At 41.2% G+C, this 72,089-nt stretch overlaps 3 protein-coding genes across 6 annotated transcripts in view; 2 read left to right on the forward strand and 1 right to left on the reverse strand.

The window, feature by feature from the left end:
• Positions 1 to 13,314: 13,314 nt before the first annotated feature.
• On the forward strand, positions 13,315 to 31,318 carry slc37a4b (solute carrier family 37 member 4b). Of its 4 annotated transcripts, none has more exons than XM_078265395.1 (10): positions 13,315 to 13,394; positions 14,737 to 15,271; positions 17,539 to 17,771; positions 22,271 to 22,517; positions 25,774 to 25,926; positions 26,599 to 26,684; positions 26,779 to 26,892; positions 27,476 to 27,541; positions 29,025 to 29,163; positions 29,803 to 31,318. In XM_078265395.1, the coding sequence occupies exons 2-10, from the start codon at positions 15,124 to 15,126 to the stop codon at positions 29,967 to 29,969; spliced, it is 1,353 nt and encodes a 450-aa protein (XP_078121521.1). In that variant the 5' UTR covers positions 13,315 to 13,394; positions 14,737 to 15,123; the 3' UTR covers positions 29,970 to 31,318. The 4 variants fall into 4 exon arrangements, with proteins under 4 accessions (XP_078121521.1, XP_078121523.1, XP_078121524.1 ...); XM_078265397.1 differs by lacking the exon at positions 13,315 to 13,394 and adding an exon at positions 13,428 to 13,616; XM_078265398.1 differs by lacking the exon at positions 13,315 to 13,394 and adding an exon at positions 13,623 to 14,116.
• A 2,901-nt stretch (positions 31,319 to 34,219) lies between these two features.
• hmgn1b (high mobility group nucleosome binding domain 1b) lies at positions 34,220 to 37,589 on the reverse strand. Its single transcript, XM_078265399.1, has 6 exons — positions 37,414 to 37,589; positions 35,864 to 35,881; positions 35,661 to 35,690; positions 35,524 to 35,565; positions 35,331 to 35,438; positions 34,220 to 35,238 (listed from the first exon to the last, which is right to left on the reverse strand). Exons 1-6 carry the CDS (start codon positions 37,429 to 37,431, stop codon positions 35,191 to 35,193), a joined length of 264 nt encoding a protein of 87 aa, XP_078121525.1. The 5' UTR covers positions 37,432 to 37,589; the 3' UTR covers positions 34,220 to 35,190.
• Positions 37,590 to 65,557: 27,968 nt separating this feature from the next.
• igsf5a (immunoglobulin superfamily, member 5a) overlaps positions 65,558 to 72,089 on the forward strand; it is an 8,128-nt gene continuing 1,596 nt past the window's right edge. Inside the window, exons 1-4 of the mRNA XM_078265437.1 lie at positions 65,558 to 65,894; positions 68,860 to 69,045; positions 69,299 to 69,589; positions 71,880 to 72,005. Coding sequence (XP_078121563.1) covers positions 65,558 to 65,894; positions 68,860 to 69,045; positions 69,299 to 69,589; positions 71,880 to 72,005 — 940 coding nt within the window. The remainder of the gene's footprint in view (positions 65,895 to 68,859; positions 69,046 to 69,298; positions 69,590 to 71,879; positions 72,006 to 72,089) is intronic.

A 72,089-nucleotide genomic window follows, 5' to 3' on the forward strand; every position in this document is an offset into this window, starting at 1 on the left:
TAATTGTGAGTATTACATAATTGAGCACATTGTATTTACTGTTACCTTGCTTTTTTTTTTTTTTTTTTTACTTTGCAGTAAAGACCTAACCTGACTCCGCCTGATGGATTTGATCGGGATATCCATCTGGGAACTTTCCGTTGAAGAACTTTTGGGATGGGGCGAAAATACTGGTTAGCTGATTGGACAAACCATGTGTCTATCACCACCTATGTTGGTGATAGACGGGCTAAATCAACCAATCAGATCAACAATATATCAAACTCTTGCCGAAACCAGTCGGGAGAAGAGCAAAAACCTCTTTTCCTCCGAGAAAAGCCTCCAGTGCCGTTTTTTGCTCTTCTTTCAATGAAGGAATACTTTCTAGTAAAACTTACGCGATAGCTACGCTCATCTCATCCGTGGAAGCCGCCATGTTGTTTAGACTGAACAGTCGCTTCTCGTTGCGTCACACCTAAACCCGCCTCAAAACTAAACGCTGATTGGTCGGTCGTTTGGCGAACAGTTCCAAACTTTCTCTATCTCAAGATGCCAGACTGATCTGCGAGTGGAAAACTGGAGCTCGCGAGATCAGGACGGTCTCACGAGGCTAGTAAAAACCACCAGGTGTAACTTCATTCTCTGTACCACGAATACGCCACCAATTGTTCTGCATCCTACCACAAAATGAAAAACACCACATCTGTTAGGGTTTGAGTGATTGATCAATACAGAGCAGTGAGCCCAGTGTTTGATTTCAGACTCTGAATATGCTCTAAACTGAAAAGCAGCAGACAGGGGCGCCGCCAGGAATTTTGGGCCCCATGACAAAAAAATCTAATTGGGCCCCCTCTGCGCAGCTGTTGTCACCACATCTCTGGGACCTAACTGTCCCATCAAAAGCTTTACATAACTCTAAAGGCTTGCAACTGTCTTGCTTCTTGTAGTTCAATACTAGTACTAGAATTTGACAAAATGGAAAATTCTCTTAACAAAATTATTATTATTATTATTATTATTATTATTATTAATCATTATTATAATTATTAATGAAAGACAGAGAAATCCCCACAGACTCCCTGCAATGATGCTAACTGGCATGTCATTGAACACAATGTTACTCACCACAGTTAGGGGGAGACTGGGGTGCTGCTGACTCATCTGTTGTTAATTCTGCTAAAAGGGGCAGGGACAATGATTTAATATGAATATCTTGCTAAACGTTTCCGTGCACTGATTAAATGGTGATTAAATGTAGGCTAACACTAGTCTGTAGCTAGCTAGCTTATTTCACTATGGACATTAAGCCAACAGGTTAATACCACTCACAGACTATAGGCTACCCACCTTTCTTGGTGAAAAACTGGGTTACAGTTTGACACCCTTTCCTTTGTCTTTCCTCTCTCTCTTTTCTCTCTTTCCTTTTTTGAAAACCAGATTTTGATTTAACGTTACTTGGCAACACTGTGGTCACTGTAGTTCTGCCGCATCTACTGACTGCAACTAAACACCGTCACTGAGTGCACTAAGGCAGGACCAAACCATTTCATGCAGATACAGGGGGGTGGTCAGTCTATATGGATGTTTACTTTTTGGTCAATGGGGATATTTAACTTTTACTGCCAAAAACAAGTAAAAACAAAGAGATCGTTAATTGTATTATCATATTTGAAATATATATACTGAATGATGATAATTTAATAATTTTATATTAGTTTTTACCTCTTTTTTGGGGCCCCTGTCAGTCATGGGCCCTTGGAATTGTCCTAACTTTTCCCCCCTATACGGCACCCCTGGCAGCAGAACTCTCAGCCGTGAAAGGCATAACCATGGACGTCAGTTTGGTTTGAAATGTGCTGGGGACAGAGACGCATCCGGAAGTACCTTTCCAGAAGTACCTTTCCAGAAGTGCTGGGTACAATGAGGCATTATTTATTTTTTTCTCTTTCCTGCAGGTCATGTTTTGAAAGACGCTGTCCTGTAGCTTATTAATGAATAAAAACGTGGTTTAATGTACGTAAACAATGATCAATGATTACCACATTTCCCTCTCATATTGCTCCTCATTACCACTGAAAACTGTCAAAAAATGTAACCCAAACTCCAATTATTACGGACGTTATCTGATATTAAGCGTTTCTGCTTCACATTTTCAGCAGGGCAGCAGAGCGGCTGTGGGTTGACATGAAAAGGCTTAACGTGGTTTAATGTACCTAAACATCGATCAATCATCACCACGTTTCTGGTTTGATTTTTTGACAGTTTTCAGTGGTTATGAGGAGCAATATGAGAGAGAAATTTGGTAATCATTGATCATTGTTTAGGTACAAACTTTTTCCTCGCCATAGGCACCAGTGAAGAAGACAACGCTAATGTGAGATAACTTGGATTTCGGTTTAGTTTTTTTTGACAGACTTAAGTGTTCATTACGAGATATGGCCATGAGACATTTGGTGATCATTGATCGTTGTTTAGTTACATTAATCTTTTTCATGTTAAGCAGAATGTCCCGACAGAGCAGAGCGGCTGTGTTTGTGTGTGTGTGTGTGTGTGTGTGTGTGTGTGTCTGTCCTGTGGGGATAGAGATTGTTGTGGATTTCTTGTCATTTGTCGCTCAAGAATTAAATGTGTTATGGACTTTTTTTTTAAACTAAATTGAGCTCGAGGTTTTCAAAAAAAAAGTGGTGGGTACAAAATGACCCAAGACGAAATGTGGTAGGTACCCGTACCCACCGTCCCCACCGAAATCGACGCCTATGGGCATAACGCCTCACCCTAAAGCCAACAAGAACAAAGAAGGTATGCAGCAGTAGCTCATTATATCAATAGACCTAAAACATCAGGTTGTTTCAACACAGGGACCTCCAATGTTTTAACAGTCTAACCTGAACATGAAACATGTCCCTCTGTCACAACCCAATACAGATAACACATTCCTTTAGCTCCATCTGTTGGCAGGAAGTGCATGTGCACATACATTGCTGTAATAGAATACAAGGAACAAGACATTTCACAGAGGTGGTAAGAGTACAACAATATTTAAAGTAAAAGTACTATTATTTGATGCACTTTTCCTCAAGTACAAGTAATATTACTGGTATAAAAATCTGCATAAGCGAAAGTAAAAAGAAGCTCATTTACAATGTACTTTGAGTAAAAGGTGGAGGGGGGGCTATACTCTTTTTTTTTTATATTTATACTTACTTGTTAAAGGCACAAAGTCAAACAACTCAAAAAAGCGACAACAACCTTCAAAGCAAATGGGAATTTAAAAAAGCGACAAAAAGAAGAACTATGCCAAAACTACATATTTTTTTTACTCAGTAATGGATGTGATTCAAAATGTAGCAAGGAACAATACTTCAAACAAAATATACTTAAGTAAAGTAAAATTACAGATTATAAAAATGACTTTAAAAAGTAAAAGTACACACAAAAGCTACTCAATTACAGTAACGTGAGTAATTGTAATTAGTTCCTTTCCACCTCTGGACATTCATTATCTAACCAAAGAGTTCAGACAAAGACGAGAACAGAATCCTCCTCTCTACATTGGTAATAGATTTGGAACCAATTGAGCGTACATAATGAAGAGGCCCTGCACATTATTGCAGCTGATTAGACCTCTGCTCTGGTTAAAGTTAATAGAATAGATCTATATTGTCATTGTTTTACAACAACAAAACAACGTTTAGGAGCTCTTTGGAATGACAATAGAAATAACACATATGTAAAATAGCAAAAAAAGTCAAATATAAAAAATCTGGAAAAAAATAAACACAATGGGGTGATGCTATATACAAAAATGAGGTTATTGCACTTTCAGTTCTTAGAGAGGGAGGAGATGGAGGGGAGGGGGGTTGTGCATTTTACTGCCTGTGGGAAGAAGCTGGTTTTCAGTGTGTTGGTTCTGGATTTGATTGTTCTGTATCTTTCCTGTAGGGCAGGAGAGGGGGGGGGGGATAAAAGGTGATGTCCAGGGTGAGTGGGGTCCTTTAAAGTACAGCTGGCTTGCTTTTGGAAGCCACTAAACTAAACTATGTGTTCTATGATAAAGGTATGAGGGTATAGGACAGTGGGTCTTCAGATTGCCAATAATGAAAGGTGTTTTATTTGAAATTGAAGGAATTTGTTGATGTCTTTTGTCAGCCATTTACCATGCTTACTGTACTTACTGTGATGACTCCATCATGGTTAAAAAAAAAAAACAACCTGATTTTACACAGTGACAGTCATCTTACACAAACACATAATAACAACACAGGAGCATAAATTACATCATCATCATCATCATCATCATCATCATCATCCACATCCTCATCATCGTCATCATCATCATCATCATCATCATCCTCCTCATGACAACTTTGTGGAGTGGTCTGGTAAGAATCACCTGCTGCTGAATGTGGATAAGACCAGAGAGATGGTGATTAATTTCAGGAGAAAGGGAACAGCTCCGCAGCCCCTTTGCATTCTGGGTGGAGATGTGGACATGGTTGAGGAGTACAGATACCTGGGTGTCAACAGCTCGATGGTGTTTTTTGCCCCCAACGGCTCCTTCCAGGCAGCGCTGCGACCGCTGCCTCCAAGGCACCTAACCCTAACCTTAACCCTAACCCTAACCCTAACCATAACCATAACCATAACCATAGCCAGTGCATAATTGACTTCAAGGCAGCGCTGCGACCATTGACTTCAAGGCACCTAACCATAACCTTAACCTTAACCCTAACCATAACCAGTGCCTAATCCTGGAGCCGTTGGGGGCAAAAAACACAGATAAACGTGTCAACATTGACAACAGGCTGAAATGGAAAATCAACAGCACTGTTGTTTCCAAGAAGGGGATGAGCAGACTCTATTTCCTGAGGAAGCTGAGATCCTTCAACGTGTGCAGCAGAATGTTGGAGATGTTCTACCGATGTTCTACCAGTCTGTTGTGGCCAGTGCTCTGTTCTCCTCCGCCATCTGCTGGGGAAGCAGCATCGGAGCCAGCGACACAAACAGACTGAACAAACTGATCAGGAAGGCTGGCTCCGTTATTGGGTGCAAACAGGAGAAATTTGAAGCTGTGGTGGAGAGGAGGTCACTGAACAAACTGTTATCTCTCATGGATAACTCCGACCATCCTCTCCACCCCACACTGGTCCAACAGAGGAGCACCTTCTCTAGGAGGCTCAGACAGCTTCAATGTCGCACGGATCGCTACAAGAAATCATTCCTACCACAGGCAATTAAACTTCATCACTGAGTGTACGATAAGCCTCTTAGACATCACAACTGCACTAAGTGCAACTTGCACGATAGGTTTATCTACATCTTTATCAATACTAGTTAAGTAATTGTACATTTTTATTCCCAACTTGTATATATTTTAAATATTTGTTCTTGTATTCTATCCTATTATTATTTCATGTATATTGTATCCTATTATTTCATGTATATTCTGTATGTGTGCTGTGTGTCTGATATTTTGCTGCTGCAACACTGTAATTTCCCATTTTTGGGATCAATAAAAATCTATCTATCTCATCATCATCATCATCCTCATCATCACTCCCTCTTTACTACATGGTGCACTATAAATAGAATATTTGCCCTTCACCGTTCTATTTGAATCTCCGAAGTCTTTGTATACAGTGTAGTATACTGATTTTTGTTATGTTATATGTAACAGCTGTGCTGTTCCTACTATGACAAGTCTGCTGTGACATTTTCCAATAGGAGCAATGAATCATCGATACAACTTGGAGAGGTCAATTTGAAGATTGGGAAAGACTGCGCAAAGACTTGAAAAAGTGGGACTTAAATCAGCTGTATGTTTTCGGAAATAATAAATAAATCAGCTGTTGAAAGCCACTCACTATTCCCATTCTATTTAATTTGTTTAATCCGTGCAAACACCAAAGTGTAAAAATGATTCCCCCCGATATCGCGATGCAGTAAAAAAACAACGATATATTGTGCAGCCCTAGTTCCATGTCTGATACAGGTTTATGTTTTTCCTCAGCACTGTTAGCCAGCCAATCTCATTAATCCTGCTTTGTGAGACAGGCCCAGATGATGTGTTTGAGGACGTCCCACTTTTGAATCCTTACAAACACCCAGGAGACAACATTTGCCCTTTTCTTGCAGTGATATAAGCTTTGACAAGGGCTTAATGAAGGTGACCTGCTACAGCATCGTTCCAGCTGGCAATGGAAGCTAAAGTGAATCCAACATAATACTCAAACTTTATATGTGTAACATATGCCTCATGCATGTTACATGTAACTCAATTTAAGTTTGAATTGTTTTTGTCAGTTATTTTACCTTCATTTGGTAGTTGTAATGTGTACATATTTGTCCTATTTTCATATTTGTATGATGTTACTTTATATTTAATATGGTTACTAGGTTACAGTATCTAAGGTAACGTTGCAGTTACAAAGCCCATCACTGGGGAAACAAGACCAGTCAGACCGGGCCTGTATCCCTCAGGTGAGTGCTTGACTGTGACAAAAACTGATGAAAACCTATCAATAATAATGTAGCCTATATATCTGAGAACAGTAACTACTGTCCAGAGTATTAAGTCCGCGCGCCTACGTAGAACCTGCCTTCTGCTTCTCTCCTTATAGTAGCGCGAAACCAAAACATGTCGAAGTGAACAACAAAAGCTTGTCTGGAAAAATTGTTTCTTTAAGGCTGGTTTATGTTAGAGTAAGGAATATTTTCAATGTTTCAAGTTGGGATGGGTATCTGGATTGTTATCTTATAGAATATGTAGGCCTACATACAGTAATTTGAGTCTGCATGTAGGACTAGCCACACCTAAGAGCAGTCATTTCAGTGGCAGTTCAACTTCCTCCAGCCAAACAGAGGAGGGCAGTAATGAGATTATAGCCTATGGCAGGGATCTTCAACAGGGGGTCCGGGACCCTTTGGGGGGTCCTCAGAGTCAATGCAGGGGGGCCTCAAAATTATTGTTAATTTAAGTTTTTCCAAAAATGAACATAATTAAACACAAATCCAACATATTATTAGCAAATATCAATCCCCACTGCTTACTGGCCTATAGGTAAGCTAGTCACTAAGGCCATCCACAGATACAGGTCATCATAAGGATTCACTGTGACACATGTATGTTTAACATTAAAACATGATTTATAAAAACCATGCCAACAATTATTAGGCTATTTTAAAAGTTTAGTATTCTATGCAAAAAAAGCTTTGTATAAAGGCTTTAGACCGCCCACATGTTATTGTAGGCCCAGTTTAATATACAACTTCATTTTATACATAATATGTAGTAGGGGGTCCCTGCTCCGTCTCTCTTTCAGTTAAGGCAGTGGTTCTCAACCGGTGGGGCCCGCCCGTACACTCTCCCGGGGGGGCGTGAGTAGGCTACAGGATGGGGGAAAAAAAAAAAAATTCTGAAAAAAAAAAAAATAATGAATTAATCACGAAAATTCCCCCCATGTTGAAATGCAAGTGGTTGCACTATTATAAAGGCCTTTTTATAGTTGTGCGTAGGGTCGATGGTGCAGGGTCCGGCGTAGACGCAGACCCCTCTGTGTCTACACCAGACCTTATGCCGTAGCCTGACGTGCACCTCTCGAAAAAATTTAACTACACGTCGCTCGACCGTGGCCGTAGCGTTGCATTTCCTCCCCGACTCATTTCCTGGTTCTCCTTTCCTGGTTCTTCTTTTCAGAAAGAACAGGGGAGACACTTTGTTTCTCTCACTATGACTCTAGAGTCGGTACTCGCTCCGGAGCTAATCGCCGTCACTCTCTCACTTCTCCCTCTACCACACACTCCCCACACACACACACACATGCAAGCTCGACACACACACTAGCGCACAAGTATAAACATCAGGCCACTTATAGTCAGGTTCATTATATTCAGATTTTAACTTTTGTGGGAATGTTTTGGGGATTTGCTAAACTATACATTTTTGGAAAGGTTATTGTATAAGGAGTCAGAAAATCAATGTTTGCATTTGCTCAGATGTCTATATGGCGGCCATATTGAAGTTTAAAAAATGGCAGCTGTAAAATTTAAAATTATCCGTGTAGTTGTTTTCTTGCAATATCTTTGTTATGAAAAGTTATCATTTCATATTCCAGCCGTTCTTCAAAAAATAAAGATTTTTTATATCACTCATTAAAACATTTAATATTTATTGTGGGAATGATTATAAAGACATGCACATTGCAAACCTACTAGAATGGGTGCTGAGTGTGATCCACACACAAAGTAGTTCCTGTTGAAAGATTTTATTTGCAGTGATGTTTCCTCAGACTTGCTTTATCAGAAGTGTCATCCCTTGATAGAATGGTTATATAGGGTATTTCACACTGTTCCTTAAGGTCTCCTAAAAGGGTATGTAACATTGGTTGGGCTCAAAATGGCCCAGGTGCTATTCTATGGATCTGTGAATACCCTGTGAATATGGTCCTATTGGAACGACAGCTTTTCTTCCAAATATGGTATGCTCATGAATATTTAGATGAGCTGCGCGCTGATTGGTTGAGCGAACCACATACACATACATTGGAGACGAGACAGCAGGTCTCATATTTCAGACACTGCAATGTTATACATTGTTCGTCTGCTATTTCATTACTAAATTCACTTCTAAGACTTTTTTATGCGAGAAATCAACTATGTAATGCTCAAATATAGGCCGTTTTACGAAACTTGATGGCTAATTTGGTAAGACGTGTCGGACTTCAGGATCTCTGACGAGACAGACAGAGACACACACACACACACACACACACACACACACACACACACACACAGACAGACACAGAGATGCGCACACACACACACACACACACACACACACACACACACACACACAGACACACTGTTACTGACAGACTTCCAAAAGTACAGACATGTCCAGACACGCCCGGGCGCGAGCAGCAGCATGGCTAAAACAGCTGAGACAAAATGCAAAGTTTTGACACTTTCATTACAATTAGTGTTGTTGGAACGTTACCCTTGGGACATAAAAAACCTCCACCAAGGAATCACAACTCACCCTGTAGCTAGTCAGCGCAGGGAAATTTAGCAGAGAGTGAAGCCCTGCAGGCATGTCCTCTGCGCTGCTGCGTTAGAACTCCCGCTCCATTGTCCGATATACTCATTCTAAACACTTTTCTCTGGGACAGTATTCCGTTTTACAGCCTGGCATTTACGACCGTGGTTCATTTTCAGTATCCTTGAAAAACTTCCAAACTTTCTTATTTCTAAAGTACACAGCGCAGCTCGTTTTTGAGATCCTGACAGAGCTCCAGCTCATAAAGCGGGTCTGTGAAGGGGGAATGGCCGACCGGGAAGGCATCAAACCCAGCCGGCAGCCTGTCAGGTTGTGGAGCTCCTGAAGTCCGACACAGTCATACAAAATTTGCAATTAGCCATCAATTTTACTAAAACGGCCCATATTTGAGCTCTACATAGTTGATTTCTCGCATAAAAAAGTCTCAGAAGTGAATTTAGTAATGAAATAGCAGACGAACAATGTATAAAATTTCTGAGATCTGCGCGACCTATTCAGAAGACTAACTGACCTCAGAATCAGTCAGTGGCCTATATAAATTTTGGGGCGTTACAAAAATAGAAGGTAGAGCCAAATAAGGTAAGCTAACTTTTAGCTTTGTTGTTGAAAATATGTTATACATTTCAACAACATATTTATACATATATGACTACAGCTAATTAAGCTAGCTAATATTACTGTATAGTATGTGTCATATATGACTTTTGCTCCTCAGACTTCTGACATAATGGGATAATTATTGTGGAACACACAACATATTATATCAGCTGTGTCATCCCTCAAGAACATTGTTTTACAGAGCATCTGGTACATTTATAGTAAGTAGCCTATTATCTTATTTTTTACCTCCGAATGTTATATTTCAACAACATATACATTTATGACTGCTGCTAACAGGTCGCTAACATTACTGTATGGTATGTGTCAGTGTCATAAATGACGATTGTTTGAAAGAGTATTTTTTCCCCTACAAACAAGAAGAGGAACAAGAAGATTACAGTGAAACTCAGAGACAATACTGTGGATCTGAAGGAGATCAAGGACCTGTTTGCAAGGCTGATGGTACTTGCCAGGTCAAACCGAGACATCAACCAGAAAGAGGCCATAGGAAACTATGAATTCACTCTGACACCAAGGGTACTGTTCGCTCCTGATGGAACAATACTGCCAAGTCCAAGTTAATCCATCTACTTGAGAAGCTGACAAAAGAAGACATGCCCCATGAAGACCATCAGCTCAAGTTGGAAGTTCTACTCACCAAGATGCAATGGATACAGGACTCACAGACCTCACATCTACTGATCAACCAAGTCGGAAGATAATAGCACTGGTGGACGGTATGGTGCTTGTGCAGAAGCTGAGCAAGAAAACAGTGACTGTATTGACAGTCAAGGATCTGAGTGGCTGCTTCAATGACAGACTGATGCAACTAACACAAGATTATGATGAAATCATCCTCGTGTTTGACGCATATAGGGCAGATTCTTTGAAGAGTGCAACTAGAGATAAACGAAGACAAGGACAAGCTTCTATTCAGTATCAAGTCAGAGATGACACCAACATCAAACACATCCCAATGAGCAGGTTTCTCTCCCATGACAAGACTAAGAGTGATCTGACTGAATATCTTGCTGCCAAAACTCTGGAGTACAACAAGGGATCCTCCAAGCTGATCATCACATCTGCTTCTGGGCTCGCTTGGAGCAACAAAGACCTTGTCTTTGAAGAAAACAACCACAAAGAAGCAGACAAACTGCTGATCCACCAGGCTGTGCTGGCTTCACAGCGAAACCCACATGATGCACAGTTGGTGTTTCTCTCACCAGATACAGATGTTTTAGTGCTAGTCACAGCAAACTATGATCTCATGTTGAAGAACACGTCCCTTTCTATGGCCTCTGGTGTTGTGCAGATTGAACCACTGTGGCGAGCTCTAGGTAAAGAAAGAGCAAAGGCTTTGCCAGCCTTTAATGCATTCACTGGGGCTGACAGCACAAGAAGGTTCTCCCGCATAGGCAAGGCAACCTGGCTGCAGGTCTACCTCAAAGCAGATGAAGATATTGTCAAAGCTCTGCAGATGCTTTTGGATGAAGCAGATGTGACAGAAGGAATGCTGTCAGCCCTGGAATCCTTTATATGTGCAGCTTACTCACCCTCAACTGCGATGGCATCTCTTCTGCAAACACAGGGCAAGAAGTGACAAGCGCCCTCCAACACTTGGAGCTCTGAAGCAGCACATCTTGAGAGTCCATGTCAAAACAAGAGTATGCGCACAGGCAGCCATTGCTCTGCAGAATCCACAGATGGATCCTCTGCAAAACGAATACTTCAAACCAGTGACCGCAGAGGTCCTCCCAGCCCCAAAGGCCATCCTTGAGTTGGTTCAATGCAAGTGTAAATCTGACTGCTCTTCTGGGAGGTGCTGCTGCAGAGTTAAGGACTTAGCCTGTACTGATATGTGTCAGTGCAGCAGCCAGTGCCAGAACGATGACGATTCCCAAACAGTGATGTATGAAAGCGATGATGATTATGATGATGTATAGAAACTGTCTAATCAAAAAGGATGCTTAATCATACTGTGGTCTAAATGTGCATGTCGATACTTCCAGAACATCCACGTTTTACCTTAGCTACTTTTAAACTCTTCAATAAAAGGAACTCCGAGTTATCTGACCAACTGCTTGTGATGTGTAGTTTTTTTTACCCATATTGTGGATGTATTTCAATGGGATGATAAAAAAAACATGTTTTTTGAGGAACATGGAATATTAAATGCAAACAACTTTTCACTACAATGATATTGCAAGAAAACAACCACACCGAGTCATTTTCGACGCACTTATGCATCTATGGGTTAATGTGGTAAAGTCTTGTAGCTTTGTAACTAGCGAGGCCCTCCCCCGTCCAAAAGCCCTCACAGGCGGTCAGTCTCTCAGTAGCCTCGCGCAGCAGTCTCAGCCTGCAGTCAGAGCAGAGACGAGACACACACCACTCCACGTCCAGGCTGCACACACGCACACATTGTTACATCAATCCACATCCAAATTATTTCAAAACCAAACAAAAATGGAGAGATTTCTAGTGAGGAACAACAAGGCAACCGACGCACCACCAGCTGCAAAAAAGCTTTGAAGGTACAATGAAGCATACCTGGCTCAGGTCTCACATTAACATCACCTACCTGCAAGCTTCTGTAAAAAATGCAGATGATATGCCTACTATTAGGCCTAGTAATAATAACAATAATAAAGCATGAATTCATATCAGAGGTCTGGTGCCAATTCCCAATTATAGCAATAGCCTAGTAATGATAATAGGCCTACTGATGATGATAATAATAATAATAATAATAATAATAATAATAATAATAATAATAACAGCAATGAAGCATGTAACCTCATATAATTATATAGCAATAGCCTAGTAATGATAATAGGCCTACTGATGATGATGATAATGATAATAATAATAATAATAGCAATAAAAGCATGTAACCTCATATAATTATATAGCAATAGCCTAGTAATGATAATAGGCCTACTACTACTTATAATAATAATAATAATAATAATAATAATAATAATAATAATAATAATAATAATAATTCCTGCAAGCTCACATTAGAAGTCTGGTGCTACTGCCAATTATAACAATAGCCTAGTAATGATAATAGGCCTACCTACCGCTACTGATGATGATGATAATAATAATAATAATAATAATAATAATAATAATAATAATAATAATAATAATAATAGTGTGGGCCTAAAAATAATAGCCTAGCCTAGGGCTATCTATCTATCTATCTAGCTATCTATGCAAGGTGGTGTAGTGGGGGTGGCGCCGGGAAGGGGGGGCCCAACTGCAATGAACCAGCTTTGGGGGGGGGGGGCAGCTTGCAAAAGGTTGAGAACCCCTGAGTTAAGGGGTCCTTGGCTTAAAAAACGTTGAAGACCCCTGGCCTACGTTATAGTTTATATCAGTAATAGATCTATTATAATATAATAATAATAATAATAGCCGACCTAATCTGCATGGTCAACTGTTTAATTCGAAACGATATTAGTCCATAAAGGGTTCCATGTTGGCTGTGTCGTGAGAAATTACACATTTAAAGTCGCATATTTTAAATGGAGATTGGCGGCGTGAGTGCATTGAGAATACCAGCAGACGTCCTGACACATCACATCATAATAAGATGCATCCATAAACCGTGGTGCAACATTAACTCTTTTGCCACGGTGGCTGATTGGCTCGTTTCAGTCACTGTGTCACGGTGACGCGCTCAAGAGCTCCAGATTCATGAACGCGCGCCGTTCTTTTCAATGGATGGGACCAGGAAGAGAGACGCGGATGAAAGGTAACCAGCTAGCTTTACAGGCATTTCCTCATGTCAGTGTAGCAGCGAGACAGTGAAGGGCGAACCGCTGTATCAGACTGCATCAAACATCGACGTGTCTTGCTTAGTTATGTCGGCATTTGGTGAAATGTAGGCCTGAAGGACACTCAAGATAGCTGCACGGCCCGCCCCATAAATCAGTTCGCCATGAGTAACGTTAGAATGCAAGAATGGTTCTGTTTGGTGGGTTTATCAGTTCATTAGCATAATGCTGTTGTATGCTAGCCTAGCCTATCTCTGTCACAGGCTTCCTCCGTCAGACTCCAACTTCCGTATGAGTTGAAGTGTTTACATACATGAGTGAGCTGAGCATATCATATAATGTTAAATGGACTGGAATGGAATTACGCTACCGGTAATTTGAGGTCTTTGGACATCCTCCTAACTTTTATTCTTCTAAAAATACCACCTACTAACGTTAGGTCTCCTAAGGTCCAGCTGCGTAGGCCACCTGATATGTTCAGGGTCGCTGGCTGGAGACCTGCACACAGCCCACGCCAGTTAAAGGAACCAATTTCTATATGACAAGTGACCTTAGACTGAAACAGGTCCAGAATGTCACTTTATCCTGAGCCTGGAACAGATGATGGTCTGTAAATAACAAGGTGGCTGGAGGGCAACTGACCAACACACAGCCTCATAACACCAACATGGAGGAAAAAAAATCTGTATCTGAAGAAAAGGTCCGCCACATATTGCTATGAGAACAAAGTTAATACTGTTCAATCATTAAGACAAATCCCTTAAATGTTAACAGAGCATCAAGTCTCTCTGTCAAGGATCAGATTTGTAGTGTTGTAGTGCTAGGGCTGCACAATGTATCGTTATTATTTTTTTTTTTTTTTATCTTCGTTGCAATATCAACTGGCGCAATAAACGCATCGCGAAAGGCTGCGACATATCGTAATAGACACTCAGAGGTTTTTTGTGTAAGTTCAAAGAAAATATCAGCACTTTGTAATGTAACTGTCATTCTCTTTTTAGTGGTGCCTTTTTATATTTAATTCAATGTTTAATTTGTTCAATAAAAGTGTTATTATCCGGTAATGTAAATTCAACGAGCAATTGGTCGTATTTTAGCAGAATACTGAAAGCAGCAGAAATGCAGAACTACACTTTAATATCTGTTTATCTATCGCAAGTAATTATCACAATATTCAACGTTATATTACATACTTTCCTCATTTCGTGCAGCACTAGTGCAAACATAATATCCTTGAATCATCTTTTATATGCCCACTTAGGCAATTCTAGAATGACCAGTCCTTACTTATGCTATTTATTATGCTGTTTTCATTTTCAGATTGGTGTAAGGTTTCCCCCCTCTGTCATCACTTCTACAAGCAGCAGCCTCACAGACAGACAGACAGAGCGTCCAGCCTGCAAGAAGAGTCCTATCCAGAGTGTTTCTCCTCATTGGAATGATTTAATCAGTGCTGCCCAGCCAATGTGACAGCTTATTCCATATCTCTAATGTCCCAGTGCAAACAAGTTCTTGATATCGTTGACTTTTTACCCAGACAGTCCAACAACAGCTGCTGATTACAGCGCGGCTCTCAGCTTGGCTGGCTATAATCTAGACGCCAGAGCACCCAAATACAAGACTCCACTGAAGAAAAGTTTTGTTTGTTTTTTCCTCGTCATCCTTGAAGTTGAACGCCTTTTTGTTTTTGTTCACTCGGGTGCAATCATGGGGGCCACAGGCTACGGTTACTACCGTGTAACCATCTTCTTCTGCATGTTCATGGGCTACGCGCTGTACTTCTTCAACAGGAAGACCTTCTCCTTCGTGATGCCCTCTGTGATGGAAGAGATCCAACTGGACAAAGATGATTTGGGTGAGAAAGGAGCAATACTAGACTCTAGAGCGTATTGCTTGTTTGTTGGTGTGGTTAAGCAATATTTCCTTAAGCTATCATTAGGTCTGTAATGGGGCTATTGTTTGGCAAAATCATTGTGCAGTAATGCCTAAATCGGGCTTATTTTGCTTGCCAAAAATACACAGTGCAAAGGCATAAGCATGCAGTGTGGCATACTGAACACTACTGGACACAGAGATACAACTGCTTCCAGCCTGTTTAAGCTTATTCACCCACTGCTTGATGATTTAAAGTGTGCACACCCCACCTTCTGCACATGCACATGAATATGTTAATGTCTAATACATTTTTAATATAAAGTGCCATTTTAAAATGTTCTTGTTAATCAGTGTGCCATATTAGCAGCATTAAGCCTGCCATCTACCTAGCCCGCTCAGGCAGTGTTATTTTTGTCCTTCACGCTGCATTCTGTGAATGATTGGCTAGTACTTCTAGCCAATCAGAGGCAGTGTAGGGAGATTATTAGTAGTAGTAGCAGATTAGTAGATGGGGGGGGGGGGATAAAGTCAATCAAACTACCGTAAACAACAGGCTGTGCTCGGTCAATGGTTGTGAAAGAGGTCCTTTGGCATGCAGATTGGAACATTTCCAAAAAAAACTCTTTTGCTAGTTGCTGACCCCTGGTCTAATACAATACTTTGCTATGACAGAGGTTTCTCATTACCACACTTGACCTCAGTGAAAAGCTGTACTTTGCTAATAGCTCAATAAATGATGGGACAGTCAAGAGTGTGCTGAATATTAAACTGAATATTAAACTGCACAAGAAAAAGATGAAACCAGATTTCTAGTCTACAGCCATGCCAGCAGCTCTGTGAGGCTCTGCTTAAACGCAGTGGTGCTTTGAGCTAAATGCTAAGGTCATTATACTCCCATGTTACCTGATCTGTACTGGAAACCCATTTTTAACCTATTACCCTTACCTAAAGGCTATCCGGACCCTAACCATTTGAAGCCAAAGGCTAACCTCAACCATCTACGCACATAGAGCAAATCAGGTTTCTGGTACAATGCTGATGTTTAGAAGCTGTAGTATTTACCATGTTCACTTGCTTAGTTTAGCATTTTAGCATGCTAACATTAGCGTATTAACACAGAGTACAGCTGAAGCTGATGGGAATGCCATTAGTTGTGTAGGTGTTTGGTTATAACCCAAAGTATCTGACAATTTAGAATGTTGACCTGACGATAGTGCTGGATGAAAAGTCAGATGGCCACCAAAGTTATTATAATTCATCCTGTGGAGGACATGAATGTCTGAACCAAATTTCATGGCAACCCATCTCATAGGCTAGGTGTAGCAAGAGATATTTCACTCTTAACTACAAATGTCAGCCCCATGATGATGAGGAAAAGTCGGTGAAACACTAAAGACAACCTCTGGGAACCATGAAATGAATGTCTGGACACAAATCTGGACCAAAGTGGTGGACTGGCCGACACTAACCAGCTGGCCTCGCCATCCCTAGAGCCTCTGTTAGTGTGGCTGATAAAACAATGACCCCCCATATATTTAATCATCAGTCTTTATACATGGTTGGTGCATTTTCTATTGTCTGTACTACTACGGAGGGCAACCTTGATACAAGCAGAGGGCGAGCATTTGGACAAAGACTGATATGATATTATTGGCGGGGAAATTACTTGAGTCTTAGGCCGCGTTTAGACGTCCTGCGTTGGCCATCCAACAGTCCGCCAAAAACTCAGGTCTTTCCATTCATGTTGAATGGGGGTAGTGTGTTTAGGCTGCGGCGGGGGTTGCCGCAAGGGGAGGGTACTCAAAAAAAGCACAGCGGGCCTGCGGCGAATAGTTGAGACCGACTCAACTTTTGGACTTGTCAGAGTGTTGTGAGCTGTGGTTTGAGGCGGTGTGAGAGTCCCGTACAGGAAACAGGAAACATCACTGCCTCTATCGCTGCCACAAGAACATTTTAAAACACTATGGAGGGTAAAACACGAAACACAAGCACTGAACTGCCCGAGAGTTTGTGTTATAGCTGAATGTTTCCTGAAACAACAAAGCACTCACTATGTCTCTCTCCTGTGAAATAAAGCTGCCTTCAAGTGCGGTCGGACACGATGAGATCTAAACGATCAGACGGAAAACAGTAATTGTGAAATATGAAGTCTACTTGTGCTTTGTTGGGGGGGGGGTTAAGAACACAACAGGACGTCACACAAATGGGTACATTGCTTTAACAGTGCCCTTCATGGTGTCTCTACAGGTCTGATCACCAGCAGCCAGACCATGGCCTATGCCATCAGTAAGTTCATCAGCGGCGTGCTGTCGGATCGGATCAGCGCCCGCTGGCTTTTCTCCATCGGACTCTTCTTGGTGGGAGGCATCAACGTCGCCTTCTCCTGGTCCTCCACTGTCCCCATGTTCTCGCTGCTCTGGTTCCTCAACGGCCTAGGACAAGGCTGTGGCTGGCCCCCGTGTGGCAAAGTGCTGCGCAAGGTAATCCCGTCCTGCCCACCACCTCATGCAACACAGATCCCTTATACAGTGTAATGGTCAGAGTAGGGCTGTGCAATTAATCACATTTTAATTGCGATTTTGATTTCGGCTCCTGATGATCCCAAAAATGTAATCGAGAAAAACAATTATTTTGCACATTACGTTTTGCAAGTAGACTCTTATTTTGTCTTGTGTTTAAAAACAAAAAAAATTCAAACAGGAAAATAGAGCTCGACCGATATATCGGGGGGCCGATATTAGGCATTTACCTCAAACTATCGGTATCGGCATTTATAATGGCCGATAAATGAATTGGGGCTGTCGCAAACGTTATTTTTTAAACGATTAATCTAATGATTATTTTTTCAATTAGTTGACTAATCTAACGATACATTTTTCAATTAGCGATTATTTCCCCATTGCTCAATTATTAACAATTTACACAAAACTAATTTCAATAAGGTTCAAATCTCTATTTATTAAAATTGTTTAACACTGCACTGTTCCAAGTTTTTAGTGCAACCTGAAGCCAGATGTAGGCTATCAATCCAACCACAAAATAAAGTCACTTTCAGGAGGAATACAAAAATAAAAACGTAAAGTAAACAGAGCAGGTGCAAAAAGAGTAGCCTGTATTTGCTTTTTTTAACAGTAGGTAAAATAATGAATAAGCTCTTGTTTAACATCCAAGCTCTTTGTTGTGTCCCTTCTAAGCAAGAACGATGCTGTCGCCAGTCAGAGCAACAAGCTTCAATGTAAGCTTGCATTTACGTTGTAGTGCTTGTTCTGCCACTGACAGGCTCAGATTAATATTCTAAGTGTCTGACAACATTATGGAAAGGATTTCTAAGGAGGTCGATCTTTCTGTTAAAGGGTAAGATCATTTTTTTTTAAACACAAAAACGTCCGCGAAATTGCGTTCACTAAACCCACCAGACTCCATGTAAATAAACAGTAATTTTAGGATCGGAGAATACACCTCATTCAAAGTTGACAGAAACTAAATAAAACTATGAAAAGCCGTGTTGGGTCGTCTTACCACTTTCCCAACAATCACAATCACAATGGTTGAAATAAACACACAGTTTACTGATTTACATGTGAAAATATGTTGGCTCTATACACGCTAAAAGTGTTGTTTTTTAAATGGAGTCTGGTGAGTTTAGCACTATTGATCTCAGAGCTGTTTCTGGTTAAACAAAATGGTCTTAAAAAGGTCTATCTCTGAAGGGATCCTTTCCATAATGTTGTCAGATACTTAGAATAACAATCCGAGCCTCTCAGTGGAAAAAAAACAGTCCTTTAGTGGACGGAATTGTCGATGCACATTTGCCCCATAGGGTTACATTGTCGCCCAGTCTGTGGCTGCTGCTCACAGAGTTCTCGCTTAATACTGGAGCAATTTCAAAGATGGTTGAAAAAAACCTTTAAGTTCAATAAATGCAACATCTTTCCAAAAGTCAATGAGTAATCGTGTTCAATTATCGTGATTTCAATATTGACCCAAATAATTGTGAGTATGATTTCTTTTCATAATCGAACAGCCCTAGTTCAGAGCCAATGGAAGTCCCTCTGAACACGCAGGCTGCCCGTGATGCCTGCTGCTATTATTCTGGGCAGCTAGTGAAAGGGTGTAACCCCGGGGTGGGAGCCACCTGCTGCCACACATATTGTGCTCAGCCTGTTGGTTGTTGGGAGGTGTTTTGGAGGAAACCTGTTCCTTGCTGTCAGACAGTGCTGACCTTTGGCCCAGAGGTGGCATTGCCTGGTTTGAGGAAATGTCAGCCTGTGCCAGCTGTCTGAGACACTGATTGTCCCAGTCCAAAGGGGTGATATCAACATTGGTGGTGGTTTGAGAGATTACAGAGTTGCCTAACAATGTGCAATGCCTCATTATACAAATACAGAGTTTTCCCTGGCTTTGTGGAAGAAGGTGCTCATATTTGGCAGGGGGGTTTAGGCATCCTTCTGTGTCTCTTTGTGGGATTTTGTCTCTTTTGTGGGTTTTTGCGTCTCCTTGTAGTCGTGTTGTGTCTCTTTTTGGTCATTTTTGTTTTCTTAAGGGGTTGTTCCAGCTCTCTGTGGTCATTTGGTGTCTCTTTGTTTTCGGGTTGTGTCCCTTTTGTGGTAGTTTTGCGTCTCTTTTTCACATCATTTTGGACCACTATCATTGGAAAAGCTAGAGCAGATAAATAAATAACACTCAAAAAGCTTAAAAGACAGAACATGCTGAAGAAGTCCACTGGGGACCAACTACAATCATTAGATCTGAGAAAAGTCATTCAGTTTAGGTGCTGCACCTAAACCTTATAGTGACAGGGAAGGCCCTGCAAATAGCTTTGGATCATAAAGGTCTGGTAAATGGTGTGCATTACAGGCAGGACTTTGAAAGCACATATGAACCCCTAACACATCCTGCTATTCTCTGCTCGGAGACAACTTAAGGCTCGTGAGAAGCCACCCTAAACGTAGCAGTGTTCAAAAGGTGAGGAATAAATAGGCTTTGGCATGTGTTCAGTACTGAAGGGGATCAGATTACAGGAGAAAGTATTTATAGAAGATCCTCCGTAGATCTTTTTAAAAGAAAAACACCTTTGTCCAAAGGTGTTTTCCTTGTCTATTGAGAGTTAACGTTAACTAGAGCCCGCCCGATATATCGGTGGGCCGATATTGGGCATTTTCCAAACTATCGGTATCGGCATTTATAATGGCCGTTAAATGAATATTTCAAAAATAAAATAAAAAGGGACGAAACCCCCCATGTGTATTGGCGTTGCATAGTTTGTCCACCAGAGGGGCTCTACAGCGTCCCTGTTGGCAACACTCGTGTTTAACCCTTTAAGTTTCATATCTTAAGTTTGTATTTTTATACATTTTATTTATCAGAACTTTCATATATTTAGATGTTCCGCTATTCTCTTGTGACAATAAAACAATCCAAAAAATGTTTAAACTGCATTATCATATTATTTTAGTGAGGACTCATAAATAACTACAAATAACTAATGTTAGGGAAATCTGTTTAGGTTTGGTACGCGTTTCTGAATAAATATATATATATATACCCGATATATCGGATTTTTAAATCACCAAATATTTGTATCGATATCGGCCTTAAAAATCCTTTATCGGTCGGGCTCTAACATTAACATCTGTTCTCTGTCGCTCCTGTTCCACTGAGAGTGGATCAGCATGGTGTTGAATCAGCCAGTAGGCTGCCTTAAAGGCCGTTTTATGCTTCTGCGTCGAATCGACGGCGTACCCCCGCAGACCTCTCTGCATCTACGCCGGACCCTACGCCGTAGCCTGACGTGCACCTCTCGGAAAAATGTAACTACACGTCGCGGCCACGCACGTCACTCGGCCGTGGCTTGTTAGCGTTGCATTTCCCCCGACTCATGTCCTGGTTCTCCTTCTCCATAAACAACATGAAATCAAGGAGGGCGTTAACTTTTCCTGCTAAAGATGTCTCACCTTGGTCAGAAAGCACAGGGGAGACACTTTGTTTCTCTAACTATGAAAGTCAGTACTCCCTCCGAAGCTAATCGCCGTCACTCTCTCACTTCTCCCTCTACCACACACTCCCAACACACACACACACACACACACACACACACACACACACACACACACACGCCGGCTCGACGCACAAACCAGTGCACAAGTATAAACATCAGGCCACTTACGTAGACTACGGCGAAAGCTCTGCGTGGAACCTCCGCAGAAGCATAAAACGGCCTTTAGTGTTTGCCCAGGGGAGTCTAAAGTTACTGGTTACTATGTTGGGTATGCTGTGTGAGGAATGCTTATGGAGGCCTTCAGCTGTATTAGCCTACATGATGTAGGCTAAGAGTGGTTCTGAAACGGAAAAATAAAAAAAAAGAATCTGAAACAAGTGTTGCACTTTGGAAAAATGTGTCCTCCCTTCAAAAGTGCCACGGAAATGTATTTTATCTTCAATAACAACAATTGAATAAAAAACTATTTATTTGATTTTCAAAACAAATCCCACATCAAAATAACCAAATGAATAGAAAAAACGTTCTTCAAATAAAAAAAAACTAAGACCTAGTAACGTCTGAGGTCAAACAAGTGAAATCTAAAGTAAATTACGCCCTAGGCCATTTAAAAATTGCATTGTGATTTATTTTTTATGTAAACCGGTTGTAATCTTTACACATTTATACTGATTTTTGCATGCATTGTTATATACATCCCTATAAAAGTCTGTTGATTATTAGTTCAAACTTTTGTAATGTTTCTGCTATTTTGTCCTTGCCTCAATTTCCTCTAAAAGAAAATGAAATGAAGCGAATCAGCATTATTTCGACCATGACCTGTGGGTTGCTTCAGGAAAGTGACATGAAGAGTAACCAACAGTATGTACAATATTATGATAGTTGTAAACACGAAGGTGAAATAAGTCTGCATGCTCTGCCTGCATTGTAGGATTTTGGGATATGCTGACTGTTCTCTGCTTTGTGTCTCTTCCCCATCAGTGGTTTGAGCCCTCCCAGTTTGGAACATGGTGGTCTGTGCTGTCCTGCAGTATGAACCTGGCTGGAAGTCTGGGTCCAATCCTGGTCACAGTGCTCCTGCAGTACTACAACTGGAGGACTATCCTGACCATGTCAGGCATTTTCTGCGCTGCCTTCTCCCTTGTCTGTGCGGCGTTTGTAAGGAACGAGCCAAAGGATGTGGGCCTGCCCAGCATCGAGGCAGCAGTCAAGAAGGGCGCTAAGGGAGGTAAGAAAAGAGAGGAGTTGGTGAGCAGTAGGGATCGACCGATACTGGTTTTTCAAGGACGATACCGATTATCCATAGTTTTTGAAACCGATATTTGGAACCCATATGCATTTACCGAGAAAATGAAAAACTTTAAGTCAGTTTAATAAATTTAGAAACTTTCAACATAATACCCCGTAAAAGATAGTCAGATAGCGGCACATTAAGTCAGACTCAGTGGTGAGTGAAACCAAAGCAGAGGGACAGACAGAGCTGTAGAGGAGCCAAAGTAGTGCACTTTTTAATTCATTAACGTTATCGGGCAAATAAAACGCCGATACAGATAATCTGCAATCTGCCAAAAAACAGCGAGCAGGATTACAGTGGGCAGAAAGGCTGAAGATGCTACCTCAAAGCATGTCATTCACTTGGTGCCATCCCTTTTGCATCGAACATCCACCAACAGTGGGTCTCCCCCCAACACCCACACTTGGGATATTAGCGATTAGTCAAATGCCTGAGTACCCAGGAGCCTGTTCAGACTGTGTGGAGGTTTATCAAAGCTTACTGGGACACACTTGATTAATGAGGACATCCCATGGCTCGCGCCATGTACAAATACATGGCTGATTTAAGCTCAAATACTTAATTGGTTTTTCATTTTCACATTAGAGCTGCAAAGATGAATCCATCGTCAACTATTAAATTAATGGCCAAATATTTGGATTATCGATTAATTGGATTGAGATATTTGTTTTAAATGAAAAAATGTAAAACTTCTGTGATTCCAGCTCCTTAAATGTGAATATGTTCTAGTTTCTTCTCTCCTCTGTGACAGTAAACTGAATATCTTTGAGTTGTGGACAAAACAAGACATTTGAAGACGTCATCTTGGGCTTTGGGAAACACTGATTGAATATTTCCCCTAAATTACGCAGGTTAGAGCGGACAGCAAAGGAAAGAGGGCCTATACATTGCGTGATCATGGGGACGACCTTTTGTGGAGTTAACAACCAGAACCTCTGTCTTATCAGCATTGAGCTGTCAGACATTTTCTGCTTACCAGTCCCTAATGGCGTTTAGACAGTCAAGAAGCCTAGATGACATAAAAGCCAAACAACGACAGTCCCATTCATACAGGAGTAGACTGGAGGTGTGTTTCCCAAATGACAACCATGATCACTGCTCCCACAACTGGAACCCCCTAACCTGTTATCACTATGCACGCTGGGATAATTACTAGAGATGGTCCGATACCATTTTTTGCTTCCCGATACCGATTCCGATACCTGAACTTGCGTATCGGCCGATACCGAGTACCGATCCGATACCAGTGTGTCATATATTTTATTATGTTTTAACAGCTGTATACTACTATCCCTGTATGGATGTGATATTATTTCTATCTTTGTTGGTCTGGCTCAGGTTAAACTCTTTGTGAAACATGAACAAACACAATCAATGAATGCCACAGAACGTTCTTTTATTATCCAGTTTGACAGTCAGTTATAACGGAAAAAGAACATAAATGAACTACTTTAAACTGGATTTTCTTGAGGGCTTTATTACGTGGTATCGGATCGGTGCATAAACTCCAGCACTTCCCGATACCGATACCAGCGTTTTAGGCAGTATCGGAGCCAATACCGATATCGGTATCGGAACATCTCTAATAATTACTCAGATCAGGCAGAGAAGCGCTGCGTCTCATGTTGCTTAAATTGCCTCCCCGAGTCCTCCACTTGCCTCCCTTCCTCGCGTCTTAGTCCCTCCCACCGAGGAAATCATGGGAGACGAGAGGCAACAAGCAAATGTGTTTTCAGCTGGATGAGACGTCCTTTCCTCTGAAGGGTCACGTGAATTCCTCGGCTGTACCGAGCGGAGTTGGCAACGGCTTTCAGCTGAAGGGCTTCCAGGGCATGCTCAGGGCAGAAATAAGAGCTTTGAGACGGCCTTCACCGAGGAGGGACAGAACAACTTCTGGTTCAGCCGAGGAGTCGAGGAGCTATCAAATTTGGGCCAGAGATGCAGCTTAGGTCTTTGATAATGTTTCTGATGCTGACATCAATAAATGTCCACCAGGCGGAGCAATTAGGACCTCATAATTGACAACTGCTCTGTAGTCTATTTGTTATTTGAAAAGTACATAATACATATCAAATCTATCTTGCCCCAGCCTTTTTAACGTAAAGAGGTCTAACGTATTGCAACCACATACCGATCTTTTGTTTATAGCATAGATGCTTTACAATCATTGGATCTTTCAGAAATGATGTGCAGTATAAGCAGTCAGATACCAACATCAGCAGATAAATACCGGACACACTCCATACGCATAATACTGATTTAGATGGGCATGCTGCTGTATAACCAACACATACTAGGGCACCTACTGCATACTGTACTGCATGTATATTGACCCATTGCTGATTTCTAGATATTTTAAGTTTGTGAACGTATCTCCCTGTCTAGGGCCGGGGACCGTACTTATCTTACTTATTTGCCTCCTTAGTATCAAAAAATGCCTCGTCATTCAATACCAAATTGCAATATTTAAGGAGTAAATCTCGTCAGTGAGCCAATAAGCATGCAGCATGCTTCTACCAAGATCTGATAATGCACATACACATCGTGGAAACACGCAGGAGAAACTCTACATTGCACAGAGACGGGGCTCACGCGTTTTTGTTGTATTTTGACAGGCTTGATACAGTGGTGGAATGTAACTAAGTACATTTACTCAAGTACTTTACTTAAGTACAAATAGGAGGTACTTGTACTTTACATAAGTCTTTTCATGCCACTTTTTACTTGACGGAGCAGATTAACAGAGCTGTTTTTAATCGTTTCTAAAAAAAAAAAATGCAATGTTTTCTTTACTTTTAAGTACATTTTCCTGATGGTACTTATATTCTTTTGCTTAAGTAACCTACTTTCAATGCAGGACTTTTACTTGTAACAGAGTATTTTTTTTTTTTTTACAGTAGTGTATTAGTACTTTCACTTTAGTTAAGGATCTGAATACTTCTTTCACCACTGCTTGACTGCAGTGTGCGTCACATAGGTGTAAGGGAGATGAAAAAATTGAAAAAGATTCGGAAATCATGTGAGAAACAAAAATAAAAACTTGATTAAACAAGATTTGTACCGTAATGTTGTAATTTCTTTTTGTCAAAATGGATTTAAGTATCCTTTAGGAACCCGGAACCGGTGTCGGTATAGATTTCTTCCTGTGATGATACCCAGCCCTGTCCCTGTCTGTACTTGACCTCCCCAGGGACCAGCGAGAGCACCCTGAGGGAGTTCCTCCTCTCTCCGTTCCTGTGGGTGCTGTCTCTGGGCTACCTGGTGGTGTTCGGGGTGAAGACGGCTGCCACTGACTGGGGGCAGCTGTTCCTCATGCAGGAGAAAGGCCAGACTGTTCTCATGGGTATGCACTTTAGTTGTCCATTGCTTCTCACTAGGGCTGAACGATTCGTCGTTTTCAAATCGAAAGAATGCGATTACCCCATCGTGAAGACCGCGATTAATCAAATGCAATATTTAGTTGAATGTTTGGTGTAACATTTTGTTTAACATTTTTTATTCCTCTTTTTATTATATTTACTAAAAAAAAGTTCTTTTTTTTTAAGATAAATGCTGGAATAGTGTTCCATATCACAGACATTTCAGTGGTTTTTTTTATTGCTTTATGTAACATGATGGTAGAAGGTGCCATATGTAGACGCTGCTGTTGAACTGAGGCAGAGCAGACATTTCAGTTTACAGGAAAGTACTGATACGTTTTTATTGGAATAGTTAATAACTTTAGCTTTTGTGATAAATGTTCTGTGTTTGACTGTTCAATGTTCCACGCGTATTAAAAGAAAAACACTTCTATCTATGTTCTCATCCTTGCATAAGAATATAGAGCCGTTTTGGTGGCGTCTCATGTTATAATGCTCCGTGACATGTTGTATCTGTTACACAGGGAATATTGAACTTTAGCTAAACTTAAAGAGAATTTTTTTTTTTTTTTCAAAATCGTTCAGCCCTACTTCTCACTAGTTTTCACTTCAGCCTGGCTGCTTCTGTGTACTGACACCGGCTGTGTTGCCCGCAGGCAGCACCTACATGAGTGCCTTGGAGGTGGGAGGTTTTGTGGGCAGCCTGGCAGCGGGCTTACTCTCTGACAGAGCTGTAGCTCGGGTGAGTAACGGGCAGGGATGGATTAGGCAACAATGACCGGGAGTATTGAGTAGGGTTCAGTGTTTCAATCATCCTCTCTTTTGACTTCCTCCAGCAAGGCCTGAGCACCCACGGCAACCCTCGCCACGGCCTGCTCATTTTCATGATGGCCGGGATGTATGTGTCCATGTACCTCTTCAGAGTCACCATCACACCTGAAGTCCCACAGGTACTGTGATGGTTGTGGTTTTCTGTTGTGGTTTTTCTGTTATTTCTTTCCCTCTTTCCTCATTTGTTCAGCGTCTCCTGTGTTCCTGTATTCTTTGTTTGTGTTTTCCTAGTTCCATCCCTGTATGTTTCATGCTTCAGTTTTATTATGTCGTGTTCTGTTTCTCCTTGTTTTACTTCCTGCCTTGTGTGTTTTCCCACCTCTGTGATTGTGATGTGTCTCACCTGTTCCTCAGCCCTCATGTCACCTGTCCCTCGTTACCTCGTGTATTTAGTCTCTGTGCTTCCTTTGTCTGTTGTCAGGTCATTGTTTGTTACTCCCCCTATGGCTGTCCTGTTCCTTGTGGTTTTTGAGTCCCTAGTCTTTAGTTTTTTTGGAACTCCTTTTGCCTGCCTCAGGACATCCTTAGTTGTAAGCCGTCTTATTGACTAAATCTTCCACTGCCTCCTCGTCTCTGCACTTTAGGGTCGAAGCCTGCATCCCTAGACATGACATAATTGCTTTTATTACTGTGTAAAAATGCTTGAAATGAACATGCTGCCCGTGTTTGGAAAAATAACAAGAGCTCATTTTCTTTGCTCAGGAGGCTCCTCTTTGGGTCCAAGTCATTCACCCCGTCTCTGTCCTCATTGGTGTATCAGAAAAAGAGGTATGCTTGAAAATGTTAATGGGACTCATGGGTATCAAATCTTAGTAAGTTAAGCCCTATTCACAAGGGACTAGTATTACCTAGGGCAGGGGTCCAACGTTCGTTTTTTAAGCCCAAGGACCCCTTAACTGAAAAAGAGACGGAGCAGGGACCCCCTACTACATATTGTGTATAAAATGAAGTTGCATATTAAACTGGGCCTACAATAACGTGTGGGCGGTCTAAATCCTTTATACATAGCTTTTTTTTGCATAGAATACTAAGCTTTTAAAATATCCTAATTGTTGGCATGATTTTATACAGTAAATCATGTTTTAATGTTAAACATACATGTGTCACAGTGAATCCTTATGATGACCTGTATCTGTGGATGGCCTTAGTGACTACCTTACCTATAGGCCAGTAAGCAGTGGGGATTGATATTTGCTAATAATATGTTGGATTTGTGTTATTTTTCAAAAAACTTAAATTAACAATAATTTTGAAGCCCCCTTGCATTGACTGAGGCCCCCCCCCCCCCCAGGGGTCCCGGACCCCCTGTTGAAGATCCCTTCATGTGATTTAGAGCTGACACCCCCACATCTGTGTCTTATGCGGTGCGTTCGCACGGGATAAGTCAAGTCTGTATTTTATTCAGATTTGCTGACAATATCCCCCACATATGATGTGAAGGCTTTCATTTATAATTGGCAACGCAGCCAATACAACCCGGAATCACAGATGTCCATTCGCACAGGACTAATATTCTCGCACAACCTCTGTGTTTGGCAAAATATGGTAAGTTATTTTAGGGCTTAGAGACCTCTAGTAACTTGTAGGCGTGGGAATCACCCGAGGCCTCATGATATGATATCACCACGATACTTATGTCACGATACCATATTATTGCGATTTTTAAACATATTGCAAAATTCTGTAATATGTTGCAATTTATTACCTTTTTTCCAACTTCACATTTTTCCCAGTTTCAAATGATGTCCCCAAAAGGAAAACTTTGCCAACGTCCCAACGTATCGCCACAGAATACCATGCTGTATCGATTATTTCCCCCCACCCCTAGTAATTTGTAATAATTGCAGAGATCGTCTGTGATCTTAATCCCGTGCAAACCTGCCATGGCTGTAATTTTGTTAAGTAAAAATCCCACCGCCAGTTACCGACCATATTTCGCCAAACGCAGAGGTTGTGCGATATTAGTCCCGTACGATTCGGCATCTCTGTGAGGGTTGAATTGGCTGCGTTGCCAATTGTGAATGAAAGTTTGGATAGTTCCTTCACATCACGTGTGTGTGTGTGGGGGGGGGGGGGTGTGATGTCTGTAAATTTGAGTAAAATACAGACTTCACTTCCCGTGAGACTGAGCCGCACGAAACACAGACGTGGGGGGGGTGATGTCCCCTGGTGATACTAGTCCCGTGTGAATAAGGCTCTAGTAAAGCTTTCATGAACACGGTGTTGCACAGTCTCTTACTGTCGTACACAGATCTGGATCCTGTTCCTCGGTGCTGTGTTTGGATTCTCTTCTTACGGACCTATTGCCTTGTTGGGGGTGATCGCCAGTGAAAGTGCTCCTTCAAATTTTTGTGGAACCTCTCATGCTGTTGTAGCTCTGATGGCAAATGGTAAGCAGTGTTGTAATGTACCAAAGTACAAAGACTTGGTTACTGGGTTAAGTAGATTTATTTATTTTTTTACGGATTTATATTTCTGGAAACTTTCACTTTTACTCCACTACTTTTCCTAAATAAAATGTATACATTTACTCTAAGGGTCTTCGTTACTCGTTAGGCATGATTTTGTACGTTGGGGTGAAAGATTCTTCCTCCCAAAAAATGAAAATTCAGTTTTTCTCTGTGTTGATGTCAGACTTTGAGTTTGATGTTTAAGAAGGTGTGGAAACCCGGAATACTACGCTTTACTATAAGGAAGCCACAATGAAGTTCATAATCAAAGTTTTTCTTCACTTTTACTTCTAAAAATTCAGGACATTTAATATCTGAAAATTTCTTTTGAGACTTAAGTACACTACATATCAGATAAGACTTAATTTAGTACTATTCTAGAAGGTGACTTTATCTTCTACTAAAGTCATTTTCTGGTAAGATACTTGTACTTTTACTCAAGTATTTTGTTCAAGTACTCTATACAAGACTGACGGTAAGCTGCAGATTCACATGAGCAGCAGTAACGTGTTCCACTCACCGTAGTATTCCAGCATTGACACCCTCGTATGACTAAACAAGCGTTTTCTTTCGTTGCAGTGGGGGCTTTCATGGCGGGGCTTCCCTTCAGCACTATTGCCAAACAACACAGCTGGGACATGGCTTTCTGGGTAGCCGAGGTGATAATGGCCGCCGCCACCATCGGTTTCTTCCTCGTGCGCAACATGCGCACCAAAATGGGACGGATCGCAGTGAAAATGGACTAATGTGTCTTCCCTGAAAATGAGCCGACTGTTGATGTCCTGTTATGTGACGAGACGGACTGTGTTCTTGCACTGTTGACGGGTCTGTGTACAGAATACTGCACATTAACACAACCATCAGTTTGACCAAACGCGACCACTGTCATGCAGACTGATCGCCAACATTTAGTTTCTAATTAATTAGGTTGATGTACTGTAGATGCTCAGGGTGGGTGTGAGTCATTTAACAACTTTAGATTCACAATCAGGTACTTTTGACACACACACACACACACACTAAGATTTTTCTTGTTTATCCGCACAACGATAGTAGATGATAATTGATTATCACAAGATACTCTGGCTACCGCATGTACATTTTGGTATAGAAAAAAAAAAAAAAACGCTCTGGGTTGTCTTCATTAGTTTAAACCAATCACAATAGTTTTTGGCCGCGCTAGACTCCGGACGCAGCGACGTTGGCTCTGTAAAACCTTCTCGGGAAGGAGCATTTGAACCCCGCAAAAGAAAACGCCACATAATATTAAATGAAGCTAACTTTTCACACAATACAGTAACGTGAGCTATTTAAATTAGCTGGATACATGGTTTAAAGTCATCTGCTCATTCGTCCACAGCATTCCCACCAATCGGTCCCAAAACCTCCCCGTTGGAGAGGAAATGCCGTCAACATATTCTTTGTAAATCTTTGCAATCATTTCCCGAAAGAACCAAGCAGGCCTGCCTTGTTGCACCATCCAAATTTCCATCCAAACTTGCCATTTACAGCCTGTAACGTTAGCTTGATGGCTCGGAGGGTCTTCCTCGGCGTTAAGTATGAAGAAGAATGATCTCCCGTTGATCCAGACTAATCATGAGCTTCACAACAAACACTTGAATGCTTCCACTTCATCCTAGAGGCAGTTTTCATGTAGAGACATTTACAATCGGCTGTATGCTAAAAAGACCATAGACGTGAACATATGTAAAGGTTCGAGTGGATTTTGTTGAGATAAAGTGAGTGCATGCTGCTCATAGACCTTTTTCACGGCAGAGAGTAGGAAAAGCACAGGTGTATTCAAAACCATTAATGATGGCTGCATTCCACTTAGGAGAGGCCCTGGTATTGTACATGCTGACTCTGAAATAGCTTACTGGGACACTTGATGGAATGGAGCCATCGTTAAGATTATCAGTTTCAGCTGTGCTTTTCCTACTATGACAAGTCAAAAATGTCTGCTGTGAAAAAGGTCCATCGGATACCTTGCCTTCAGTGGAGGTCAGTTCTAGACTATTATTTGTCTAGGTATTTGCACAGATGTGGTAGCATGTATCATGGTCATTTTACAAATACCTCATATTTGTAAAAGAAATGCAATAGGCTCATTATTTCACTAAAATGAATTGGAGAGCATGTTATTTTTTTATACACAGTTGTATGTTACATGATACAGAACTCCTTAGGCCTTGTCCAGTGGTGGAATGTAACTAAGTACATTTACTCAAGTACTATACTTAAGTACAAATGTTGAGATAAGTTACTTGAGTCTTTTCTTTTCGTGACACTTTCTACTCCTACTCGGCTACATTTCAGACAGAAATATTGTACTTTTTACACCACTACATTCATCTGACAGCTTTAGTTACTTTACAAAGTAAGGTTTTAGCACACAAAATTGTAAATGAAACTACCCAACAATATAACGGCCTACAAGTCCAGCTGAAATGATTAGACCATTAAACACACAACTGTTTGGATCCTTTACACTTTCTACAATGGGAGGATTTTTCTACATTTAGTACTTAAACTTTTAAAACTTTAAGTACATTTTCCTGATGATACATACTTTTACTTAAAGTGCTCATATTATGCTCATTTTCAGGTTCATAATTGTATTTAGAGGTTATATCAGAATAGGTTTACATGGTTTAATTTTCAAAAAACACCATATTTTTGTTGTAGTGCACATTGCTGCAGCTCCTCTTTTCACCCTGTGTGTTGAGCTCTCTGCTTTAGCTACAGAGTGAGACATCTCACTTCTGTTCCATCTTTGTTGGGAGTCGCACATGCGCAGTAAGTACTGCTGGCTTGTCAGTTGCAGAATATGAGGGCATGCCACGCTAGCAGCTAGGCGAGCATTATAACGTGTGTTCCAAAGTGACCACGTTTGTCTCTGAAGTAAAGGCTGGACTACAATAGAGCTGTTTGGAGCAGTTTGTGAACAGTGTTTTCTGTTGGAGATGGTAAGTCCCTTTGGGGGGGACTTTGGGCTTTTTCACTTTGTAAACCTATAACGTGCACAAAAAAGATATAGAACACAATAAAGGAAAGGGGAAAAAGCCAAAAAGCATAATATGAGCACTTTAATGCAGGACTTGTAACCGTTTTTTACAGTGTGGTATTAGTACTTTTGCTTAAGTAAAGGATCTGAATACTTCCACCACTGGCTTTGTCAGCTTTTGTGATCAGAGATGTTTTTAAGGATTGATTAACGTCAAACCTGTGCTACAGGTGTTCTGTCACTGCCACTGTAGTTGTGTACAGACATTACAACACTAGATTGTGTATTAACGTTCTCATCTCAAAAATCGGAGTTTTGTCAACTCCAACTACTGGGATTGTAAAATGGACTTGAAGGGTTAAGGACATCTAATAAACTGGCAGTAGTTAAACTTACCAGCGGCATCCTTACTGTGAGATTGTGTCCCTTGCTTAGGCCAATTCTAAAAAAGCTCTGTGCACTAAGTATGCATAAACATTCCCACAGCTGGAAGAAGAATGTCTGCTCATGCCACACCTATGCCTAAATGATAGCTGCACTTTTTTTTTTTTTTCTCAAAACGATGTTCCCATGGCAGGAAGTGAAAAGATTCCTTTTTCATTCAATTCCAACGTAAGCGATGCGGGACAAAATCCAGCCCTTATGTGCACAAATTGGTTAGGATTAGGAGTTATATAAATCATGAGTATCTTACAAAGTTACAGTATTGTTACTACAAAGGTTTGTCTTTGTGTTATTCTGCCTTCACTGCAGCTCAGCGGGGAAACACTGCTGCACAAAGACGGACGTTTAATGGAAAGTCTGTAACTGTGGGAGAGAGTCTGACTCACACTGCTGAATCCTCATAATAGCTTCAGTTGAACCTCAGAAGTGGGCATTTGATCCCCCATTACTTAAAATATAACCGCATTAGGAAGGGATCTCTTCATGGCGTTTTTTCATTAGCTGTAGTTACAGGTTACAGGCAGTCATTTTAGTTCTGTGTGCAAGTGGTTTAAGTAAGGTGTTCCGTGTTTGAGTGCTGCGTGAAAACGCGAAACCGTCCGACAGCTTCACCGGGAAGAAGAAAAACGGTGGAAAGAATCTCCTACGTTCTCTGCAAACCAATCACAGCAGAGCCGGAAGACAACGTGCTACCGCTATTACATCGGCGATACGTCAGGGCGCACGGCATCATATCGGTTTGTTTACCAACACAGAGGCTAAATATACTTTAAAAAAAAAAAAAAAAAAAGAGACGTAAATGCATCTCGATATGAGGACAAATACAATAAAAGGCAATGCTGTTGATAGAGCAACGGTCCAATGAGAAGCTGTCCATGGTGCTGAAACTATTCTTTCATGTTTTTATTGGGATCGGTTGTAAAAGCCTCAAAACCATTAAGAATGGCTTAATAAATGACAGGGACATTATAAGGGGTTTACAGGAATAGTTAAATAATTCACGTGTTTGTTTAAAATCATGCTTCTGATTATGTTTTAGTCCTCTGAAAGTGCCACACCATGGACTGGCATCAAAACAAAGGCTTAGACTATATGTGCCAATGAATGAAATGTTATACTAACATCCTCCGGTGTGTTGTACTTTGGGCCCCTTAACCAAAATGGCCTTAATTTTGGTCTTTTTATAATATATATATATATATAATACACATTATTAGAGATGTTACAATACAATTTTTTCCTTCCCAATACCAATTCCGATACCTGAACTTGCATATCAGCCGATACAAAGTATAGATCCGCTACCAGTGCGTAAAACATTTTTTTTTTATATATATATAATACCACTATTAATAAATATAACACTTTATGGCAGTATATCAGTCTTCCCCCCCCCCCAAAGCCTCTGCAAATTATTTGTATGCCTTCTAACGTTTTTAGAACAATGGAACACCTTCAAGCTTTGCCTTATTTAAGTTAATGCTTCTACAGTCTTGTATCAGCAACCTTAATACTTAAGCAACTTTTTCAGAATGAAACGGCGTGCTGTAACAACTACCAACAGAGTTTTATTGGTTCGTTGATGACAATCATTACACAGATACATCTATAAACAAATAAGGAACTGCACACTTGTACTTGATACAGAGATCTAAAACCCCACATGAATATTGCTACTGCTGGTATGCATTTGACATCTCAAATAAATGTACAGTTTGTTTGTTGGCCTTTAAGAAGCCAGTCTCAACAGGTTTCTTTTTATTTCATGATTACACACCCCATTAGCTTGGCTACGAAAACAAATTCCATTTTTACCATCCTTACAATGTACCACTACACACTGCATATAGATTGAAAACCCTTTTCACAGCAGCTTTACAAAGTTATTGCAATGCTATCACAGAACAGAGACACAACCAAACTAGCGACGCACAGCTCTAATAAGGAGAGCTCCAGTAATAGGGATTTTAGCTTTATTGATCAGATTCATTAAGAAAAACGGCATGAGTACAAGAGTTAACATACAGGAACAAAGCTTACAAACATTCTAAAACACTGTTCTTCATTATAAACAATAAAACAATGAGTTGCCCTGTGACTTTGTCCATCCCCACCCCGGCACAGATTACATACACTGTCCCTTATAAAGCATATGGAATGTAGTCCACGCAGACAAGCTCTTCCGGTTGTTGCCCCAGCTCCTGTGAACGTTGTGCTTGCGCGTCGACACGGTAACCTGTCCCGCACCCTCCCCTCCTTCACATTTAAAACTGAAATGAAATCCACCGACAGTAACAACAATGACCGCAACTTTTATGGCGATGCAAAATTGTGGGATGTGACGAAATTCCCGACTCCAAAATGACTTCTTTTGTTTTTTTTTCATTAAAAAAAAGTGTTCTCTACAATCAAACTACTAAAAAACCTGTATTTAGAAAATAGTTGATAAAAATATTCCCCTGAATTGTACAAGAAAAGAGGTACAGGGAGCACTGGTAAAAGATGTGGTTGGAGAGATGTTATTCTGCTGCCTCATCTTTTTCTTCAGCTGCGTCTGTAGCTGGTGCCTGGGAAAACAAATGTGATAGTGTCAAAGCTGAATCACCGAGGAGTTGAGCTTTATTTTGCACGTTTATACATCTGATACCGTGAGCCTTACCTCTTCCTCGGCTTTGGCTTCGCCATTCTCAGCGGGGGCCTCTGGTGCTTTCTCTTCAGGCTTGGCCTTCTCCACCTCCTTTGCTTTCTTGGGCTTAGCAGGTGCCTTCTGCCAAACAAAAAATATTAACCACGTTAGTCCCTCAGTCGACACGTTGACAGTCTGATCACAAGTAATCAAAACAAGGTCTCACCTTTGGCTTAGGTTTGGCCTCTGCCTTTGCAGTTGCAGGTCTCTGTGGGGACAAAAAAAAAAAGGCATAGTCAGCACTAAGAATGCAGTTTACAGCATGCATATTGTCTGGCACGCTCTGGGCTCGGCTCTACTTACATCGCTTAACCTTACAGATCTCCTCTTGGGCTGCAGAGAGAGTGAAACAGGGTGATTACTTTTAACATATCAGCCAATATGTCTCTCACTGATGGGGTGTTACTGACCCCTGGTGGGTGAACAGACTAACTGTCTCCTTATTTTATAAATGAATAAAACACAGATATGTTACAAATATGAATATATGTTGAATCTTTCCTTACCGCTGATTCTTCTCCTGTCTGTGAGAGAGAGAGAGAGAGAGAGAGAAAGGAGAATATCAGGTTAAGGACATTGTCTGCGTTTTAATGTGTGGGCTTTAAGTATTAGTTATTATGTAACTCAAAAGTGGGCGTTTCCAGACTAAACATTAGCCTATGGCTACACATCCAGCTGCATACATGATTTAGTTTAGAGCAAGCGCTGTGATTGGCTGAGATTTGTTTTAAAATCTTGAACGATGGAGAAAGAAAAGAAAGAAGAAAAGAAAAAAAATCAGTCCCCGTCAAAGACTCACTTCTCAATCAGAATGTTTACATATCTAATATCCTATATCAACTAGGGACATTACTTAGCAACATATCACAAAAAGAACATTTTTGAGCGGAACATTTGTCTACACCCAAACAATAAAAGAAGAAGGGAAGTGTCCTTTGACCTGCCTTGGCTACGAAAGGCGTCTGGAATAACATACGTGTAGAGATAATTTAAACCATAAGCAGCGTCATGTGCTCGTGCTCTCCCAGTCTACTGTAGAACTCCGGTGGAGGAGGGGGCGGACTCCGCCTCCTCGCGACACATCCATTCATTGGTAATAAATGGGATTGCCAGTGTACGGAAAAAAACCGAGCGGTGTAGTGAGCGTTCCCGCCATGAATTTGAAAAGAGTCACTCCGAGATGCTCAGCGACTCTGTCAATCTGGTAGCAGAATCTACTAGAACCCCCCAGCAACAAGAGCAGCGCTTTGCTGACGGAGGCTCACCATTGCATAACCTACCACTGGCCTGAGCCGACAATACAAAGAGAGACACTCCGATAACACGACGAACGCCTTCCAAGAAATGCATTTTTCCGCGGTGAAAATAAAGGCGGCCATGCATGAACAAAAAAAAAAAAAAACACATGCACGCTAGGTTTATGAAGCAGAGACGTTCGCATTATTGGCATAACATTACATAAAAAAAGGGTTTTGTTACACAAGAAAGCCGTAAACAAGTATTGGTGCTCACACAAAAATAACAACCTTAACATTAAAGCCAAACTCCCGTAGAATAGCTGTAATAATATAACGTTTTCAATGTCGGTCCCATTTTTCTCTCAGGGAAACTTTAGTATCCAGCGTGACGACCCCCGTAGGAAACAATCAATATGCCGCCAACTTTCTCTGCAGAAAAAGCAATCCATCGTCAGAGAAAACGACCCTGCTTTGTCCTACACTGCAAATAGCCTAAATGTAGTCTATTTAAAACACGATTGCATTTGTAGCCTACATGTCACCATTTGCGGAAAACCCCAGGCACAAAGATAATCACTACACGAGAGATATGACCGAGAATCAGCCACTTGAGACAATCAAAACAGACGCTACATAACAACTAAACTCCTGGCTGCAAGCCGCTACATTGTTGACATTCACCCGGAACAGAAAACGGACATTTGCAGCAACATTTTAACAACTCTGACCGCAAGCTGTAACAAGCCCATCTTACAAATTGCAATTGGGGGTTATAAATGCTGTATTACTGAATGCATAAAAGACGTTGGTCTACTCACTTTGCTCCTTTTAGGCATGGTTGGTTTGTGTAAAAGAAAACAGAGCTAAATGTTACTCGATACAAGAGAAAATACAGTATATTCTGGATAAAGCTGTACCAGTCCAGTCTAATACAGCGCAGCGAGACGTTAATGTTCCATTGGAAGAAGAACTAGCTCAAACCGGATTGGATTCTCCCCCTCCCTCCCTATTCAAACCGTTATAGTTCCTGCATGATTGACGGGGCTATACCCCGCCCCCGCTGCCCGCTGATTGGACGACTCGGTGGTCAGCAACACGATTTGAAATCTGTACTCTTACCTGTGTGGATACGTCACACGTCAGTCAACAGAAATGGCGAGCTATTTGTCTTTCTGTGCAGCCATCTGCTAACAAGGCAGGCAGGCAGGCAGAATTGTCATTTAATCTGCCTGCCTTCCAGCTCGCTCTGAAATGCTTGTATTTCCCACTAAATGCTACATTTTGACACGTTCGAGCATTGTGGATAGCATAAACACAATCCCATTTTGCGCCTTTAACACGAGTGACAAAAGAGAATGTGGCTTGTGCAGAAGATTGGGAGAGGGGTGTGTGCTCCCCCAACCAAGTCTTTTGTATTTTAGCTGGGGAAAATGGCGACAGGGCAGGAGACGTGTGGGCAAAGCTCTTAGCATGTGTACACTCTTGTGCAACCTTCTCTTCGTGTTGTCACCGTCGTCCACTTGCTCCATTGTGAGTGTGCAGTCCAAACATGACTCCAGTGGAAACAACCGTTGTGGCGCGCCAGCTTTACAAGTGTTGAAGTAATTTCAGACATTTCAGCACGGAGACTTCCATTCATTTCCCCCCTGGGTGAATGATAGTGTTCCCTCCTTTTTCTCCTCTGCCCCGAGGAAACTACGCGGTTATTGTTGCAGATGTTCTCAGAATATCATTTATTTCTGTCTATCTTTCCTGCTTAGGCTACTCATAAAATAATATGTTAATACTAATCATACAGTTAATACAGGCTAAAATCATTTTCTCCCCTTCTATGGGAACTGTACAAAAAATAGCCATTATCATGTGTAGGAGCTGTTGACTTATTTAGCACATACTTTTGTCAATAATTTCTCTATTATATAGAGGCAGACAGTTTATTTTAAAGGCCAGTTATTTCATGGATCCAGGATACTAGCATCCTGATGAAAGTTCCCTTGGCCTTTGGAATTAGAAATAGCCCCCCCACATCATCACATACCCTTCACCATACCTAGAGATTGGCATGGTTTTATTTCAGTTAGCCTAATAGCTGGTTTGATTTGCATTGATATGGATCTTATCTCAGTTAGCTATTAGGCTAACTGAAATAAAAACATGCCAATCTCTAGGTATGGTGAAGGGTATGTGATGATGTGGGGGGGCTATTTTAATTCCAAAGGCCAAGGGAACTTTATCAGGATGCATAGTATCCTGGATCCATGAAATAACTGGCCTTTAAAAATAAACTGTCTGCCTCTATGGAAATTTAACATAGGGGTATGTATAATTATGGCCCCTGTATTTTAAGGAACAACATTTATTTATTTACAGTACATTATTCATTCACAAAAAATTGGTGTCCTTAAAAGGTTGGATTTTTCCTCATTTTTTTAATTAAGGCATTAAGATCAATTTCCAAAAGATGATTTTTGTATTCCTCTCTTTAGCATGGGTATGAATACTTATGAGCAGTACTGTACATATTTGTTTTGTGTTGCTTGAGTCTGGAATAGAGGATTTTATATCCTGTACCAGAATTTTTTTCAATAAATTATGGTTGATATTTTGTTTAACATGGTTTTTCCACATAAAAAGTAAAATAAAAACTCTGAAAAGGAGCTGGAAGCACATCTACTCTTTCTCGTTGAACATTTCTGGATCTGTCCTTGCCCACTACCGCTACTTATGCTATGTTCACCAGTGAAAGAGCAGCTCGCATCAAGATGGCTGGAAACATCGAAGAGATTCACGCCGGGTTTAGACAGGATGGATAGGATGCAGAAGCGTGGCGAAGCTCCGCGGGTGGCTCGTGATCTGTTTTTCAGTAGTTTGAGCAGACGGTATAGGGTCAAAGCAAATCTACTCACATAGTCTTGTGAGTGACTGTCTTCTGAGCTTTTGTTTATTCTGTTGTTTCCCGTTAGCTTGTATGAAACCCTGGCTAGAAACTCTTCCCTGGTCAGAGGTCAGCTTCTTGAGAGCTTCTGTCTCGACTGCGCAGTGAATAAAACTCATTCGGACCAGCCACTTAATCGGACCTGAGAGAACTTTTCTTCATGACAAATGACTTGGTCTTCGTAAATCCTTGTGCAAGCAAGTTCCAAGTCACTAGACACCATATCCTGATGTAAACACACAGAAACCCTGTATTATAAATGTGAAAGAAGCATCTCTGCTCCGCTACTTATGCTATGTTCACCAGTGAAAGAGCAGCTCGCATCAAGATGGCTGGAAACATCGAAGAGATTCACGCCGGGTTTAGACAGGATGGATAGGATGCAGAAGCGTGGCGAAGCTCCGCGGGTGGCTCGTGATCTGCAGCGATACTTTGGGCCTCCTGTGTGAACCCGGCATCAGTCAGACACTAGTCTCGCATTGCCAGACCTTCCTCCGCAGCGCTGCGGAGGAAGGTCTGGCTAGTCCACGCAGCATTCCGGGATGGGAGAAAAACGTGCTCTGGTTTGGTGCCGCTGCAAAATAGCCTGGGAAGTCTGGGAAGTCTAGCTTATCCGGTGTACGTTTAAATCTCAGATTTCTGGGAAGTGCACAGACATCTCCCCCTTCGGGAGAGGAATGTGAAAACACCTCTCTAGTGACAAACGTTGCACAGATACAAGTCAGTAAAGTCAAAGTTAGATATTTTAGGCAACATAAACATAAGGACAACACATTTTGAGTGGAGGGGATCTTTAAAACGACAGGTTACTGCAGCATTCAGTCCACTATTATTGTTTTAGAAGATGCTTATTAGTGCTGGGTATTATTAAAGTGATACTGTTACCAATAGAGTACTTCATTTGGTACATTTTCTTCTACTTCATTCAATACCCATCATGTGAATGGAAGTATTCAGTCGCATAAAATACCACCACCACTCCAACCCCATCCAAATGATTTTTACAAAAATACATATTTGAAAGTATTCAAATGTGCTCGACTTCACCAGACCACAGACTGTATGAGTCATAGCTGCTGCAGTAGTGGGCCAATCACACGTCGCATTAAAGTGAAGAACGCTTGCGGGGATTGGCTGCGAGCAAAACCATACAAATTGTATTGTATTGTTTGACTAGAGAAGTTCCCATACTATTGAGTACTTTTTTTGATTTGAATGTTTATTTGTATAGCGACAAGTATGAAGCATAAACCAATTCGTCAAACCACAGCATTTAAACCCTAATCTTATTTGCAATGCCTGTCCCTAGATGGGCCTTTACAATAGGTACATACATTAAAACGCAAAATGAAGAACTCAACAAGAAAACTGCCTACAAAGAAAACAATACAGGACAGACTAATATCATAAAATACCATAACTACATGACTGCTCCCTATTTTGGTTGACTACCCATACCCAGACCTAATTCTTATTGCATTTCATTTTCATAAAGCCATATTTCTTTTTCTGAAATATGGCTTTCTTAGTGTTTATGTAAAGCAGTGATTGTGTACTAAGAAAGAAAAATATTCCTTTCTATAGCTAAGGCAAGCAGGCCATTGCATCTTTTTAAACAAAATTTACACTTGAACAACATTTTTTGCATTTGGCTCGGTCACCTCCAAGTGGTCAACAATGTCATGTGATTGGTTTTAGGCCATTTGTTTTCAAGTAATTCCATTCAGTGATACTTTACTCACGCCTACTTCTTTTCATTGAATTTCCCCAAGAGCATTTAATAAAGTACCTTTTGAAGGTATGTTGAGCTATTCTGCTGCTACTGTTACATCAAGCTCTTCTGTCTGACCAACAGACCTTATTCACTGTAAACTGGCATTTCCTGCAGGGACGCATTCGACAGCAGTTTTTGAACACACCAAATATAATTTAGTTTGGAGTATCCTTCCAATTGCACACCTGTCTGTGACATGTTACTGCTTACAAATGCTTGAATACATACAGGTCAAATTCCAGGTGCTAAATTATAAAACTCGGCTGGTATTGGGTTTTTGTTGTTGGCCACCATTTAGTCATCAGACACGAGGTTTCACAAGATATTGGGAAGGCGTTTTCAAGTTCCAGCTTGGATAAGTTATACATTTTATAGTGTATAACTATAGTGTTATTTTAAATACACACACTTTTTTTAATCATATAAATATCATCACTGTCAATACAAATCTATGCACACTGTATATGCTGTATGTACTGTCCTATCCACCTACCTCATGTATATATAGCAAGCTGTATCATCCCATATTTATTCCACCTCCCTTTGCCAAACAGCCATACCCTACCGAAGGCTGTATACTTTTCATGTATTGAGATATGGAAATGATACTGCTGCAAGGATTGTTATGGCACACCGTTTTAAGGATTGTTTTATGGAGCAGGAATAGGTAAATTACCTTGGAAGGTTCAGAGAAGCAGTCAGACATTGACACTGTAATGGTTTTACACAGACAATATCTCTTTTAACTGAAGCTAAGAGAGGTTACACACCAACCAGACAGCCGACCGTCGGCAGAAAAGGCAGTCGGACTGATCAGTCGGGTCCCCGAAGTCCAAAAAAATGCCTCAAAACACACTGAGGCGACGCCGACTTGAGCGTATGCTCTGCGCGTGCGCGAAACGTAATACGTCTCCATAGCAGCAGGCGGCGCTTCTCTGTATTGTTTCCCAGAAAATGAAAACCGGCAGCATATCGTATCTCGGCCAAATTAAATGTTATCAGCAAATAACTTGAGATCTTTGTTCAACATCCCACTCCGATGCTCTGTACCAAATTTGGCAAAGATTGGCCTTTAGGGGGCGTTATAAGCAACGTTTATTTGTTTTGGCCAATAACTCAATGCATTTAAATGGGAAAATTGCAATTGCAATATCTCTGCCACAGTAAATGCAATCAACACGAAACTTGTGATGCTCGTTCGGCATAGCGCTCTAAGGCTCTGTACTACATTTTTATTCATCACACTGGGCCTGCTGTGCTGTATGGTGTAGCTTAACATGGAGCTTGAAGATGTAAAGAAAAAAATAATATAATGGATCTAATATATTGTAGAAGAAAATGCATTACCTAACAGTTTTAGTCTCATTTTATCCAAATAGTCTTCCTGTTCACTGATTAAGTTCCTATCATTTTACCTGCTCAACAGACTTTGAGTGTCTCCTGATTTAATTAAGTCTTTCTGACTTTTTTCTCTAGCCTCGTGTTAAAACAAAGCATTTCACTTTTGGTCACTGTGAGTGAGACCTTTTATCTAGAGCCTAGGTCGGCTCCTACAGGAATTCACACCTTAACTAATCAAAAGTCCTTTGTTTTTCAGTAGTTTGAGCAGACGGTATAGGGTCAAAGCAAATCTACTCACATAGTCTTGTGAGTGACTGTCTTCTGAGCTTTTGTTTATTCTGTTGTTTCCCGTTAGCTTGTATGAAACCCTGGCTAGAAACTCTTCCCTGGTCAGAGGTCAGCTTCTTGAGAGCTTCTGTCTCCACTGCGCAAAACTCATTCGGACCAGCCAGTTAATCGGACCTGAGAGAACTTTTCTTCATGACAAATGACTTGGTCTTCGTAAATCCTTGTGCAAGCAAGTTCCAAGTCACTAGACACCATATCCTGATGTAAACACACAGAAACCCTGTATTATAAATGTGAAAGAAGCATCTCTGCTTTCTATCTGTGTTGTTACATGTCTTATCCATTCAACTCATGAGCAGAGAATGACATATAATACACACAGGGGTGGAATGTAACTAAGGACATTACATTACTTACAGTACATTACTTGAGTATTTATTCTACTTTATACTTCCACTACACTGAGGCAAACAGGCGTAAAGGGTGACCAATAGCATTGATCTATGAAAAAAAAATTAAAATAACCAACCGGAACCGGAAGGTAACGCAGTGTGAGAGTGTGGAGGGAGAGAAGACAGACGGAGGAAAACAGTATTATTTCGAGAAAAATGTTGTACTAGTTGCTTAGTTTTTTGTTTCTCATTAGCCCCATGGTAGCCTTTAGTCTCTAGAAAGAGCCAGCATCTACGCAAATCTACGTACCTGTGCGTGGAGGACCGCACATTTTCTACGAGTAGTAAACATTAGCTTCAGGCTAACGCCAGCTCCATGGCTACCTCCACACCTGGCGAGTCCCCATTTCCCCACATGATTTCCTCGTTGCTTAAAAATGCAAACAAAGAAATTTCTGACCTTAGGGAAGAAGTTCGTCGGCTCTCAGAGGACTTAAAAACCAAAGATGCCTTGTTAACCGCCTACCTGGACGTTACTCAAAATCAATCGCTCCAAATCACAACTCTCTCGGCGGCTTTCCAGGATACAGCGCTTTGGGACCCATGCGCCTGCCCACATCCATCTTCTTGCTCGACACTGACCATCAGGCCATCCTGGACTAAAGTGGTTTGCGGCCGAAAGAGAGCCTCGGGTAGGGCTCCATCGCCTCCTGCCCTCAGCCTCTCCAGTCGCTTCGATGCCCTGTCGAAGCCGAATGTTCCCCCGGTAACGGCCGATGTGGTTACCCGGGCTCCCCCCGCTTCAAAGCCGACAGACCAGCTGTCGTCACAGGAGAGGACCGCTGCCTCGCGGCGAAAACTTCTGAGGGATGCGGTAGTTAGACGGTCCGATGGCCTCCCTTGCCTGAACCAGCCAAATGACAACGTTCCTCAAAAACAATCTCCCCCACCGAATGGTAAGCAATATTCTTCTTCTTTTCCTTGTCCATCTGAAACCGATACTGGCTGTTTTGTTCCTGCCACCGGCCATTCACACACCCCCCACTCCTCGTCCGCTCTTCCCCCCAACCACAATAATTATTGGTGACTCCATCACCCGGGATATACGTTTTTTTAATGCTGTCACACACTGCTTTCCTGGAGCCAAAGTTGCAGACATCCTGGCTAAAGCTGTGGACCTGATACCCTCACCATGGTCCATTGTGGACATAACGACATGTCCTATCAGCAGAGTGAGCGAACAAAGAAAGACTTTGGTACTCTCATTGAAGCTTTAAAAAGCACTGGGAAGAAGATTTTTATTTTGGGTCCACCATCTGGAGTATGCCTTTTTAGCAGACTACTCAACACCTGGCTCCAGCATACATGCAACATCCACATGATAGGTTTTATTGACAATTTTAATCTGTTTTGGGAACGTGGCTCCCTGTTCAGCAGGGATGGGATTCATCCCAATAGACGCGGCCACCAGATGCTATGTGAGAATCTGCGGCACGCCGTGCAGACCAAGATCTTTGATTGACTGTTTGCACCCTGTAAACACACGCACAAGCACACTTCCCAGTCAGACTCTCCCATAAGCTCTCACTCCTTTACAAATAACTCTGCTAACCCACAGACCAGCTATATCATTCCAATAAGAATCAATAATATCAGTAATCACAGGTACAGCGCTACACACTCCTCTGTGCTTCCTTTGGAGCAGCCACCCATTCATAATCCCATAACTACGGTGTCTGTCCCCCGACTGAGATCGGTAAAATCAAACGTGAACCAACAAGGTGCTATACATAACAACCTAATTGGAATTAAAACAACCACTGCAACGATAGACTTCTCCGGGAACCATCACCTTATTGTGGTGGAGAGGTTTGTGTGTCCCTATGAACCTGAGGGCTGTGTTGTCTGGAGCTTTGTGCTCCTGGTAGGGTCTCCCAAGGCAAAGTGGTCTCAGGTGAGGGGCCAGACAAAGAATGGTTCAAAAATCCTATGAGAAATCGAGGAAGGGATGAAGTGTCTGATATATTAGATCTTTAGTATATTATGTTATATATATATATTATGTTAACTTTAGTCCCTCCCAAATATTAGATCTCTGTCTTCTAAAGCAATATTGGTAAACAATTTGATATCAGATAATCAAATTGATCTATTCTGTCTTACTGAAACATGGCTGGGACATGAAGAATATGTTATATGTCTAAATGAAGCCACTCCTCCCAATCATATTAATACTGAAATTCCTAGAGGCTCAGGCCGAGGAGGGGGAGTTGCAGCCATATTTGACTCAAACCTGTTAATTAATCCTAAACCTAAACTTAATTATAACTCGTTTGAAAGTCTTGTTCTTAATCTTCAACTTCCGATATGGAAAACATTACAGCCAATTATATTCGTTGTTGTTTACCGAGCGCCAGGCCTGTATTCTGAAATTTAATAGTATTTCCACAGAATTCCTTATTATCAGACCATTTTTTAATAACTTTCGAATTCTTATTACCCGACTATACGAAATTAAATAAAACCTTCTACACTAGATGCCTATCTGACAGTGCTATAGCTAAATTTAAGGAAAATATTCCAACAGCATTTAACTCAATGTCGTGCTTTAATATAACAGAGGACCTTTATGTTAACTTTAGTCCCTCCCAAATTGATAATTTGCTATGGCCTGCCTACGGACGACTTTAGACTCTGTTGCTCCCCTCAAAAAGAAGATGATGAAGCAAAGGAAACTAGCACCTTGGTATAACTCCCAAACTCGCAAATTAAAACAAATCTCACGAAAACTTGAAAGTAAATGGCGTTCCACCAAATTGGAAGAATCTCGTTTAGATTGGCAAGACAGTTTGAAAACATATAGGAAGGCCCTCAGAAATACCAGATCAGACTATTACTCATCATTGATAGAAGAAAATAAGAACAACCCAAGGTTTCTTTTCAGCACTGTTGCCAGGCTGACTGACAGCCACAGCTCTACTGAGCCATCTATTCCTATAGCTCTGAGTAGTGACGACTTCATGAGTTTCTTTAATGATAAAATTATAACAATTAGGGATGGAATTCATCACCTTTTGCCATTAACTTCTAACGGTTCACCTTTGAATGCAGGAGTGCTAGAAAGAACGACAGGACCTGACATATACTTAGACTGCTTTTTTCCTATAGACCTTCAACAATTAATGCTAAAGGTCTCTTCAGCAAAGCCATCTACCTGTCTATTAGACCCCATCCCAACGAGGCTACTTAAAGAAGCGTTATCTGTGGTTAACACTTCATTACTAGATATGATCAATATGTCTTTATTAACAGGTTATGTACCGCAGTCATTTAAAGTAGCTGTGATAAAACATCTTCTGAAAAAACCCACCCTCGATCCTGAGGTCTTAGCCAACTATAGACCTATATCTAACCTTCCCTTTCTCTCCAAGATCCTTGAGAAAGTAGCCGCAAATCAGTTATGTGACTTTTTACATAGGAATAGTCTATTTGAGGACTTTCAGACAGGATTTAGCAAGCATCATAGCACAGAGATGGCACTGGTGAAAATTACTAATGACCTTCTAATTGCTGCTGACAAAGGACTCGTCTCCATACTTGTCTTAGTAGATCTTAGTGCTGCATTCGACACTATTGACCATACCATCCTTTTACAGAGACTGGAACATTTAGTTGGCATTAAAGGAATCGCACTAAGCTGGTTTAAGTCCTATTTCTCTGATCGATCTCAATTTGTCAATATCAACGATAAATCCTCCAAGTACGCTAAAGTTAGCTATGGTGTTCCTCGAGGCTCAGTACTTGGACCAATTCTTTTCTCCTTGTATATGCTTCCTCTAGGCAATATTATTAGGAAACACTCAATTAACTGTCACTGTTATGCGGATGACACCCAATTATACTTATCAATCAAGCCAGACGAAACCAGTCAGTTAGCTAAACTTCAAGTATGCATTAGAGATATCAAATCATGGATGACCTACAATTTCCTGGTGTTAAACTCAAACAAAACTGAAGTTATTGTGCTGGGCCCTAAACACCTCCGAACATCATTATCCCAAGATATAATTGCTCTAGATGGCATTGCCATGGCCTCCAGCACTACTGTCAGAAATCTAGGAGTTATTTTTGATCCAGAATGCTGCAGCGCGTGTTCTGACCAGAACTAAGAAAAGAGATCATAGTTCTCCTATATTAGCTTCTCTGCACTGGCTTCCTGTAAAATTCAGGATTGAATTTAAAATCCTTCTCCTGACCTACAAAGCTCTAAATGGTCAAGCACCATCATATCTTGAAGAGCTCATAGTACCTTATTGTCCCACTAGAGCACTGCGCTCCCAGAATGCAGAGTTACTTGTGGTTCCTAGAGTCTCTAAAAGTAGAATGGGAGCCAGAGCATTTAGCTATCAGGCTCCTCTCCTGTGGAACCAGCTCCCAGTCTGGGTTTGGGAGGCAGACACCATCACCACCTTTAAGAGTAAACTTAAAACTCTCCTCTTCGATAAAACTTATAGTTAGGGAGTGAGGAATTGCAGCGTTCGCCTAGACCGTTGGGGGAACGTGTGTAGCCACAGTCATGATGCAACGCCTCCCTATCTCGGCTTCTCTTCATAGAAAGCTTACTATATTTAGGGTATGAGGAGTTGCAGCGTTCACCTAGACCGATGGGGGTGGGTGTGTAGCCACAGTCATGGCGCACCCCCACCCTATCTCTGCTTCTCCTCATAGAAAGCTTACATACAGTGGGGCAAAAAAGTATTTAGTCAGCCACCAATTGTGCAAGTTCTCCCACTTAAAAAGATGAGAGAGGCCTGTAATTTTCATCATAGGTACACTTCAACTATGAGAGACATAATGAGAAAAAAAATCCAGAAAATCACATTGTAGGATTTTTAATGAATTTATTTGCAAATTCCTCGGGCAAATAAGTATTTGGTCACCTACAAACAAGCAATATTTCTGGCTCTCACAGACCTGTAACTTCTTCTTTAAGAGGCTCCTCTGTCCTCCACTCATTACCTGTATTAATGGCACCTGTTTGAACTTGTTATCAGTATAAAAGACACCTGTCCACAACCTCAAACAGTCACACTCCAAACTCCACTATGGCCAAGACTAAAGAGCTGTCAAAGGACACCAGAAACAAACTTGTAGACCTGCAGCAGGCTGGGAAGACTGAATCTGCAATAGGTAAGCAGCTTGGTGTGAAGAAATCAACTGTGGGAGCAATTATAAGAAAATGGAAGACATACAAGACCACTAATAATCTCCCTCGATCCGGGGCTCCACGCAAGATCTCACCCCGTGGGGTCAAAATGATCACAAGAACGGTGAGCAAAAATCCCAGAACCACACAAGGGGACCTAGTGAATGACCTGCAGAGAGCTGGGACCAAAGTAACAAAGGCTACCATCAGTAACACACTATGCCGCCAGGGACTCAAATCCTGCAGTGCCAGACTTGTCCCCCTGCCTAAGCCAGTACATGTCCAGGCCCGTCTGGAGTTTGCTATAGAGCATTTGGATGATCCAGAAGAGGATTGGGAGAATGTCATATGGTCAGATGAAACCAAAATAGAACTTTTTGGTAAAAACTCAACTCGTCATGTTTGGAGGGGAAAGAATGCTGAGTTGCATCCAAAGAACACCATACCTATTGTGAAGCATGGGGGTGGAAACATCATGCTTTGGGGCTGTTTTTCTGCAAAGGGACCAGGACGACTGACCGTGTAAAGGAAAGAACGAATGGGGCCATGTATCGTGAGATTTTGAGTGAAAACCTCCTTCCATCAGCAAGGGCATTGAAGATGAAACGTGGCTGGGTCTTTCAGCATGACAATGATCCAAAACACACCCGCCCGGGCAACGAAGAAGTGGCTTTGTAAGAAGCATTTCAAGGTCCTGGAGTGGCCTAGCCAGTCTCCAGATCTCAAACCCATAGAAAATCTTTGGAGGGAGTTGAAAGTCTGTGTTACCCAGCGACAGCCCCAAAACATCACTGCTCTAGAGGAGATCTACATGGAGGAATGGGCCAAAATACCAGCAACAGTGTGTGAAAACCTTGTGAAGACTTACAGAAAACGTTTGACCTCTGTCATTGCCAACAAAGGGTATATAACAAAGTATTGAGATGAACTTTTGTTATTGACCAAATACTTATTTTCCACCATAATTTGCAAATAAATTCATTAAAAATCCTACAATGTTATTTTCTGGATTTTTTTTTCTCATTTTGTCTCTCATAGTTGAAGTGTACCTATGATGACAGGCCTATCTCATCTTTTTAAGTGGGAGAACTTGCACAATTGGTGGCTGACTAAATACTTTTTTGCCCCACTGTATACTTAGGGAATAATGAGTCGCAGCGTTAGCCTAGACCGGCGGGGGAAGGTGTGTAGCCACAATCACGGAACACAGCCTCCCTATCTCCAACTACCGGGGTACCTCCTTGGACACACTGAGCTTCTCTCTCCTCTCTCTTTCTATCTGTGTGTATTCGTGTCACAGAAATGTTTGTTACTAACATAGCTCCAGGGAGCTTATTTCCTGGAGTCCTTATGTTCTTTTTCCGCCCAGCATCATCATCTTGGATCATGATGGCACCTACATCATGGTGGCAGCTGTCGCCGTGGTCCTGCCCTACGCCCTGCTGTGCCCTATTACACCCTGCTATGCACTGCAATGCCCGGCTTCGACTTGCTATGTCCGGCCAACGCCCTGCCATGCCCTGTTACGCCCTGCTGTGCTCTACGACACCATGAACTATTATAACTATTACAATATCTTTATTGTGACTATTATTGCCATTGTTCATCATACCCCCAACCGGCACCGTCAGACACCGGCTACCAAGAACCTGGGTCTGTCCGAGGTTTCTTCCTAAAAGGGAGTTTTTCCTTGCCACTGTCGCATTTACGCATTCATGCATGCTCTTGGGGGAATCACTGGAATTGTTGGGTCCTTGTAAATTATAGATGTCCTGAGATAATTCCTGTTATGATTTGACACTATAAATAAAATTGAATTGACTTGAATTGAAATATGGAGATGCAAGGTTTCTGCCCGACAGCGACAAAATTATGCATTGTTACAGATGAAACTACTTCAGAGTATACAAAGTAGTTAAAATGATCTCCACCCTGAACTACAACAGACAATGCAGCATATGTATTACAGTAAAGCAGCAGTAATGGTGATACAATAGTATAATATGTGTAATGATATAACACTGGAAGTTTCACTGTGTGAAGAAGATTTTACTGAAGTCTAATGTTGAATGCAGGAGTTTTACTTGTAATGGATTACTTTTACATTGTGGTATTTCTACTACTACTACATAGTACTGTACAATGACCCATCACTTGTTGCTCTTAAAGCAGACGCCCTCTAAAAAGGTCAAATAAAGATACAACAGTAGACAGAATGTGGCACAAGGAGCTGAGTACAGATCCATTTTTGCGACACGACTGAAGCGTGGTGTCTCAACATCATACATCCACGGTTGATGCTCCACACCCTTGACCGGCGGCTGATTGGACGAACGCGTCACGTGGGTCTGAAAATAGTTCACCGAAACTTGTTCCTGAAAACATTTTAAATGAGAAATAGGCCATACAGTTGCTGAATCTGTCTTCATTTCAGATCAACAAAGGTCAGTGTGAAAGATTTTCGTCTACTTTTATTGGATAGTCGCGTCGTGTTCAACGGATTAATTTGCATAAAGATGGGCATTGGCCAGGTTTTTGGACGGAATTTTTCAATAAATTTTTTTTTCAAATTCCCAAAAAAAAAAAAATACCCGGGATGCTTTGCGGGCACGTTAAATTCGCTTGACGTCACCCATAGGAATAAAATGGAGCGCGGCGCGACAGAAGTGGAGCACAGCGTGACAGAAGCGTTGCATGGCCATGTGGATCCGCACCGTGAGTTAGCCACTTAGGGGCAGTAAATGTCTGATTCTATGTAGTCATGCATGGCATTGATCATCCTTGTGGTAAGAGCAACACGGAATCTGTTTTTCTTTGTGGCAGGCAAAATTCTAAACGGAGGAACAGGTGTTTCTAAGTGTGTGTGTGTGTGTGTGTGTGTGTGTGTGACTCCGGTCACTTATTGTTTATTTCAAATAATGTGTAAATATGTTCGTTTATGTTTATGTATGCACCAACCACCATGGCAAATTCCTTGTAAGTGGTACTTACTTGGCAGTAAATCATTTTCTGATTCGGATTCATTTAAAAATGGTCCCTTACTTTTGCACTATTTCGAGTGTATTTATTGGTTGTATATATTTCTGATCTTTTGTAGTTATTGCACTGTGAGTCGGAGAGAAACGCATTCTCAATTCCTCTTGTATGTCTTGCACATGTTGCAGAATTGACAATAAAGTTGACTCGACTTGACTTTATACTGTCCAGAACAGTATTTAGCACATTGTGTGAGGCACAGTGCACTTTATAAGTTTTTTAATCTTGCACCTTCATTTTTTTTTTTTTATATTCTTTATTTATTTTAACTTTTCAGAGTTTATTCTAGCTTTATTGTATTATTCTCACTTTCACGTCTTGAATCTTCTTGCATATAGTTTGATACCACCACCACCACAGAACTGAAAAGCAACTTGCCGAGCTGTTTGCCTCTACATTTCTCTCTTTATTTTGTACAACTGGCTTTGCAGGACATGGAAATCAGCATGTTGTCCTGCATCCCTCCGCGGGAGTCCCTGTGTAAAGATACTGTATGTATACATACATGGCAGAAGCGCGGAGGGAGGGAGGGGGGAGGGCGTTAGGTGGGTCTCAGATAACAATGCTGTTGTTGTGTTGGGTATGGGGGAGCCCCATCATCACAGCTGCTGCCTGGTGCTGTCCTTTCCCTCCTTTTTCACTCTCTCGTCCCCCCCTCCCTTAAGAACACTGGGAGGAGGGAACAAGGCCACAAGTGACTCAAACAACTTCTCATTCTTTGAAAAAGGATAGTTTTAACTCACAGAAGGAGTTTTTATTTTACCTTTGTTTTACTAGTTCATTTCCCAGTGAGATTCAAAATCTCTGTTACAAGGGAGAACAAGAGAACGAGAGACATAAGCATGATTTATGCTTCTGTGTCAGGCTGTGGTAGGTACGTGGAGAAATGGACCCCCTACCGTGCACCTCTCGATAAACGTAACTACATGTCGAAGCACGTCACTCGTCCGTGGCTTGGCATTTCCCCCAACTCATTGCCTGGTTCTCCTTCTCCATAAACAACATGAAATCAGAAAGCACAGAGGAGACACTTTGTTTCTCTCAAGCTTATCACTGTCACTCTCTCACTCGCTCTCCCACACACATACGCCGGCCCCTCTATTCTCTTAAAGAGATCGACGCATACACCAAAGCACAGGTATAAACTTAAAGGTCCCATGACATGGTGCTCTTTGGATGCTTTTATATAGACCTTAGTGGTCCCCTAATACTGTATCTGAAGTCTCTTTTATATAGGCCTTAGTGGTCCCCTAATACTGTATCTGAAGTCTCTTTTATATAGACCTTAGTGGTCCCCCTAATACTGTATCTGAAGTCTCTTTTATATAGGCCTTAGTGGTCCCCTAATACTGTATCTGAAGTCTCTTTTATATAGACCTTAGTGGTCCCCTAATACTGTATCTGAAGTCTCTTTCCCAAAATTCAGCCTTGGTGCAGAATTACAGCCACTAGAGCCAGTCCCACAATGAGCTTTCCTTAGTATGTGCCATTTCTGTGTCTGTAGCTATTGAGGAGGAGAGGGGGGGCAAGGTGGAGGGTGGGGGTGTGGCCTTGACCAACTGCCACTTTGCTCATTTGAAAGCCATGATGTCTCTTTCTCATGGGTGGGCCAAATTCTCTGGGCGGGCAAAGCAGAGAAAGGGGAGGTAACCTTTCCCCTTATGACGTCATAAAAGCAAGATTCCAGATCGGCCCATCTGAGCTTTCATTTTCTCAAAGGCAGAGCAGGATTCCCAGGGCTCGGTTTACACCTATTGCCATTTCAAGCCACTGGGGGACCATAGGCAGGCTGGGGGAATGCATATTAATGTTAAAAAACCTCATAAAGTGAAATTTTCATGCCATGGGACCTTTAAGGTCACTTACGTAGGCTACGGCGGAAGCTCTGTGTGGAGCCTCCACAGGACCATAAATCATGCTTTAAAGGTGCTCTAAGCGATGTTGGGTGACGTCACTTATTGTTGACGTTCAAAGTAGTCAAACAAAACGAGACTAGCTCGCCCCTCCCTCCTCCTCATCCAGTCCCCTCTCCCTCCCTTCTGTGCTTCTGCGCACTAACCCCCCAACCCCTACCCCCAAATCCTTCTTGTCGGTTTTTGGCTGGAAGACTGTTTGTTATGTTTGGTGGTGCAGGTTGGCGCAGTTTGTTTTTGTTGCCGTTTGTGGAGCCTGGGCTGTCTACAGAGACGGCGTTTTTTTTACAGTGTGTTCAGGGGACAGGCAGCTAGGGGATAGTGAGGCGATGTTTGCTGTATGTGACAAGAAATGTTGTAGCCTAAAAAACACGTGACATCGCTTAGAGTACCTTTAAAACAAAACCACTAATTATATCAAACAATGAATACTCAGTATTCAGTAACAGGACATGTGCATTGAGTGGTCAAATAGCCCTTAATCCTGTTTTTATAATCTTCCATGCTAATAATATAATCTAGTTTAAGGTAACTCTGAAGCTCACACCAAGACGACACTGCAAAAACTTTGAAAGCACTCTCCCCAAAACACAGTACGGGTTCGAGGAACGACATTCATCATTTGTCTGTGTGTCCAAAGGTTGAAGCTACAGCTTAATTTCAATTCAATTCAATTTTATTTATAGTGTCAAATCATAACAGCAATTATCTCAGGACACTTTACAGATAGAGTAGGTCTAGACCACACTATAATTTACAAGGACCCAACAATTCCAGTGATTTCAACAAGAGCATGTATGAATGCATAAGTGCGACAGTGGCAAGGAAAAACTCACTTTTAGGAAGAAACCTCGGACAGACCCAGGCTCTTGGTAGGCGGTGTCTGACGGTGCCGGTTGGGGGTATGATGAACAATGGCAATAATAGTCACAATAAAGATATTGTAATAGTTATAATAGTTCATGGTGTCGTAGAGCACAGCAGGGCGTAACAGGGCATGGCAGGGCGTTGGCCGGACATAGCAAGTCGAAGCCGGGCATTGCAGTGCGTAGCAGGGTGTAATAGGGCACAGCAGGGCGTAGGGCATGACCACGGCGAAAGCTGCCACCATGATGTAGGTGCCATCATGATCCAAGATGATGATGCTGGGTGGAAAAAGAACATAAGGACTCCGGGGAATAAGCTCCCCGGAGCTATGTTAGTAACAAGCATTTCTGTGACACAAATACACACAGATGGAAAGAGAGAGGAGAGAGAAGCTTAGTGTGTCAAAGGAGGTACCCCGGTAGTCTAGAACTATAACCGCATAACTAAGAGCTACAGAGAAGGGGAGATAGGGAGGCTGTGTTCTGTAATTGGGGTACACACCTTCCCCTGCCGGTCTAGGCTAATGCTGCGACTCATTACTCCCTAAGTATATGTAAGCTTTCTATGGGGAGAAGCAGAGATAGGGTGGGGGTGCGCCATGACTGTGGCTACACACCCACCCCCGCCGATCTAGGCGAACGCTGCAACTCCTCACTCCCTAACTATACGCTTTATCGAAGAGGAGAGTTTTAAGTTTACTCTTAAAGGTGGTGACGGTGTCTGCCTCCCGAACCCAGACTGGGAGCTGGTTCCACAGGAGAGGAGCCTGATAGCTAAATGCTCTGGCTCCCATTCTACTTTTAGAGACTCTAGGAACCACAAGTAACTCTGCTTTCTTGGAGCGCAGTGCTCTAGTGCGACAATAAGGTAATATGAGCTCTTCAAGATATGATGGTGCTTGACCATTTAGAGCTTTGTAGGTCAGGAGAAGGATTTTAAATTCAATCCTGGATTTTACAGGAAGCCAATGCAGAGAAGCCAACACAGGAGAAATATGATCTCCCCTTTTAGTTCTTGTCAGAACACGCACTGCAGCATTCTGGATCAGCTGGAGAGTCCTAAGAGTTTTATTTGAGCATCCTGATAATAGGGAATTACAATAGTCCAGCCTAGAAGTAACAAATGCATGGACTAGTTTTTCAGCATCGTTTTGAGACAGGATGTTCCTAATTTTGGCAATGTTACGAAGGTGAAAAAAGGCTGTTCTAGAGGTTTGTTTTAAGTGGGCGTTAAAGGATATATCCTGATCAAAAATAACTCCTAGATTTCTGACAGTAGTGCTGGAGGCCATGGCAATGCCATCTAGAGTAATTATATCTTGGGATAATGATGTTCGGAGGTGTTTAGAGCCCAGCACAATAACTTCAGTTTTGTTTGAATTTAACATCAGGAAATTGTAGGTCATCCATGATTTGATATCTCTAATGCATACTTGAAGTTTGGCTAACTGATTGGTTTTGTCTGGCTTGATTGATAAGTATAATTGGGTGTCATCCGCATAACAGTGAAAGTTAGCTTAGTTTCAGGTGTCAGAAGAGAATAAGGAGGCAGTTTGTGTAGTAGGGTTTGATTTGATAATGCAAAGTAACCTCATGGTTTTTGTTTGTGCGCACAATTAATGAAAGAATGAATAGAGCAGTACATTTTCTCAGAGGTATAACTGGAACAGAGATGTGATGGCGTAATCCTCAGGGCAGGATGACAGGATGAAGGTAAAGCTGACCTCATCCAAAGCCTCTTTGACAGATGGTAAATTGTTCATTTATCTCACACACACACACGCACACGCACGCACACACACACACACACACACACACACACACACACACACACACACACACACACACACACACACACACACTGTTACTGTAACAAATACTCTGTTACAAGTAAAAGTTCTGCATTTAAAATAAAAGTATGTATCATCAGGAAAATCTACTTAAAGTATAAAAAGTGAAAATACTTAATGCAGAAAAATCCTCACGTGTTTTATGTATAAAAATCTTAATTTGTAAGGTAACTAAAGCTGTCAGATGAATGTAGTGGAGTAAAAAGTACAACATTTCTCTCTGAAATGTAGCAGAGTAGAAGTAGAAAGTGGCATGAAAAGAAAAGACTCAAGTAAAGTACAAGTAGGTCAAATTTGTACTTAAGTACAGCAGTATTTGAGTACATGTACTTAGTTACATTTGACCACTGAAACACACACATATGCTAAGTCTTGTGCACCGGGAACAGGTGGGACTGGGCAGCTGTGTTGTGCCCTGCTGCCCTGTAAAGCAACCATTGGTCACAGTGGGTTAGTATGTGATGCAGGCAGGCAGAGAGATGACGGAGAGGACAGTGAATGGATCAGCCAAATGTAAGGAGAATCTGAGTCACATTCTGTCTCTCTCTCTCTCTCTCTCTCTCTCTCTCTCTCTCTTACTAAGTGGATTTCTCTCATGCAGCGAATGCAGCCTTCCCATATGGAGGACGGGTAAAGCCAGATTACACCAGTCAGTGTGGGAGAGAGGGGCTGCAGAAGAGTTCACAGCATGAACCCACACATGGACAAGGACAAGTGTTATGGTTCAACTCTACACAGCAGCTATAGTAACCTCTTGTGCAATCAGTTGAACAGTAGTAATCTCTCTATGATGTTTTTTGTTATTAAATAGATATGTAACAGTTCAAACCATATATCACCAAAAACAAACTAAACTTGCAGAATTTACTTCTTTTTTTTTTTAAAGGACGAAATGTGAGATTGGTTTAAAGATGGTACTTGTATGCCATTACAGATGCAACATTTACTTCTTCAGTAAACAGCTACTTTCTCTTACATTTCTTATACATCATATTAGACAATTATTATTATTATGGTCTGGCATTGCAAGACCTTCCTCCACAGCGCCGCGGAAGAGGGTCTGGCTAGTCCACACAGCATTCCGGGATGAGAGAAAAACTCTGGTTTATTGGCATTTCTTTAAACCAATCACAATCGTCTTGGGCAGACAACGCAACGGGCCGCTGGAAAATAGCCTCGTGAAGGAACTTGTTTTGGTGGAACATTCAAAAGTTGTTTTAGTTGTGCAACAGAAAACTCCGATTGGACAGATAGTCTAGCTAGCTGTCTGGATTTACCCTGCAGAGATCTGAGGAGCAGTTAACCATAGTCCTCAGAAATCCACCGGAGTTTAGAATGCCAACACAAAGAAAGAGGAAGGTAACGACATCCGGAAGAAAATGAGGGACGTTCGGCGGAACCTGGGGCGGCACCGGAACAATCCTGTAAATGAAACTTCGTCGATATAGACTATGGTTGCATTAATATCTCAACAGCAATTTCATATTGTAGTTGGTCGAGGTGGAGCTAAGTGCCTTTAACAGTCATTTCCAATTTGACAGAGGGCGGCGGCTCGCCCCAGCAGTGGCTACACCGCTTAATACGCTCAGTAATAATAAACCTTAGTCGGCTTGCACCATTGGTTAGCCAACAGCTGACACAACAAAAACAAATCCCACAATGGCAATTAATGCATGCTCTGAAGGCGTGCCTTTTTGTATGGAAAGCATTGCATTGCAGGGTCATATCTTATTCTCTCACATAACGGGGCAATTGAATGGAACTAATCTGTGGCTGCAAACAATGAAATGAAAAACAATAGGCTGGCCGAGAAGTCAAAGAGCCAACACAAAGACGAGCATGCGTGATTACTTATGAGCGATGATCTCTTACACGGGGGGGGCTCTGGTGGCAGAAGAGGCCTCTGAATGACTTCCAGCGCGGGCCATATGCAGGGGATCAGAGGGACTGCTGGGGCTCACCCTCCCCCACTATCTACTTCCTGTTTTTCATGGTTGTCTGCTCGCTTCTGCGTATACAATACCAGCTGTGTCTGGAGACATTCCAGCCTATACTATACTGCAGCCCTCATAAAACCATGCATGACTGTTGGCCAAGAGGAGCCTAGAATCAGAACAGAATGCACTGCTGCATCGTGGGACATCTGCTGATCAGGAGGCTGTTCCACTAAAGGCCTTTCCAAATGCTTTGGCTGCTAATTTATGTTATTGTTAATGTTAATTAGTTCTTCTCCAGCTTCAGTGGACACCTTTTAGTTTTTCTTAATCAGCTTTTACAATGGAAAAAGAGGGAACTGCAGACTAGTTAGACTGTATGTATGTTTTTCAAGTTCGAGTAGGTGTTCTGGAATTTTTTTATTATTATTATTGCAATAACAATTGCTTGTTATTCTGTGTGGATGTTGTGTGTCTTATACCTGCTGCTGTAACGTAGTCATTGGGATTAATAAAGTCCATCTATCCATCTATCTATCTATCTATCTATCTATCTATCTATCTATCTATCTATCTATCTATCTATCTATCTATCTATCTATCCATCCATCCATCCATCCATAATCTGTATTATCATACAATGTAATAATTCTAATAACTAAAAACATACTTATTCAGTCTGGCTTGCACGTAATGTCTTATAATTTTATTGTTTTGCCGTTTATATTTTATACTTCATCCATATTTTCATTTGTCTTAGTGTGCATTAGTCTTGTGCATAAATCTACTTTTTTAGTTTCTAAATCTTTTTTTCTCTCTGTTTTTGTTTGCTCTTTGTTTGTACAGCACTTTGAATTGCATTTTGTTATGTTTGAAAGGTGCCGTATAAATAAAGCTTGATTGATTGATTGAATAATGTATTAGCCTATACCGCAGAGCAGGATGGTCGTTTTATCTGCTACATATTTGAAATGTTCACGTTCATGTTACGGGATTTTGAAAATATTTTAGAGACAGCCAGAAAAGACAAAATATTACATTCATTTTGACAGCCCGATTCCAACATCCAGTAAGTGGTGGAGAAGAACAGATTAATTCCAGTACTGTACTCGAGAACAATTTTAAAGTAAATGTACTTGACACTAAATGCATCTCTTTAATTTTACTACACTTCAGAAGGAAATATTATACATTTTACCCCTTTACATTTATCTCACAGCTGTCGTTAATTTGCAGAGTAAGATTTTACACAATTTCATTCATACAAAATGTTGGCACCATGTATATGCCTGAATGTTTTGTGAAGAAACAGATGTAAATAAAATAGAAATGCATAAGTGGATTTTACAGTAAAATGTCCGGTGCATACATAAAGTATACATTTCTGCATGAATAAAGCCCAGCTTTTTGTCTCAACATGATCCTACAGTGACATCTAGTGGCTGAGATGAAAAGCACCAGCTTCTTATGAAAAGTATTTTGCAGCTCAGTTTGCAAAGCGGATCAGACCTACAGTGACAGCGGCCTGTGTTACACACATGTGGTACACACATGTGTTCTATATTTTTCACAATTCTATACTATGTATGCAGGGTCCAAAATTAGCACCATCTACTAGCCAAATGCTGGTAAAATATGCAAGTGGCTGGTAGATTTGCTTCACTCACCAGCCACAAAAACAACTGTGATCTATTGATTGGCTGGTAGAATTTAAACATTCACTAGCCATTTGGCTGGTGGAAAAGAAGAATTTTAGACCCTGCATGTTATATGCCTGATGGACATTTTTATTCTCTACTTGTATGTATGTTGTACATTGTTTTTCATTGTTTTTCAAGTTTGCGTAGGTGTTAGGGTATTTTTTGGTCTTCTCTTACTTCCTGCCTTGTGTGTTTTCCCGTCTCTGTGATTATCTGCTCCTCCCTGATGTGTCTCAACTGTTCCAGCCCTCATGTCACCGGTCCCTCGTTACTACCATCGTCACTTTGTGTATTCATGCTACGTTTACACGTGGCCGGCTATTTTCATAAACGGACATTTCAACCTCTCCGTTTTCAAAACTAACATCGTGCACAGCTGTCCGTTTTCAGAAAAGTGTTCGTTTACACGTACCCGTGTGGTGTATATATGCCGTCAATGCCGTCAAGAGCATGCCAAACCTGTAGGTGGCAGTGTAACGAGAAGCTCAAGCCCACGTTAGCCAATCAGAATCCCAAAAATAGCAACAGCAGCAACGAATCACTTCCTCTCTCTTGTCTTCCTCGGCTGCCTAAACCTCCGTTTGTCTGAGTTTACATGCAAACGAAGATTTCCAAAATCTTCACTCTGGCCAGAGTTTTTAGAAAGAATCGTTTCAGAGGAGAATTCTCCGTTTGTCTGTAAACGAAGGGCACAAACGAAGGGAAATGTCTCCGTTTTTCAAAATAACCATGTGGGGTATTATAGTCTCTGTGCTTTCTATGTCTGGTGTTGTTTTGTCATCATACTTTTGTCGAGAAGTCTCTGCCTGTGCCAGCTGTCTTCTGTGTTCCCGGTGTTTCCCCTCGTTCCTGGAGGTTTTCCTGAACTTCTGTTTTTTTTGGATTTTACCTGTGTCTTACATGTCCCTGGTTTACTTCCCTTGTGTTTGGACAGTCATCAGCTTACGCGTTTAAACTCCATCATACTGTACCTACTGCGGCCATCTCCTCGCCTTTCTGCATTTGGGTCCAAGTCTGAACCAAGTTGTGACAATATGTGTAATGAAAGCAACATGAAAGTCCACTTACAGGGTGTCTGAAACAACAGGGCCACCTGTCTCACTACGCAGCGTTTCTGCTGAATTGCACTGTAATAAATGACAAGGAAGCTGTGATCACTCACTCAATTTGAATTAACTCAAGCAACTTCCAATAGTTGCTGACTGAGGTATCACCCCTAAAAAAACTTAAAGGTGCTCTCTGGAGTCTTGGAAACAATAGTTATATTTACATTCAGTGTATCTTACCAAACTGCATTGTGTGTATTCTTGAGGCCTAACACACATGTCGTCATACTTTTATTAAGCCAGTTTTTAAAGGTCCAATGTGTAGGAATGTCTCCCATATAGCGTTGAGATCATATATCAATCAACTCTCTCAAACAGCCGGTCTCTTACTCTTTTCAATATCCTTTTTCTTACCCATTAGCAGCACCTGTGAGTTTATCATGTGACAGCGAAAACGTGAAAGGAGGAGCAGTATGTCCTGTATGTCCCTTACCGGCTAACGTATTTCAAGATGGAGCATGAATATGGAGCGTCTACCCCAGTTCATGTGAATGCAAATGTAAAATTTCAAGCCAAAAGGAATACTTGGAGTTGATGGTGGTGGTAAATATTTATAAAAAGGACACGTTTGTGAACGGGCAACACAGATTTTAATAATGAACAACTAAACACGTTACACACTGGGCCTTTAAGAAATACTTTAAATCTTGCATTGTTTACATCCATCTTGCTTGCTTAAAGTCTTCTTCCTCACTGCCTTTGCTGGCACATTCCTATGCGTTTGTTGTGCATTACTGCCACCAGCTGTTGACCAGGAGAACAGTACGAAGCAAAGGGAAAGAGTGTGTTCGTGTTGTGTGTGTGCTCACATGTGCACATACAAACAGAGATTGTCCTTCCCTTGGAAAAAGGCTCCCAAAGGTAATTTGTGCAAGCAGCAAAATACAACCTATATTGACGTTTCTAGTCCCTGCAGGTACCTACATGACATAGCCTTTTTCTAACTGAGCCTTACCAACTTCAAACCAGTGAGATAAGGACAAAGAAAAAAGTGAAATTTGAAACTGTCCTGACTTTGTCAGAAAATGCTGTTTCCAGGACTCCATCACTCACAGTACAAGAAAGAATTGGAATGCATTTGGACAGACGCTTTTTCTGACTGTTGTCTTTTATTTCACAATTTTCTTAATTTAGTTTATTCCCTCCTGTTTTACTTCCCATCTGGAAGTGGACTGTTAATCCCTTTTTTAAAAGAATTACATAAAACAGAATTAATTAAGAATTTAGGTAGAAAAGGACATTTTGCAACAGGGTCATGGTGGAAAAGATTTACTCCAAAGCGTAAAACGCATACACTATATTTCACAAATTAGAGTATCGGGCAATAAAAACAGGCTCAAGCAGACTGACTCACAAACACCCAACCACGGAATAATCTACGTGCGTGCTCTGCCAGCAGGGGAAAATGTCAGCTTCACACCCACAGCCACACAGATGATTACTCACTGGCTGGCAGGTATACGGAGGCAGGTAAGGGCTGAGATTCAACGGTCCGACCTGAACCTTGCTCCCTGGGAGAGTTCCACCGCCTCAGTCCTGCACGCTCACCTGCTGTTTCAGGAAATGAAGCTTTGATCCGTACAACACAGCACAGCGGGAGCTCCCATTGCAGTAAGTCTGTTCAGCTGAAGGTTACTTCTGAGGAATATTTATTTATAAAGGCAGAGACTTACTGATCTACTGAGACGATTTATAGTATAAGAGGCCTATGTCTTGATATCAACGGTGGCAAAGTTGTAAAAGCATGACGACAGCATCTACCACGTTAAGTACTTTGCAGGAAGTGAGGAAGTAACAAGAACATAAGGGATACAATTGGATAATAGAGGCCTTTCTAATTTTTTATTTCCGATACATTCATTTTGTGTGAATGAATGATGGAATTATATAACGCTCTGACCTGCTACCTTTTCTTTGTGAAAAAGACAAATATGAAACGAGCATGTATAACAACGCAACAGCTGCAATTCAATAGTTACTTTGTATGTATATATTAGTTTTTCTGGATTTATTTCATAGTAATGTTTAATATGTTTGTTTGTTTTTAATGTATGCACCTTTCACCAAGGCAAAATCCACATAAGTGTACTTATTGTGGCAATAAAACCTCTTGTGATAAAGTCTTCTACTGTCACCTTCACTAACAGTAACCGCTCACATCAAATGCCTATTGATTGTCCACCTCCAACTTTTCATTTGTGTTCATATGACCCAAGATGGGTGCACACAAAGATGGGATTCATTATTATTTTTTGGAGCCTTTTCTGAACACGTTAGAGGACAGTGGACTTGCTGAGCATTCTCACAGCTGTCTCTCTTTCGTCTTTTCAGGAGAGCAACACTAGCATGACTGTTTCCTGGAGATCACGGCCAAAGCTCTTCCGCATCTGTTTATTACTGTGTGCAACTGGAGGTCAGCGTTCTTTTTTTTTTTTTTTCAAAGAATTGTATATAAAGTCTGTATGAACCCGCTGAACTGGACAGAAGTTACAAACATTAACATAAAAGTAATATGTTTCTGTGTTCTTGCAATTTATTCAATTTGTTGTCCAAATACTAACTGAAGTATGACTTATGCCCAACATAGTGTTTATGATAATACAATGAATATATTTTACTCATGTGCAGATCCTTAATAAGAGCAGTTTTAGAGAGCTTTGCTTAAATCCCCTAGATAACTCTTGTAAGAATAAATCAAGTGGACCAACAACTGCAAGTGTGACTTCAGTAATCCTGTCTTTTAGATGTTAGCTGGAAATGTTTCGTCTGTCCTGAACATTTGCTTCCAACATTTTTGTCAGCTAATAGTTATGTGAATGATTTTTAAATCAATTTGCAAATCGAGTCAGAAGTGTAGGGCGAAGCTCCTCATCACCTTTTTAGTACTTTTAAATTAACACTAAAGCAGTCAGAGGTTTATTTTGCTCTTAATAGTTATTAATCATTAGCCTACAGTACCCTTGGTGCTGCCTTTAAGGAAAAAAAAACTGAACCAAACCACACTATTGCAAATCTAGTCATTCCCATGAAAATGTAAACAGTCCTGCTCATTTTAGACACCTGTAACAGCCTGACAGAAGGACACAGAGGAGTGGTTTTACTTTTAAAAGAATGCAACAATAGCAAGAAAACTTCCAAGGAAACATGCTCAAACTCTGGCTCAGCTGTAACGCTCGCCACGGGAAGGATCAGTCCAGATTAACGCTGTGTTTGAGTTTCAGTCTTGTCAAAAACCAACAAAACCCAGCCAATGTTGCTTGTAATTACCTTGAGCAAACTCCAACATGTCTCCGGCACTGATTGGACAAATAGTGACATGTGTCGCAACAACATGCCGGCCTTCCCTTTGTCCTCAATCAAGAGGTCAGCCAACGTTCAGTGAAACTTGTTTATTTTGATTTATTTGTAGTTTCTCACATTGCATTCCTTTGCATGATTAACTACATTTAATGGTTCACTTTTGCAGTGATGTGAACACCTGCAGTGTGCTGCCTGCCTATCACACAGAAACCTGTAGCCTATCGAAATTTAACTTGGACTGCATACAAATATTTTTACCGTCAATAAATCTGAACTCAAAAAAAATAATATTTGTTTCTTCCTCAGGCAATTAAGTCCAGTAATTGTATCATTGAGCCTAAAATGAATATTTAAATTGCTGATATTTTGTGGCCAACAATAAAAAGAAACAAAAGAAATCACACAATCAAGCAATTATTCCAGCAATTACATAAACTTTGCATGATATTTTTCAGTGTTCCTTCTATTAATAATACAAAAATAAGGAGTCACTAATATTTATGAGTTGAAATAAAATAAATGTATTAATGTATGTTTTGTGAGAGCTAATATAATGTGATACTCAGTAGCACCTTATGTATTGCCGTAGCCCTCAAACTAACTGAACATGAACCTATCCAGTACTGCACAAAATGTACATTTAACTCTCTGAGGACGAAAGACGCTCCGGCGCGTCTAAACGATGTTTGACAAAAACTCCTACTCAAAAAGCCACATTTTTCATTTCCGATCTTTATTTACTACTTTAATCATATACGTGTAACCTACGACTTTGGTAAACTCATTTCAAGCACCGAAACAATTCGTACAACAAATCATGATTCAATCAATCATTTTCATAAGACATTTGAGGAATTTCAAAAAGCCAACATCAACGTTTCAGCTTTAGCGCCAAATTATCTCTTTACACATTGCTCTAGAAAAAATGTGGGCGTCACTATATGGAAAGCTGAGTTTGTTCTGAACATTTTCATATGAAATATACAAATTCCTTAAAAAGGGAAATACATTTAAGAAGATACGTGAAAATGCTCTTAGACCTCAGAGGGTTAAACCCAAGTCAAGTCTTTATATAGTTGATACAAGATGGCAACTAAAGAGGCCTGAGAGATGCAAAGACTTTCTCTTTCTTCTGTGATACACTCTCAGGGGTGTCGGACTGGTGGGGGGGGGGGGGACTGAGTACCCAGGGCCCTCATGTGAGGAGGGCCCAAAAAGATGCTAGAATGAACAGCTGTGGATGTGGGGAGGGGTCCATAGAAAATGTCTTTCTAGAGGGCCCAGATTGTTGTGCTACGCCCCTGAATTATTCCTGGCTGACATGTCGTCTGGTTTCCATTCAGCAGTGTCAGGGCTGTTCCAGCTGCAGCCACTGAATTCTGCCGTGCTCCAAGGCTCCGTCGCACGCTTTAATGCCACTGTGCAAGGAAACTGGACGCTCATGACATGGATGTTCCAAGGAATTCTGGTTCTCTCCATCTTTAGCAAAGGTAACGTAACTTCATTCAAAGAGCGGTTCTCTGCCATATTCTGCTCTTCTTCTTCTGACGGCAGCTGTGTGGAGTTCAGCATCTATAACGTCAGCCGCAACGAGTCTGGGCCAGTCACCTGCACCGTGCTGGGGGGGAGGTCAGAGACAGCACACCTGGAGGTACAAGGTAGGCTCATTAACACCAAGCTGATGTGATTTATAGACATGCATCGTCTTCAACTCTTAAATCTCTGGACTCAGTCTATCACTCCGCCTTGAGATTCATAACCGGTCATGCCTATGGAACACATCAATGTATTTCATATGAAAGTATTGGGTGGTCTTCTCGTGATACTCACTAATATCTCTTTATCCATGAGGCTCTTATTGGAAAACTGCCTTCGTACCTTCCAGAACCTCTCTGTTACTCAGAGGGACAATAACAGACACTCTCTGCTCACTGGCTTGTACTTCATGTTCCCCGAGAGCTCGCTCTGAACTTGGAAAAACTGCTACTCAACTCACTTGTGCCTCTTGGACAATTTAGGAATCTGGTTCTAAACCTGCAAACTTCTACTTGTAACTGCTTTGCATCATTGCATTTTCTTCTGCATCCCTATTATCCTAATTGATTTATCAAAATGAATTGAAGATCTAGCATCTTTTTACATTCTTTCTATTGGTGATATTGAACAAGACTGAACAAACGTGCTAACAAATAACATCATTTAACAATGACAAGGGAAACCAAACACAGGGGTCAAAGTGGTATAGAAACACAGAGTAACACTGAAGAATGAATGAATGAATTGAATTAAAGAATTATAGGGATTGTGTGGGGAGGCGAGTGAAAGAGGAAAAGAAAGAAGATAGAATAAAAAAATACAACACAGAGACTTAAACTATAATTAGTAAGTACTATGCCTTATTTTCTTCTCTTTATTTAGCTAATTGAACATCTATCATCTTTAATGACTTGGGGCAAGGTGGTGTTTGGTATTGTGAGAGACCCATGCTGCTTTGTGTCTGTCCTTTGACTTGACTTTGAGTTTGAAACACTCCCCTGAGGCAGTAGATTTAGAGTACTGCGGTTCAAGAGCAAAATGATTAAAAATTCTTAAATTCCCCGTGCAATAAATCGGCTTCACTTGCACATGCAATTTAGAGGTTGTTGTTTGTTTTTAGAGATTGTTGCTGTAGCATAGTACACCCAACTCACGATTCTATACGATTTTAAGTTCAGGATGCAATTTTCTCAGGACTTTCTTTAACAGAATGAGTTGCAGACAAATTACTGAAAAAGTGCAACTGAAATAGTATTTTATCTTAAATAACAAAATTTTTATTTAATAATTTTATTATTTTTTTTAAACAAATCCTGCATCTAAATAACTAAATAAATAGAAAAAAATCTCTTCATGTAAATACATAGTAACGTCTGAAGTCCAAGAATTGAAATCAAAAGTCGACTACGTTTCCCATCTGGGATATAAAGTAACTGAATAGAACTAGTGCAAAAAAACAAAAACGAGAAGAGGGTTCTCTCAGCGGGGCTGAGATATATGCACACCATCCTACTTATGTTCTAAAACTTATTTTTAATTTCTACATTCACTGTATAAAAAGCTCTCAGTACAGTTGTGAGGGAGGCGTAGTGACTGTGATGTACTGTGGAGGGCAGCAGTGAGCTCCAAAAGAATACCTGATGAACACGATGACCAAAACAGCTTTGAAGCCAGAATACATCAGGGCAAAAATAGTACAACTTTTACACCAAACTTAGTGGATGACGGTATTATATAAGTGCTTAACACACACACTCACACACACTTACCTGCCATCCACTGCTGGTAGCGTGATACTACAGAGCCAGTCTCTGGCTCATTATCCCTCATGGAGAACCTATGTGCATGACAGTCAATTTACAGTGATTTTCATCCATACTAAGACAAAATATGGAAACATGCAGGGAACTCTACTTTAGAAATAGCTCAGAGGATAACAACTTTTATTTCAGGGAGAAATACAATTTATTCCATTTCATTGAAATTATATTTGTATTGAATGATTAAAATGGTAGCTATTGTTGCTTTGCTTCTATAAAGAGGGAAGTTCAGTGGGAGAGTCAGTGAGGACAGCCTAATGCAACTATTACAGACTGTATCACAGAACTGGAATTTCAATCAGGAGAGACTTCATTTAAGAGTGTAATACGTTTAATTAACATGGCACTTAATAGGTTGATATGTTAGTCTTTGGAGATTAGACTCCACCGCAATGTGAAATTTATAAGGGGTATAGAGGCCATGCATACACAGGGATATCCCCCCCCACCCCAACACTATGTGACAGAGCATGTTTTTTTAAAGCAGTATGGGGTGACTTAAAACTTTCAAATTAATGTAAATTTATATTCATAATAAATAATGATCAAGTCAAACTCACCCAAGCTTCAAACAAGCTTCAAAAACTCACCCATAATGTGTTTTGAGACCGACCAGTGGATATATATATATATATATATATATATATATATATATATATATATATATATATATATATATATATGTCAAACTCCATACAATAGCTTCAGGAAAAGAGCAAGACCAGTCAAAGTTCTACTGGAAGCACACCTTTTCTACACTTTTGGGGCTGCCATGAAGCTTGCCAAGATCATTTATTTTTCTTACTTTCAGCCATTTCCTAGGACGTTCCAATGTTAGCATATAACTCTGAAGCCAACAACCTAATGGAGACACTACTGAGGAATACACATCATCATCATACATTAGCATATGAGTTGATTGATGATATGTTAATCACAAAGACAATAAAATCATTCCAAATCCAAAACGCTTGGATGAATGAAGAGGTGAGGGCCCTAACCAGAGCCAAAAAACCCTGCCTGGTTCGGTCAGGTGACAAGAAAGCACACAACACCGCCAGTGTGAGACTGAGAGCTGGCCTCGAGGAGGCAAAGCAGAGTCATTAGGAGAGACTGGAGAGAGACCTCAACACCAACAACACCAAAGAAATGTGGCGGGCGATCCAGAACAGACAGGAGCTTTGTAGCCTGTGTGTGAGGCCACGTTGTTAGAACACCTTTTATGCTCACAACAATGAGTCAAATACAAATCATGGTTTGTGCACAGCCCAGGACCGGAGGGCTCTGCAGCTGGTGATTAAAACTGCCCAGAACATCATTGGTACCCACCTACCAGGCATCATTGATGTCAGTGAGAAGAGGGACCTGTGCAGAGCCCGAAGGATATTAAAAGATAATACCCATCCCAGGAACAGCCTGTTTACCCTGCTGCCATCTGGCAAGAACTACAGAAGTATCTGCTGTCATACCAGCAGACTATAGAGCAGCTTCTTTCCTTAGGCTGAATGACTCCTCAACACATCCTCCATAATCCACTATAAAAAAAACTTGTTTTTTTTCTTCCTGTGAAGCATAAAGGGACTACAACTTGCATTTCGTTGTGCAACCCTGTGTTGTAAAATGACAATAAATTACACTTAAATATGTTCTCATCACTCAATGACTGAATCCTAAAAACATGCTGACTTCCTGTTTTCATTTCTCAGAGCGCGGTACGGTCAACATCACGGGAGAAAATGTGACTGTGATGCAGGGCCAGCAGGTGGAGTTCCGGTGTGTAACATCTGCTTGGTACCCCACACCTACTGTCAGCTGGACCCGGAATGGTCAAGCTGTAAACAGCAGCCTGTACAACACCTCCAGCATGGCTGATGGGGATACCTTCAACTCCACCAGTGTCCTGAAGTTTCAGGCAGAAAGCAACACCACAGTGGAGTGTCGGGCGACTGTGCAGGCACTAACAAACCCTGAATCCAGCTCGGTGTTCTTAGTGGTTGGTAAGAAGAGCTTCCACAACTTTTTTTTCTCTCAATGTGTCTGGCACAAAGAACCCCTTCCCTGTCTGACTCTGGGCTCTTCCATGTTAGAACATTTCAAAAGTCCTGTTGTTTAGTTAGTTGGCCATTAAACAGAAGTGTAGGATGTGAAAATGTTATTCATTTGGTTGCCTGGGGGTAGTCTCAATAATACTACTACTGTGAGGCTGTACTTAGGCACATGTTGATGTTTAGCAGGTGAACATTTACCGCAGACTGATCTCATGAAGTGGCGTATGTATGAAAAGCCAATTCGTATGCCATTATTGGTGTGTTATCAAGACACATACTCACTTTTTAGCGCGTTTATCAATGCCGTTTGGCCTCCATTGACTTACATTACCTTGCGATTGTGTGTGAATTTATGCCGTAGCGAGTAGTATGAAAGGACGAAAATCCACGTTGGTCGGGGTGGAGGATGGTGTAAAACACAGGACTTTCACCCAGGGTACCGGGGATCGTGTCCCGCGTTCAGAATGCTCAGAATGCGTACAGATAACACGCCACTTGGCTTAAGAAAGTGGGCGTGTGTGTTTATGCGAAGTCATGATGTCATGTTGTTTACCAAGTTACCCTTGTTACTGTAGCATGGTAATACGTGCTAATTAGCACTAAACACAAAGTACAGCTGAGGCTAATGGGAATGTCATCAGTTTTGCAGCTATTTGGTCAGAAACCAAAGACAAATTTGAATTCTGACTTGGTGATGGCGCTAGATGAAAATACAAGGCACCACTGAAGTTATTACAATTCATCCTGATGAATGTGTGCACCAAATTTCATGGTAATCCATCCAAAAGTTGAGATATTTCAGTCCGGGCCAAAGCGGTGGACTGACCGACAAACCAACATTGCAAACCCTAGAGCCATGCCGTGGCTTAAGACTACTCCATTTCATTTCAATTAACCTTCATTTCTTAATATAGAAAAAAGGGATGGAAGTTAGACATATTACCGCTTTGCCTGATCCAAAGACTGTAAAAATAGTATATAGTAGTAAAAATAGTAATGTGACGTCACCCATTGGTTTGTGGACTGCCGTTTTGAAGCCTTGAGTTTGGCAATTGGCGGACGTGACAATTTTTGGACGAGAGGGTGGAGATGGGGAGGATGATGCGGCTAAGCCAGTGTTTATGGTTGCAAATGGTTTTAAAATAAATGGGACCAAAATTTACAAAATGAACATCATGCTGTATTGAAGAAGACTTGAAACTAGCGATTGAGACCATAAAGTCATTATGAAAATGTTTACTGAGGTAATAGATCAAGTGAGAAGTGGGTCACTTTCTCATAGACTTCTATAGAAACAAACTTCTTTTTGCAACCATGGAGTCGCCTCCCGCTGTAAATTAGACAGAATGCAGCTTTAGCATTGGCTTTATTTTTAAGGCCCAGAAGCTTCGTCCCATTATTTTTAAAGTATTTGGCCTGATCTCAGATGATGTGATTTCTTTTAATATCTCTCTGCTGCATTCATTTACATTTCTATGTCCATGTCTCAGAAATGACCAAGAATCCACAAATAGACCCTCCCTACTCCTGAACATAATGACCTATGTAACTGGAGAATAATCCGATAAAACCAGCTTTTAATTGAATAAAAAACCCATTTAACACATACTGTATAGAAATCACATTAACAGAACAAACCCTGAGTGTAAGGTTTCAACCAGGACCTGCACACAGACAGCATGGATAACATGCTGTCCACGATTGAGAAGCAGCTTGACAAGTAAAAGAGTCCTGCAGCAACCTGCACTGTGGAGGGGAAAGAGAAAGCCATTTATGATGCGTATGAGGAATGTGCTTTATTTGGACAAAGTCTGGATGGGAGACATACGGTATGTAAATGATAAGGGGTTATGGAGGATGAGAGAGGCTTTGGATAAGCAGCAGCCTCAGTATCTGTGACTGCAAGCTGCAAACCTCAGTATGGCCCATGTGAGATATGCCAGACTTAATCTCTCATTGGCATCCTCTATTCAGGCTGTAATGATGATGTAATGATCCTTCTCGACAAATTTCACATCTAAACAAAATGTATTAGAGAAAATAGCAATAGAAATGTATGTCCAACACAATTTCAGTGCTTTCTGTGTTTTCAGTGTAGTTACATGCAGTGTGTTTTCATAACTTGACAGTGGATATTGTGCTTCTTTTCTCCTTTTGGTTGTGTTCAATCTTTTCAATTTGAGAGTTTAATTTGACAATAATAAGCTCTTAAATCTTTGAGTGCTGGTTGTCCCTTCAGCAACAGTTCCCAAGCCTCCTGACTGGACCGTGCTGATAGCTGTGGTCCTGTCCTTTGGAGGTTCTGCTCTGCTGGTTCTGCTCATCATTGGAATAGTCTTCTGCTACAAACGCAGGAAAGAAAAACGTAAGGCCCTAATTATATATCAGTCTAACACAACTTGCATCGTATAGTATGTCCAACATCCCAAATGAAATCAAACACACTGAC

The sequence above is a fragment of the Sander vitreus genome, chromosome 13 (assembly GCF_031162955.1).
Source record: "Sander vitreus isolate 19-12246 chromosome 13, sanVit1, whole genome shotgun sequence".
Taxonomy (NCBI): domain Eukaryota; kingdom Metazoa; phylum Chordata; class Actinopteri; order Perciformes; family Percidae; genus Sander; species Sander vitreus.

Coding starts and splice junctions, on each gene's coding strand:
- slc37a4b (XM_078265395.1), top strand. CDS start 15,124: ATGGGGGCCACAGGCTACGGTTACTACCGTGTAACCATCTTCTTCTGC. Junction 15,272..17,538: donor ACTGGACAAAGATGATTTGG/GTGAGAAAGGAG, acceptor GTGTCTCTACAG/GTCTGATCACCAGCAGCCAG. Junction 17,772..22,270: donor GTGGCAAAGTGCTGCGCAAG/GTAATCCCGTCC, acceptor CTTCCCCATCAG/TGGTTTGAGCCCTCCCAGTT.
- hmgn1b (XM_078265399.1), bottom strand. Junction 35,566..35,660: donor GATCTGTAAGGTTAAGCGAT/GTAAGTAGAGCC, acceptor TTGTCCCCACAG/AGACCTGCAACTGCAAAGGC. Junction 35,239..35,330: donor AAGCCAAAGCCGAGGAAGAG/GTAAGGCTCACG, acceptor TTGTTTTCCCAG/GCACCAGCTACAGACGCAGC.